The following is a 72,089-nucleotide window of genomic DNA, read 5'->3' as shown; positions in this document are numbered from 1 at the left end:
AAATTTCTCGCCAAACTGTCTCTTTAAATGAATTACCGGTCTGTTTTGTTTAATTGTTAAGGCGTGAAAGACTTATAAAACTGAATGAATGGTTAAGTGCAAATCTAAATGAAAGTGTGATGAAACTGAACCCATTTTCGATGTTTTACCATCCGAACTGTCCCCTCTTAACATTTTGTTTTGGAAGAACTTTTCAAACTGAATAGCTTGGACGTTAAACTTGGTTCGTTTGAGACAGGCGTTTATTAGGGTTAAAAATACATATACAGTGAAAAAAAGGGAGTTAAAGTATCTGCTTTAGGGATGTTTGTGTATTGTTTGGATTTAGTTTTCGACAGGTTTAACTGTACAGATCAAATCTGCTAACAGCGAAAGGATAATCATACTTAAACTCATGTTTTAATGTAATATTTCATCAAATGCCTGGTTGCTAACAGACTTGTGCCTTATAAATAGGAAGGATAGGAAAGTTTAAACGGATGCCCTGTGAACTATTTCATGGCACATTTAATTTTTAATTTTGTTTTGAATACGTGATTATACAGGGTTAATTATTTTCAATTGGAAATCTTACAACACAAAGTAAAAGTGATCAATGTCAAAATTAGACACGAGATGTATCAAAAACATTTAATGTAATTGTCCTTAAATATCAATTATTTGAATATGAACAAATAAGGTGAATGTATTTAAAAAGGCTCTCTGGTTGAGGTAATGTCAAAATTTAGAGTAACTTTGGCATGCCCTTTAGTGCCGAGTCCATTCATTTACAACAGGGAGCCAAACTTATCCTAGAAATATTTACAAAATATTAAAATGAATTTTCCTTGATTTTATAATGTGATGTTAAAAACAAATTAGATTGATATATATATATATATTTTTTAATATATCGCTTTATAGATATTTTTTTCAATATGGAATTATGAAAAAAGTGCATCGTAATATTTAAACATGTTCAATATATTATGGGCAGTGAACCGAAACCGAAAGAGGAAAACACACATAGATCTACTTTCATTTTATTTTATCCTTTTGATAGCCAATAGGGTTTGTAAGTCTCGTTCTAGTTTAAATTTCCCTTCCGGAATTTCCGATGCAGAACATTTTGAAATACGAAGGCCGATCTGCATTTTCTTATTTCCTTCTAGGAAATTACAATGCAAAATCGTCAATTTTATGCTTTTCCTAACATTTGTATTTTAAATAAGTAGATATTTGTCTTTTTTATCAGTATTTTATCACAAAAAGATATTTTGCTTTTAGTATTGAACTCAATGTTATGTTAAAGACGAATCCCTATGCATTTGAATGGTTAATAGGGCCCATTCTCATGACACCACGGAGTCACATGACGAGACCTTACATTCCCTATAGTGTTGCAGCAAACAGTTCTATTCGGTTTGATAGTTGGGACAATGATTTTTTGTCTTCAATAGTGTTTGTTCTTGCATGATCTTTTTGTCATCATCACCCTTTTTGATTCGGAGTCTGAATTGCTTTATCTTTACCTTTGATAAATGTTTTTGGACTGCCCTGTTCTTTTCTGAACGTCCATAAAAATAATCATTAATAACTATTAAGTCAAGTTATGCCCCGGGACAGAAATTGATTGTCATGTCGTTTGACCACCTGTCTGTTATATCAAGGATTGTAACTTTACCTGAATATAGTGTCATTGTATAATCTACAATTTATAGCGGTATATGTTTCCATTTTAAAGGTCCAGAAGTTGATGAGTTCGCACAAATTTAGATTAATGTCACACAAGCAAGTTTTTTTAAAATTAAGTACAGCTCTACCTTGAAATCTGGCAGAATTTATGACTATTGATTCATGCATATTTCAATCCCAAAACTCTTGCGATTGGAGATCTTTCAGTACGCCTCATAAAAAGTGTATTTGACAACAAGAGTACAAATGAAAGTTGGTCATTAAAGATATTAACATTTAAGTTTGGTTACGTTCTGCGATGGAAAAGTACATGAAATTGCACACCAGAGTTTTTACACTATAACCACTCAATATAAAGCAGGTCCAAGGAAATTGATTTTAGGGCGTAGTAAATGTATTTGAACATTGTTTAACTTGAGCTGTGATGAAACACCTCCTGCCTGATAATAAGAGAGACCCATACTTAATACAAGACCCTGTTTGTTCTTATTTTATATTTTAATTACACCATCAGTTCCTGTAATATTCAGACTCTACCTATATATTTTTTTTAATTTCAATCCGTAGTTTGTATAGACATAGTTTTACAATACTGGTATACACAGTCAACACCTGACAATGTCATAAGGAATGTCCTTCACGAATGAGAATGGTTTAGGTGTCGTAGTCTCATATTCGCGCGATATCAATCCCATTGCATTACCTTTAAGTTGCGACATGTTGATTGTGTACATTACAATATCTCATTATTTAGAAAAAGTGATGAAATTATAGAAAATGTGATAAATTGGACTACAAATAACTACTTTTAAGGATAAACGATTTCTTTGTTGCTTTATGACAAAAATGACAATTGGTGTTTATGTATAAGCAATTAATAAGAGATGTATTTCAAACAAAATTGAGAATTGCGAAAATGCATGGCATTTGGTCTGTTTTGTTTTTTATATATTTTTAATTCAATGATTAAGCACTGTCTGGTAGTGATGAGTAATTTTAGAAAAAAAAATTATTTTTAGAATTCCTAGAATTGAAAATCATGACAACGCGAACTTGTAAGTGCCAAAGACTTACTTTATAAGAAAATGCTTGTATTAGATATTTGTGTTTAATTAATGAGATCGAGGGGACGGAAATACATGTTTGACCAGAAAGCTACAATGAACCTAAAGCATGTATAACATTTAGTAATTAAATACAGTTTAATCATATGCAACCGGCTAAGTACAGGGACGTTCAATGTGTTTTCTCTCTGTTGCTTATATATATTCATTACTAATTAAAATTCATTATAAGCTGACTAATGTCAGGAAGCTACCATAATAATTATGAAATGGACGTTGTTTGAATTTTAAAGTTTTGAAATTGAAACCATTAATTAAATTAATTAATTGTTTCATGACGGACCTTATATAATTCAAGAGAGGCGCAGTGTTTCTTGTCTAATTAAAGTTTTTACCTGCCACAAGTGTACAATTAATCACTTGGTTGTTATGTGTTGTTATTTTTATGGCACAAAACATCCGGAAATACTTAAAAGTAGTCTTAAAAATTTCGAAATAACAGTATCAGTCTTTGTAAGAATCAGAAAATGTTTGAAACATGATCAGGCAATTAACTACAAATTTTATATATTAATTCCTTTTTTTTTAGAACTTTTTACAGAATTAAAACAAAGTGCTTGATTTGCTCTTTTGGGTTATACTGTATGATGTTGAGACTTCAAATCAATTTTATTCAGTTAGGAGTAGACAACTCTGCAAAACAATATTTTACCTATAGTTTCGCAATATTTGGTAGTATTTGTTTACTTTTATTTTAAAAGACAATTTTCATGGATACATATTGTAAAATTCCTGCATTATTTTATTTAAATATGTATGCTACAGATTTCATCTAATTTATCTATTTTCTGCACTTTGAATACAAGCAATCTCTACAGAATTAAGTGAAGAAAATATGGTATATCTACAGATCAAAACCAATGTGACATAGGTAACGCAAAACCAACATGTTAACAAAGACAACGCTTATATATCAAACGCAATATATTGATAGCAGAGAATCTGTACATCATGATTTATGCTGAAAGGCAAAGAATGCCAATTAGAATAAAATATTATCAGGCACAATAAAACCTCAAAAACGTGTCAAAAAAGCAAAACAATCTGATCAAAGGAAAATTTAAAAAACAAAGGAAGCAATTGAATACGAAAAGAAAGATATAAAAACAAATAATGTAAACAAATATTATAAGTATTTGTTTACATTATGGACAGGTAAGATCAACTTCTCATTATAATACATATACATTCCCAGTTTCCTAGTTACTCATTTGATTTTGTTTATTTGAATGTATTATTTTGCTTATTTTATGTTCTTTGTTGTATGTGTCTGTTTTCCCTGTGTGTGTGCGTGTTTTTTGTTTTTTGTTTTGGTCCCTGGGTTGCTTTCTTTTGACTTCCGCTGGTATCTTAGTTGCCTTGATTACTATCTCTTTATTGAGCAACGTTTTGATCTACAAATTTTCCTACAAATTAATGTTGACTTTATTTCTTTAAAAGTATGTTTTATAGAAAGTTATTAATCATAAAATACACGAACGGTAAACAGCAGGCAGTAGTGGAATAGTAATACAACGAGAAATGTTACACAATGTCGAATTGCTGCAATAAAGAATTATATGAATAAATAAAGACTGTCTGAAAGAAAGTATTTACATCAAGAACAGAACATCGCAAATTGAAAAGGAAGGTATCAAATGATACGAACTGGTAAAATCATGGATCTAAAATAAAAATTAATTAGCCTCTATATTCATGATTGGTATGCATCTCAAACAAATGGTCACGTATACAGCTAAAACAAGTCATTGTCTTATTTTTAGAAAAAAAAAAAGAAATTCACGTCATTGTGACCCCAGTTATTTGTGTACACTAGTTTGTTTACATCAATATTAGAACGTTAATGTTATCAAACGATATTAAGACTGAGCAATTTACAAGATTAATTAATACCGCAAAACTTTAACGCATATTTTTCCCTACTTTTTGTGATTTATTGCAACGTTAACATTGAAATTGTAATACCGTATAGCGGAAATTATCGCTATGTTCGCGAAGTGTGGAGAATCGCGAAAATAAAGATTCACCAAATTTAAGCACAGACATTTCAATTATAATTGGCATACGGTAAGCGTTAATATATTTAAGCATAAAATATATCAGGAACTGTCAACTGTGTTTCTCAATGACCAATGCTTTACAATGGCAATCACCATATCACAAAGATATTAACATGTTTCGGGATCTTCGACAGATATGTTTATTGCCTTAACTTTGCTCTGGGTGTGTGCAAACGTGCAATCAGGTGCATATATCATAAAAAACATTTCCAACAAACTCGAACGACTGAGACACGAATGTAGATCATTCCACTTCATCTCTCCATATCGACGATGGAACGAAACATATTGTGGAACACTTTGAAAATGTTAAAGATGAACACTTGCTTCATACTTTTCTGTAGATAAATGGGGAATATTCTCACTGATGAAAACCTGTGTGTGCTATACTCAACCTGTGTGAACTAAATATTCCTTCTTTAAGAAAAAGAGATGTAAGAAAGAGAAAGTAAGTACGTCGGGACATGACCAAACAACAACAACCGTATACACAACTGTACATGTGTATGATCATAAAACTAAATAGGGAAAAATAACTGATATGGTAAAACAAAACAAATGAACCAGCATATAGCCTAAAGCTACCTAAAATAGTGAAGTAATTAATTTCTGTCTAATCATCATGCAAAATGATGTGTATAATGTGTGGCACACGAAGAAAAAAAAACGAGATTTTGTTGCATTATCCAGGTATTTATATCTCATAACTTCTAGCAATAAGCATTAAAGTGTTTGTTAAGATTGACTTTTTGTGATATTGATAGATCATGTTAAGTTGATATGCACTACGGAAAAATAGCGGGAAAATTTTCCCCCACTTTTTTTCTTATACAAGTAGTCAAAAATATCTACGTCACAGATATTTAAATAGGTTTATGGTTGTTTTCTAGATGTAATGAATATATGCGAAAACAAAAGTCCAATTTGAGAAAAATGATGTACCTACCCATTGCCATTCTTACACAGAATGGTACTAAATATATTTAAATAATCCAAAAATCTGTAACAATTGTAAACACACCTTTAAGTAAGCTGGGAAATGGCCCGGGTAACAAATGAAATAAAATCAACGGTAACAGATCGATGGTAATTCTTCAAAAGCAACCAAAAATTATATAACGACAGAAAGTCATAGTTGGGATTAAACTAGTTCATAAGGCCTTAACCATCCCCTATGATTATAAGGCTAAAAATAAACTGAAATATTTTGTTACACCTGGTATGGCAAATAGTCTCAGACTTTATGATAACATTAAAAAAGTTGTAGGTTGTGATTTATTGTGTTATAAATTGTAAAGTGAAACGAAAATGATATATCTATGTTATATCTCTTTGAAGTACTTACAACTGATTTTATTTGTGGAATGTACAGCTTCTCGTACTAAGAACTTAAGATTGATGGGAAACATGGTTTGGTTAAGGTTCTTAGGCTTCATATATATTTTCACATGTTAAATTATGTTATAAATGAGGAATTTTGTGTAAGAATTTCCTCTTAACTGAATCAGTTGGTATTTTTGTATTGTTTTTTGATTGAGTGTAAAACCAAAATATTTTTACCATTTAAGGGAATTTAGAGAGTGCACTTGCATATTCATTCGTCAAAATATGAACAAGTTGGAATGTAAGCAAATAACATCTTTTAAGGACAGCAAAGTATTAACCATTAATTGACCTCAGTATACTAACAAAACACTTTTTTATATTCTTGATGAATCAAAGTCATTGCAATGTATACAGGGAGTTTAATATGAGGGCATGGCTGTCCAACTACAAACCAATGTAATGGATATATCATATGTATTTAAAATAGTATAAAGTTTGTTTGAAATCCAATGGATGGTTAAGAAAATGGTTTAAAAGTTCCCGAACAATGCAACAAAATTCTGCTCAAGTTAATGAGTTATCTTCCATTTTTTCAATGAATTTCTATGCTGTTTACGTATTAGTAATTCGTTTCTTTTTAATCATTAAAGTTAATCGAATACCGACATTCTTGACAACTTTGAGAGGGATGCATTTGTGATATAAAATTTGTCATGTGTTTTCCACTGCCTGATGTTTGCATTCTCTGATTTGTACTTCAGTCCCCAAACAAATTTGTTAAATGTTGTTAATACCACTGAGAAGAAAATGTGACTTTTAAATAAAAAAAATCACATCTTTTCTACCAAACTACAGGGGTTCTCGATATAATCATAGTAAGAGACGTATCACCGCACCTTAAGGTTTTTAAGGCGGGGTAATAGATAATATATATGAATGATTTTATTATTATCTTACGATTAGAACAAGCAGAATTTACAGTTTCAGAATCATTTAAAATTATGGGTAAAAATTATTGACGACGAATTGCGGTATACGAACAATACTTTTCGTTTTAAGCCAGTAAGATCATTAAAATATGTGCTTCAGAAATTATTGGAAATTACGATCCACAATGCATTCGATTCCGAAAAGATGATTTAAGGCGGCTTTATCGAATAGACAGGCATTCTGAAACATTATTATTTTCAAAACTACAGTTGGAGATTCTGCTTCTTTGCTTATTTTCAGATCGATCACTTAACCTGACAGACAGGGTTAACAATGAGTATTCACAATAAAAGTAATATAGTGAACTCGTGGATCTTACGGTGTATCCATCTGCACCGTGAGTACCGATTTGTTACCGTTTCATAGTTTTTCATTCTTTTTTCGTCTATACATGTCTTGACATTTTATGACCAAGACGGTGGGTGCATCTAGGAAAGGCAAAGACGCTTACCGTATCCTTGCACCTGTTCAATGCTCTCAAAAGACCGAGTTGCACATTTAGTTTTGCTTTTTTGGATTGTGGTTATTCCATATTCTTTGTTGTCTGTTGTCAATGTGCAGCCTTTTCATTTGGTTTATTTCTGTTCGAATCTTGGTTCTCTTTATTACTCTTTTAGTATTTGATAAAAGCTTTGTCTTGGCTTAATGATAACAAACAGAATGAGACAAACATTTTCAAATACGACTTTCATATGACTCTATCTTTTGTTAAAAAAACAAAGCATTGCTGCAGTAAATTTAAAAGGGAGTAAATGAAAAAGTGAAATCTTATCTTCGTACAAAGGGTGGAAGGATTAGCAAAATCATAATTGAATCAAAAAGCGCTTAAAAAGGTACAAATGTTAAATGAAAATCACATAAAATCTTAAATAACGCGAATGTTTAGTAGATTATATCGTGTACGGTTAACAAAAGCGAAACAAAATAGACAATTTTTTGTATAGTATTTGCATATAAAAAATATATACTTTTAGTATTCTATATAAAGGACAATAACGACAGAAACAAATGTGTAATTTTTATGGGTCACCATAGAACACGACCGATTTCGGTCTCATTTGAATGCACCTACAGGGCGTATTGTATCAGTCTCTGTAGGGCTTTTCGATTAAGTTTGGTACTAGAAATTTTCTGTAGTGGTGCAATTTTCGAAAATTTGAGATAAAAGGACAATATCAAAGGCTCATAACAGTTACAAAAGGAGGAAGGGCGATAAGGCTCTTATTAGCTTTAGATACAACTGAAAATTATTCATCGAGTGTTGAAAATATTTATTGGGAATTTGGGGACTTGAATCCATAACAAAAAGGCAATCATAAGGACTTAAGAAATTCGTGCATTAAAAGGACAACACAATTGCTTTACAGATATCCAGATATTCTGTAAAATGTTGTACTTTTTTTTTTTTTTTTTTATTTGTATTTTCCATATATATATCTTTGGATAGGAAAGGTATCCACACCGAAGAAACGTCTTATTTAGTCATTACATTCATCATTACATAGATAATCATATGTGAAAATATAATGTTGTTTCTTGAGTGTGGACATAGTTTTCTGGATATAAGTCTGAGCAGTTTTCGTAAATTACGTATAATCATGACGCTATTACAATGAACTAATTCCACAGAACATTTATTTTCCTAATATTTGTATGATGTACTATGTTTTGAACTATTTTTATGTTATTGCAACAAAATTGATATTTTTAGGCCATATTCATAACTCAATGCTCCTAGATATTTGATCATTTTTTTTTTTATAATTTTCTTTGAAACCGTTTGACTTTTCTTGACGAATTTTCCACACGTAGTCTTGCCAACGTATTTCTGTGAAATCTACAATAGTCATATAATACACCTAGTTTTCTATTGTCAAAATTTGCCCCCGCCTGGGAGACCCCAAAAAGTCAGAAGTATAAAAAACAAATTGAAGAACTACCAACATGTTGCAATCAAAGTTTTCTTTTGTATTTGTAATGCAATCAATTGTATCAAGAATTGTTGTGGAAAGGTGGAATGAGGTCAGCAAAAAACGCAGCGCGACAACATTTGAGGATGTCAAATATAACAAACTGGTATCTTTTAACCACAATTACATTTTTGGCAATGACCTAAATGTTCATGTAAGTCAGATAAAATCATGTATATTTTGTACATTGCATTTTAATTGATTTCACTTATATTACATTAATTTCTGAAAAGATAAAATTAAGGAGGTAGACTTAGGATAAGGGACATACCTCTTGAAATCAGTGATATGTATCATTTTCAATTTCACCAAAGTCTATCAAGCTTTTGTTTGAAACAGAATGAAATCAATCCTTGTTATTTTGATGCTTACATGACATTGATATAGTATGCAGAATACAAATGTTCTTATGATTTATAAGAGTTATGTCCCTTACCATACGTCTACCTCCTTAAATTACAGTGGACAAATAATAGCTTCATCAAAACTTTCCACAAAATACATCTGGTTTTTTTTTCGAATTTCTAAATTTCTTGAAACTTTCAGACGTTGGGCATAATTTGGTAGTCAAAAGACAAAATATAACATTTTTACGATTTTAGACTTCGGTGAAATGCCGGCGTTAAACAAAGAAGTATCAGTCTTACATTACATATTCTTGTTCGGGTGTACGTCGAAACATGTAGGCTAAAAATATTGCGCTTTCTTTTTTGCCTCATTCTGTTTTTGTTTCTTCGCAAATGATTATCATTTTTCATCAAAAGTACAAAAGTACAGTGGAAAAGTTGTTTTGAGGAAAAACAGTACTTTCATGAAAATAATGCTTCAGAAAAGAGGTCTTTTTTATAAACTCAAAATAAAAGTGAAAGTAGAAGTCTATTTTTAGTTCGACCTGTTCTGGTGTACCAAATGTTGTGCCTTTTTTTCTAAAATGGACCTAAAAATTACTTAATGCATGTCTTTACTGGCAATACATGATCAAAAGTTAGATTGAAACTCCTTGTCAATTTTTTTAATCATGAAAATTGAAGGTTAAATATAGAAGCCTATGGGGCAACGAATACAAGACTGAGACCGTGAGCAAAGTTTGACAAGATCCATCAAATATATCAAAATTTTTAGTCAAAAAGGAAATGACAAAACAAAACGAAAAAAAAAAAAAAAAACAACAAAAAACAAAAATGCACAAACCCTATTACACCATTGAACCTTTCATTTTGACCTTTGTCTGAAATTTCGAAAATTGAACCACAGAAAACTTCTACGACAGTGATTAATCAAAGCGTCTTTGTAAATACCTTCAACAAAACTGTTATGTCGGTCCTCTAAATTCTTAAAACAATCGTCTTTTTTAAAGAATATCGATGACCAAATCAATTCAACAGTACAAACTAAAATATTAAGTATAGTAATATAACAGGTGTTTTGGGGAAAATCAAAATGCACATTTATATATTGTCTTGAAATGTTTCGTGACACATACATATTAGTAATAAAATTGTTATTAAATAGTTCAAGGTGAAGTTTCTCAATTAAGTAAAGTCTCAGAAAAAAATATCTGAACACTTCTATTGTGAGATCACTTGTTTTCACTGTGAGGTTTAGTAGTGATAAATTTCAAGTGCAATTGAAATGTTAAAAAAAATGTTTATATACGTACATGTACTTGATATGAACGCATTTTCGTTTTTAAATTTTGTGCTATGCAAATTAATGCATGCGGTTCAAATTCAGGAAACAATTGACAATTTATGCAATGGAGATACAAATTTTATTCGAAAAAAATTGTTGCGAGATTTTTTTTTTTTTTTTTTTTTTTAAAAATGGTTTATCAGTAACAATTGATTATAATTTCCTTTTGTTTTAATGCCACAGTGAAAGTTTCATGACATTTCACTTCACATTCACTTTTACCTGCGGTTGATAAATTAATTACTGAACACGTTCGCTGTTGTCAGTTGATGTATGTTGTTTAACTATCGGGTAAAAAATCGAAGCATCTAATTAGAATGTCTATTCAGGGAATTGACACATAATTTAGAAGTAACTGTTGAACAAAAAATGACAACAGGAAACAGAGAAGATCTATAAACATAATGTGGATAAAATAATAAAATACAATGAAATATATAAAACTGAAGATAAGGAAAGCACAAAAATAACATGCCCCTCATCTTGCGCCTGCTGTTGTATTTTAGCAATTGACTTTGTTGCAATAATACGTAATAATAGTGTAAATTTGACCAAAGTCAACTTTTGTTACTTTGTATGTATTATTTTGGTTATTTTATCTTTTGATTTCCGCTAGAATCTTGGTTCCATTGATTACTCTTCTACTCAACTGTTCCATGTAATAATTGTTGATCTATTTGGTAAGTCCATTGTCTCAATAAGAGTTTGAGACAACTAAAACAAAAACTGCCATATAAGTTTTCTAGAAAGATTACCATGTAGTTTGTCATTTCACCTTTTATGGAACCTGTAGTTTTTATCTTTAGCCACGTAATATGTACTACTGGTATATACCGATGGAGGCCACTGACATAATATTCTAAAAGGGGGGCTTTTGTCCTTATCCCTTCTTGACATGTATCGCAAGCGCACGTTGTGCTTCACTTTTAAGTTGTTATGTGGTTTTATTTTGTAACAATATAGGTAGGCAACATAAAAGTGACATGATGCGGCATTGTGGTATGCTCCACTCTGAATATCCCTCAATTATCATTTTTATATTTATTGAGCATGATGTGATCAATTTGACATTATTTAGCTCACCTGGCCGTAGTCTTCAGCATGATGAGATATATCGGTGGTCAATTTTTTGTGAAAATGTGTTGACCCATGTAGGATGTATTACCCTTTTGGACGTATTTTGCTGTATTTTGATGTTTCGATTTCAAGAATCTTCTAAGAAACCACTATACATAATTAAATGAAAGTTAGTACGATCGTTTCTTACGGTATCCTGCAAAACATTGCCGTTTGGATTTTTGAAAATCCTACTCTCAGAAACCATGCGACAAAATTAAATGAAAGTTGGCATATTTGCTTTACGGTATTCTGCACAAATTGATGACTTGAAATTTTTCATCGGTCGAAAATCATGGCCGATGTTACTAAAAATAGAACATAGAGGTCAAAATGTTTTTTTCTCATTTTCCCTCAGCTATAGTGGAATAATGAAAATGAATGCTACTCATAAGATAAACATGATATTCTGAGTTGATTGGCAGTATTGAAATATTTTGGGCGGCCATTTTGCGAGCATCTTGACCAGTTCCTCTGATTCCCATGATTTTTGGTGTCCTTATGAAACATTATATTTTTTAAGTTGAACGGTAAGGACGAAAGTTGTTCTGGGCGGCCTTTTCACACCAATTTTTATATTTGTTTTGATTTCAACGATATTTGGTTTATGTAGCAAACATGGACCCCCTGAGCTGAATGGTGATGATAGAAATTTTGTTTAGCCATGATTGAACTATGTTTTTTCTATATTTTTGTTATCTTTCAGTAAATTTATACTGGTTTAATTAGGGGAACCCCTGCCCAAATTGTTTCTAGAGGTTTTAAACATACTTCGAATGCATTTCCAACATTTTACTGTGCCTATGGTTCTCAGTTGCATTTACAGCATTCATCAATATATGCTCTTTTCTTTTTTCTGTCCGACATGGTAACAGAAAAAAAAACGTGATACCGTAACTTAGTTAATAGGACATGGTTTTCCAAGTGAGCGATTCAGGCTCTTCGAGAGCCTCTTTTTCAAAAATCTACCCTAACATCACTTTATATTGTCTATATATATTTGTATGTAAAAATGTCTAATCATGTGCCAAAAACATTTCTTAATGAAGACATAATAAACATATTCAGGGTATACTACTCAATGAATGGTCAATGCAGGGCACAAGTCAATTATCGACAGAAATGTTTCAATTAAAGAACCAAATTATTCTGTACAGTCTTACCTAAGTCGAAATATTTTACATTAAGAAAATAGTCATTAATGGAAGACATCGACACAATTGTGAGTATTTTTTTTAAAGTGTTCGTAGATGGTAAATTTTTGATACTCACTTTTCGCTTCGTTATTAAATTCGCACATTTCATTCGAACTTTCCATAAAATATCTTAAAGTACTATTAATTACATTACAAACATAAAAGACATGTCGACATTTTTTGCATTTGTTTTTGAAATTTCTTAATTTCTTTTACTTCAAGGAGAGGGCGTATTTTGACGATAAAAAGGGGAGAAATATCATTTGACTATTTTGGACTTTGCAGAAATGCCTGGTAAAGCTATGTTAAAATCTCATCGAGTTAAGTAAAAAATGTCAAAGAAACTGACAAAGTGCGCAAATTTTGTAACTCTAATGACCCTTTGATGTTGACGTTCAGATCTCGAATTTTCGAAAATTGCGACACGGAAAACTTCTACGACAGACTGCAATCGAAGACCTTCAAAACGATACCAAATTCAGCCGTATGGTATTTTGGTCTTAAAAAATAAATGTATGTTAAAATAAATAATAGTGCCAAGATCGGATTACCGATAAACAGAATAATAGTTTCTTTCGATTTTGATATGTGACTTCGTATGTGAAGTATTGATCATGTTTATCATTGTCCGAAACCACAAAAAATGTTCTGTCAAATCTAATCGAGCCCAGTAGAACTCAAGTTTTTTGCGTCATTTCTGATACTACACTGCTGTAAGCTGAGTTTATGGAATTGTATAGTTTTAAATTTACTTTGCATTTAGAAGTAGAAACAAGGCGTATGGAGGAACGGAATTCTCTTGCATTGTAGGAGTACCACCTAATGTGTTGTTCTAATGTAATATAAAGCTCATTATAATACCAGAAAGAACTTTACTTTGCTGTATCGAAAGCGGATGAATCAGAAGGAATAAACAATTAAAATGTTGTGATGTAATAGCGAATGATGTTAACAAAGAGGTTCTTAGTTTCTTTTTGGCAGGTATTTGGTAGATAATTTTGAAAACTACGATTTACCATGTAAATAATGATGAACAATTATTACATTGGGTTAAGTACAAATCAAATCAATCTCTGACTTCTTCGAAGAATTATTATCGTTCATAGAGCTTAGTGTCATGGGGAATTATGCTAAAAATACAAAAATACCAATCATATGATTACTGGAAATTTCGGTATGTTGTACATGTGTATCGAGGAGTAATCTCTCTTCAGCAGCATTTTATAGAACCGCATATCGAGGAAATGACTCAAAAAGTAATTATATTATTATTTATACAAAAAGTCAAATTCAGCACCGATACGTTACATTACTGTTGATCCATGTCAATGACAAAATCTGCTTACATAAAACATTCAATAATGCATAAATTGGAATGGTAATGGAGAAATTTTCTTTCTAATATGACGTGCTTCGAAACTCTTTAGACTACAGCCTTTGTTAAAAAGTGATAAACCCATGACCAACATTTCGTGCAACACATAGGCAGCGTCTATTAAAAAATATGAAGAATGGCAATAAATCACGGAAACTCAGGGTTATCATTGTTTTACCACGGACTGACCATTTATGTCGTTATTTACTTCCTTGCCATCGTTCGGGGTAAAACAATGCGACACAAATGACCAGTCAGTGGTAAAACAATGATAAAATGGAGTTTCCATGATTTATGTATTTCGTATATATATAATGCAACAGCTAGTGTACTGACAGAATGGGAACTGACACTTATGTTTGAACGATTAAAAAGGTCATTTGGCAACATCTGAAAAAAAATCTAACTTTACTTTGTTTTTAAATTGCATTTTAAATACTTAATATCAATCAACTTGAAAAACGATTAATATTTTGATTTAAAAAAATAAACAGGTAGTATACTAAAAGTGGTATCACAAAGAATGTCAGGTATTTCAAACAGATGTGAATGAAGATGCATCTATCTAAGAAAAAGTAACAATAAAGAAGATGCAAACGAGGAAACATCCAGGTAATACTAAATGGACAACGGACGAAAAAACGAATCGTACAACACAAATTAACATAAAAGTATATGCAGACAAAAAACAGCACAAACCAAACACAAAAAGTGCATTCTGATTTAGATAAATAAATATAAGGCATATTTTAGTCCTGTGTACACAGACAAAGAGTGGCATGAACTCAACAAAAACGCTGAATTATAATTTAAATTAATAAATATCCAGCATATAATATATATTTTAATACTGGGAAAAATAAAGTTTGTAAGTTGTTTTTTTTATCTATTTAAATGTTGGCAATAAAAATAAATTTTGTCTATTGAAAAATAACATAAATTTTCCATGTGCATATATTTTCAATAGACAAAATTTTTATCATAACTAATTCTTATAAATTAATTTTAAAACACATTTTTATCTTTAAACATTAGAAAAGTAGCAATGCATTTAATTAAATAGGGGCGTGTCAATATTTTTTTTATCCATTGAGATATTAACAAAATTATTTTAACCAATCAGATTACAGTATTTATCTCAAATTAACTTAATAACAAAAAAAAACAAGAAACATATTTAAGAAGAAAAAAAATACAATGCGTGGGTCTAATTTTACATGGACTTTTTAAGGGCAAGTTTACATCAAATTTTAGGCGGTCATTGACCATAGCTGACAGTACTTGATAGATTATAGTCGGATATGTATTTTGTGAAAGAAAAGTGGACAACCTGAAATTATACAACATCCGTCGCGGATTCGAGTCTTTCTCTTGCTAACAAGGTTAATCACCATATTATAAGTAACACTAAAATTATTCCTGTTGTCCTAATTCACATACATTTTCATTACAGAAGATATTTAACGAAATTAACCGACTGATTATGGTTCAATGTCAACCTAGAGATTACCGAGGTAATTGTTAAAAAGTTTAATATACTTGCTATATTGATTTGTTCATCCTCGAAATAAGTGACCCAAGAGAGTTTTCGTCAAGCCCTGGTTCAGCATTAAAGAAGTTTACAATGTACATCACGAGAGCAGTGGTCGATTTCACAAACAAGAGGCTTCCAGAAGCCTGAATCGCTCACCTCTTAATATTTTGCCTTTCAAGGGCAATTAAATTTCACAAGTTGTCCAACAATTTTGACTCAGGAGGACTTTAGTAGGACTTTAGCAGGACTTAAAAGTATAATTTAAGCAATTGAAAGTGTTTATCTTTTTATCAAAGTTTTCAAGATATTGGCTGAAAATTGTAAAAGAACAAAATAACTCTTACAATGAGTCGTCTGTCCATTTTGATCCCTTGGACTTTTGTAGGCCTTATAATAACTTAAGTATCTTTTCAGCAATTGAAGTTCCTCGAAGAATTAATATGGACAAAAAGTGGACAACCTGAAATTATACAACATCCGTCACGGATTCGAGTCATTATCTTGCTAACAAGGTTAATCACCATATAATTTACAGTAAAATTATTCCGGTTGTTCTAATTCACGCTATGAAATGATATAATACACACACATTTGCATTACAGAAGATATTTAACGAAATCAACCGACTGATTATGGTTCAATGTCAACCTAGAGATTACCGAGGTAATTGTTAAAAAGTTTAATATACTTGCTATAGTGATTTGTTCATCCTCGAAATAAGTGACCCAAGAGAGTTTTCGTCAAGCCCTGGTTCAGCATTAAAGACGATTACAATGTACATCATGAGAGCAGTGGTCGATTTAACAAACAAGAGGCTTCCAGAAGCCTGAATCGCTAACATGTTTAATATTTTGTCTTTCAAGGGCAATTAAATTTCACAAGTTGTCCAACAATTTTGACTCAGGAAGACTTTAGTAGGACTTATAAGGATAATTTCAGCAATTGAAAGTTTTTATCTTTCTATCAAAGTTTTCAAGATATTTGCTGCAAACTTTAAAAGAAAAAAAAAATCCTTTTTCACTTTTCAAGGGCAATCACTCTTACAAGGAGTCGTCTATCAACTTTGATCCCTTGACTTTTGTAGGCCTTATAATAACTTAAGAATCTTGAAGAATTTTGGCTTAACCTAACGGTTTTGAAGAGACTTGTATATGAGAAAACGTCTGACTGACCCCTTTGTTCAATTGTAGTAACTATACGTCACCTAAGTTACATGATGTCTCCATAGATGGTCTCCTTCATTTCATACAAAAACCTCTTGGACTTCATCACATTAGAACCAAACTTTGTTCTATACCACTCACTCTACTACACTCTCTTTACAAAGCAGGTCTTGACACTCCTGTTTCTGACCCCACCTCATCATTATACAGACTTGTTGCCATCATTTTGGATATTGGTTTCCACAGACTCTTTAAACCAGTTTGTGTGAAAAGTCAAGATGAAGAAAAGCGATCATTTCTTCCACTACCGTTTGTCAACAAAGGTATAGATGCAATTAATTTGGCTAACATCCTCCATCACAAAAACGTTACCAACAAAATTCCCCCATATTTCAAAGACAAATCCATACCAATTATTTCATATTCCTATACTTCACCCACTGCATCCAAAATTTTCAATTATAAAAGACTATTGCAGAACATCGAGATTGAGGACTTCAAGGCTAAACCACCTGACTGTTCTTGCAAAACCTCTCCATTCAAATATGGTCCTTCTGGTCACGTCGTTACGGGATATTTAACCATCATCGAAAACGAATCTCTGCGTAATATCCTTTCTAAAGGTCCCAAGTACCGTGAACCACGCTCCATAAATTTAAATTATAACTTTGAAGTTCTTATGGATGCCGTCGAGGACTATGCAAGAAAGTGGATAAAACGAGAACAAGACGACATTGATTCTCTGTCAGAGTAGTTAAAGGCCGTGAGGTCTTTAATTTTGAAACGAATGAAAGTTTTAAGTAGGTCAATGAGTGCCAAGGCTACATCAGTTTTTAAAGACCTCAATGTAGCAAAAACATTGTCTACTATACATGACAAATATGTTGTCGTACCAGCAGACAAAGCCCAAAACAACATTGTTTTTGACTGCAAAACGTTTTACATCCAATGTTTATTATCAGAGGTAGACGTAGAAAATAATAGCAGTGATAAGACCAATACTGCTACCACACTTTCCAAGGAAGAGATTGTGGAAAACCGTAAATGTGTTCTCTACCAAGGACGATGATTGTGATTTACCGTCTATGTACTGGATTCCTAAACTCCACAAGAACCCATACAAACAACGTTTCATAGCTGGATCTGCAAAATGTACCACCAAACCTCTTTCAAAAATTTTAACTTCTATACTGACAACTTCAAAGAGGGTCTGCAGTCCTACCACAACACTTGGTGCTCCCGTAGTGGTATTAATTCAATGTGGATCCTGAACAATTCGAAAGATCTTTTGGAAACAATTAGTTTAAGACTATTATCTGAATATAATAGCATTAAAACCTATAATTTTTCAACACTGTATACTTCTATTCCCCATACTCAGTTAAAATTCCAACATAAAAACATTATACATCGTTGTTTTTTCCAAAATAGATGGTACATCAAGATAGTTCTTGGTAGAGATTCCTCATACTTTGCAAGAAATAATCCAAAATCATATTCCAAATATACAGAGGAAGATGTTTAAAAATGCTGGAATTTTTAATCGACAACATATTTGTCCAGTGTGGTGGACGTGTTTTTCAACAAACGGTCGGCATTCCAATGGGAACAGTTTGTGCTCCTTTACTTGCTGACCTATTCCTTCACTCTAAAAAGGCTGACTATAGCTGATCTGATCAGAAAGAAAGAATATCGTTTGGCTAGATCCTTCAATCTCAGTTTCCGCTATATAGATGATGTATTATCTTTAAACAATCCTAATTTCGGGGATTTGATACATCGCATCTACCCAAAAGAACTTGAGATAAAGGATATTACTGACACTGTGAAGTCAGCCTCACATCTTGACCTACACTTAGAAATCGATGGTAAAGGAAAACTATTGACCAAACTTTACGACAAACGTGATGACTTTTCGTTCAAAATTGTCAACTTTCCTTTCATCTGTGGCAACATCCCTTCAGCACCTGCGTATGGAGTGTTCATATCACAACTCATACGTTATGCCAGAGCTTGCCAAAACTACGCAGACTTTTTGTATCCACTAGAACTCTAACAAATAGGCTTCTGGAACAGGGTTATGTTGCTACAAGATTGAAGTCATAACTACAGAAGTTCTATGGTCGTCATCATGAACTCGTGGATCGTTATGGTGTATCCATCTGCACCATGAATACTGATTTATTCAACGGGTTATAGTTTTCCTTTCATCGTTTGTCTACCCCGGACTTGACTTTTTATGAGCAACTCGGTGGGTGTTTCTAGAAAAGCAGAGGACGCTTACCCTACCGGTGCACCTGGTCTATGCTCCCAGGTTTTAGTGGAGTCCGAGTTGCTCATTTGCTTTTGTTACTTTGTATGTATGATTTTTGTTACTGTATGTTCTTTGTTGTGCATGTCTGTTTTCCATGTCGGGTCTTTGTCCCTGGATTACATTCTTTTGATTACCGCTATAACCTTGGTTCCCTTGATTACTCTTAGTAACAGCGGTCATGTTTTCCACGGATCAAAAATCGTTACAGTAATTATATGAAAAATACCCCAAGGAACATCCATATCAAATTTGTTCCGACTGGTTTGGTAGCGTCTGAGAAGATTTTTGAAAGAAATAACATTAAAAATGGCAGAAAAAACATCTTAAAAGGGCAACAACTGCAACATGGCTTAACAGATTAAAACGAACATTTTGCCACAGATTGATCTCATCATGTTGAACACTTTAGGCTAAAAACCACTAATTCCACTTCCCATAGGCTTCTATGCTAATTTCACAATATTCAATGGCTTCTCTGGACTTTACCTTAACTTTAACCTGCAGAGGACTATATATAAGCATGATTCTACATATGTCAGCTCACAATCCTCAGAATGGCATGTGGGGTTAGCAGACTTGCAGTGCAGTATTGGTTACCGGAAGTGAAGTGTCTATAAATAGCATGGGAAATCCCAGTGTTTTCACAAGATAGGGGTATATTTAGAAATCATTATGGAGATTAGGCTTCACATCACAAGAAGCAAAATGCACTTATAAAATGTACAGAAATGTTTTTCCTTTCAGAAACTGTTGAAATTTTTTAAATGAGATGAGAACTTTTTTCACAGCACTATGAGGAACAGGGGTAATTTCTGCGTAGGACTATTTCTGCGTACATTCCAAATGCTCATTGGTTGAATTGGTGGTCTGTAACCTTTAACCATATGTCGAAATTTAATAAAACCTAACAGTTTTCGACGAACCAAAAATCTCGACATCAGTATCATGCAGGATACTATAAGGAACGTCCATACCAAGTATCTAGCGTAGCTAGGCCTTTTTTGGTTGTACGCAAAATTGCGGCGAGGGGTCGGGGGTCGCTCAAGGCCCCCAGTGAGTCGTAACTCCGTATTTGCGTATAGGCAGCTACGCCCCTGCAAGTATTGTCAGAGGAGAAGAGTTTTGAAAAAAAATGTTAACGATGACGACGGACGCCAAGTGATTGCAATAGCTAATATGGCCTTCGGCCAGGTGAGCTAAAATTATGATGTCGCAATATTTTAATATACTATGATGTCATAACTTAGACTTACTTTACACTAAAATTCTATTCAAAGTGCGAATGACAGATCAAAGCGAGTGGATAAAACATCCTAATTAAAAAGCGGACGTAACTGTTTTGTAGTCCAAGTGAATAAACATGTAGGAGAAAAACTATATGGAAGAACTACTTAAATGCCAGATGAAAAAGTGCGAAAAGGATAAATGAATCGAATAGTCTGAAGAACAATGTGTATTCTGAATTTCAGGACCAGAGTAAGCAGCAAGAACATAAGAGTAAAATATGGCAAGCCCTTGTACAGTTTATTTCCAATTTATTGATACATGTATCAATAACTATTTGATAATATATCAATAAATATTTAATAATATATTAATAAATATTCATTAACGTGTTAATATTTATTTGATAACATGTTTATAAATATTTATCAACATGTGCATAAAAAATTATTGATATCAATAAACAGATGAATTAGTCATATGTTGATAAATATTTATAAACGTGTTGATAGATCATTTATTAAAACTATAAAATGAACGAATTATTAACATATTAATAATAGTAATTAAAGAGTTATTAAATCTTTTCCCGTAAAAATTGCATGCCGGGTAATCTCCAATTTAAATAAGCAATTAAAAATACTTTTCTGACCACTATGAAACAAACTTAGTAGCATTTTCTTTATCAACACGTTAATAATTCATTTATTTTTGATATCAATAATTAATTATTAACATGTTGATAAATTGTTTCTTGATATCATTTTTTATTTATTAACATGTGAATAAAAAATGTTAAATTTATTGATATCAGTAAATAGAAAATAATTTCCACAATGGCTTGCCATATAAAAACGTCAAAGACAATAGTACAAAATTTTTTTTTTGGTTTCCTTTCATTAAAGCTGCATTAGCTGTCATTTCCGTAAATTTTTGTTTCTGTTGAAATATGCCTTAACCTTAAATTATTTCTACTAAATTGTACTTTTCTTGTATAATTTCATTTGATATCCATAAACAAAATGCATTTAATACATGAAATAGATGTCTATATAATAATTGTCTTTCAAGACAAAAAATCGACCTAGTTAAATTCGTATGCATGTGACTTCTGGTGACCTTAATCCGAGCATGTGCGGTAAGGGTCGCTTCTGTAATAACAAATCTGATTGCAAAGCGAAAGTGATTATTCAACGGCTAGGAATACCGACGGGCTCAAGCTGTAAAAGAAAAAAGTTCGAATATGACGCAAGGATCCGTTTGAAATTTACCTATTGTGATATAATGTGGCACGAATATGGTCATTATTCATTTTAAAACTAATCAAGAACTAGATGAAATGTTATGAAAACAAGACACGTGCTTATCTGTGTATTCGTTATTGTTATTTTTTAACCAAGGTTAAAGTATTTTTAAGCCATGTGATTGTTTGTTTGTTGGGGTTTAACGTCCGAGCAGCAATATTTCAGCTTTATTCAGACAATGAACATGAAATTGATGATAAAACGAACATGAAATGATGATGAAATGAAAAAGGGATGGGACACAAGGACAATGGGGTTGACAAATTTTAATTGCCACTGGAAATAGGGAGAGGTGGGTAGGGTCCGGCAATTTAGCCTCCTGTGGCGGAGCCCTATGGTTCCTACTCCGGGAGAATACCACAGTATACCACAGTTTAACGTGCGATGAACGTGGCATCTTTCCCAACACGGTCAGGTTTTCCGTATTATAGCCTGACAACCCCAGCATGTAACATGCCAGGGGTACCCCATCCCACCACCTGGGGCACACATTCCAGTTGCTCTGTGGGCAGAGCGCCCTAGCCCCCGGCTAGGGTTCTGAGCACTATTTAGTCGCCTTTTACGACAAGCTTAGCGCTGCTGCAGGCCTATTCTTTTAACACCCGGACCTGCACGGGGATTAAGCCATGTGAATGGCATGTGATGGCCTGTCAGAATCTTTGGCGAAAAATAATTAGATCAGAGCTATCGATCTTCTCTTGATTTAAAAAAAAACGTTGTTTTCACAATATTCCGTAGGTATTATCGACATTTATTGCTTCAATTGCATTACTACAAACTTATTTCATTGAATCAGCAAAATTCAGTAGAATCAAAACTGAACAAATTTGACAGCTAATGCAGCTTTAAACTAATTGTCAAGGCTGGGTTAGACACACAGTATTTTCTTCTCGATTGGGGACCTGGCTTTTTTGTTTTTATTCTGGCATGCAGATGCAGTGAAAACTTTAAATTGAAACTCTAGCTATATCGATATAATTACGCAATAATGGACATCGAAAGTTAAATCACACTATTTTGTCTGTCTATGGTACATATTGTAAAAAAAACTTATAGTTGCCTTAAATTTTCAAAACCGTCTTGTTACACTCTACAACCCAAAAACCAAGTGTAAACTTGTAAGAGAAGTTTGTGCATATATTGCCCTTAAACCCTTTTGCTAACTCTTTATTTATTAAAATCAATTCTCTTGTTGATAATGCCTTTACACACTGGCTTTTGGGATTCTGGGAACCAGTAGGCGTTGAAAACTTGGGATTGTAACATATACAGTGGATTCCTGTTAATCACAGAACCTATTTGTCTGAAAAAAAAAAATCATTTAACAGGAATATCGCAGGGGCGGATCCAGGATTTTAGATTGGGGGGAGGGGCACATTTAAAATTTTTTAAGGTTAAATTTATGAAATATTCTCCTAGAGTAGGTGCAATGTAGATATCTTTTGCGGTAAAATTGGCGAGAAATTAAAGTTTCAACCTAAAACCGTCTAAATTTACTCATGACAATCCATTCTTTGCAAACTTTAGGGGGAGGGGGGGCACGCCGGCCTTTTTCCCGCCTAAATACACCCCTGATATGCTATTAACAGAAACTGTCACTTCAAAGGAAAATACCTTTTTTTATCAATATTAAAGTTCTTTCTGCATGTCTAATTAAATTGCTGCTTTAGTGTTTAGGCAAAAGAAAATGTAAAACAAAATTCTTAAGAAAACTGAGGTATTTCACTAACATTGTTGTTTTACCCATTTAAATACATTTTTGAGTAAATTTTGAAAGATATTTATGCAATTAAGAGTTGTTTTCTCATTTTTGGTCTTGTGTTATGCAAATAAGAGGATTTTTTTACATGGATATTTTTATCTTGTTCTTTGAATTTTATGCAATTAACAGAAATATGCAGTAAACAAGTATGTGATTAAGTGGAATCAACTGCACTATCAACTAATACATCTTCAAAAAAAGGCAAATTCTTTGTAAGATCAAATACAAATTTTATAAATTTTTATTACATTATTTTAAATACTTAAAATAAATCAGCGTGTAGAGCTTACTACTGTTCCAAAATGACTACAAGATGGTTATACTTTAATAAGTACCAGTACATATAAAATTCTGACACTACTTAAGGCAAGGTGATTCATGGTGTAGAAAAACCCACAGATCAGATGATGCTTTATTTGGTTTACATATGCTATATTTCTATGTGACAATAGCCCTTTCAGTATTTAGAGTTGTACTTTTGAGAAAAACTACACTTTAACCTTCCACTAAAAATCAACCAAATCAAGAACCATAACTCTTGCAAAGTGTTGATTTCATGTACAATCTATTTTTTTCTCAAAAGTGCAACCCCCCCCCCAAAAAAAAAAAAAAAAGAGAAGAACTATGACTGGTTCTATGATCTCTAATTGTTTCTGAACAAAAAATAAAACTGAATTCAGTGGTGTTTTGACATGCATGAATTACCTTCTGTCTGATTTTTATAAAGACTGATACTTAATAGAACCTACATACTTAGTTGATTTCTTAAATCTGATTCAAATGACAAAACCAAAATCTAATTTTAGCTAAATATCTATATTATTAAGCACCTCAAAGAGAAAAATTTGTCAGATAGTCTTTCTTCTCAAAAATCAAAAGGACAATGATACAGAAGAAGTATGGCATGGTTGCATAATTCAAAATTAAAACCATAACCCTTATTCATTCTGTCCTGAAATAATATTGGACTGTTTAACCCAGGACTTGATTTTTATGAGCAACTCTGGGTGTTTCTAGAAAAGCAGAGGATGCTTACCCTACCCGTGCACCATGTCCATGCTCCCAGTTTTTAGTGGAGTCAAGTTGCTCATTTACTTTCATTACTTTGTATGTATTATTTTAGTTATTTTATGTTCTTTGTGGTGTTTGTCTGTTTTTTTTTTCCATATCTGGTCTTTGTCCCTTGATTACATTCTTTTGATTTCCACCACAATCTTTGTTCCCATGACTACTCTTTAACATTATAAAAACATGAACAACAATAGCAATTTCTGTATTTTGATATAGCTGTTCAATGTCGAGTTGCAGCCTGCTTCATCTTAATCAGTATTACATGTCTGATAGTTGCGTGCAGGGAAAATATCTTTATTTACAATGCATTTTGCCATATACAGTTTAACTTACTCAATCAAAGCTTTGGTCACTGAAATAATAAAACCAATAGTTCTCTGAAGTAGGCAGTTGTGAAAACAACAATACTTATAAGTTATAACATAAGCTGACAATTCAATGGAATTTGAAAATACCTTCACAAGACTACTTATTATTGTTCCTAATATATGTAAAAAAATCATCATTAAAATTCTACCAAAACCAACTTCAAGTGTCCTTGCTAAATATATTGGTATTGAAACTGTAACTACAAATCAATCTATACTAAATAGCACTTATTTTATTGTAACACCCACAAAGAAAATGTCATTATGATATTGCATGATAATGATAACAATATACACAACTTAACTGAAAGAGGTAGACTAAGGGTAAGGGACATAACTCTAGAAATCAGTCATAGGTTTGTACCATATTCAATTTCACCCAAGCCTTTCAAGTTTTCCTGTGAAACAGAATGAAATCAGTTTAAGTTACTTTGATGCTTACATGAGAGTGATGTAAAATGGTGAATACAAACATTCCAATAATCTGTCAGAGTTGTTTTCCCTTACCCTAGGTCTACCTCCTTAAAATGCCCTTTGATTCACTTGATATATATATTGCTAAATATTATTTAAAAGCAACACATATGAAGTGGAAATGATTTTAATATAGCATGCATTAAACTTCATCAAAATTTATGTCCATCTAAAATTTTGTAACCAGATTTTTAAAAGAGGCCCACTTTGGGGAGAATAGTTATGTATGGAACCATAATTAATTAAGCAGTTAACTGAATTTTACATGATTTATTTAGTAAATTATTAAGTAAATTTTCTAAAGCAATAAATATCATGAAATATTTTGCTTCAGTTTTAGATCTGTATTTATCTGCAGTCAAACAGTATTTAATCAGACATAAATGAAAAGCCCAGTGTAAAAAAATTTCAAAACATACATTTTATACACAGTACTGTACATACACATGTGCAATACCCCCAAAAGTTAATAAGAACATTCAGATTAAAAATTAAGTACATTGATGCATTAATCAATTTCTTCTATCTAAATATGAGTATTGCAAACATCATGACTTCACTAAAATGCTAGAAAAAAAAACATTTCTCATACTATAAATAATATCTGTCATCTTTACACATGTTCAGATTCTAAATATTATGCAGGAATTGTCCACTTTCAAGGCAAAAGTTTAGCAAACAAGAAAAAAAAAATAAATAAAAATAACAGAAGTCCTAAACTTTATCTTGCCTAGTTTAATACTGTAAACAAACCAATTTTTGCAGTGTATACAGTACTTTAGTCCACCAAATAATAGATAATGGCATATCCACGGGGCAGATGTTCCAGGGGTCAAAACCCTTTCAGTTGGACAAATTTGTTACTTCAAGCATCATTGATTTGGAGGGGGGCAAACATAACCATTAATAGTCTGGAACAACCCCTTTCAAAGTCCCTCAATCCACGTCTGCATATTTGTGATTGAAATAAAATTCACAATGTAATCATCATGATTATAGTTCTTATCAATACATCAAAAACTTGTTGTAACAGAGAATAAATAAAATTATGAAAAACACCAAAAATATAACTATAAACTAATAGATAAAATATTATTATGACACAAAGGAAGTTGGTAATCTTTCTTTATACATGAAAGCCAACTGTCTAGCTGCTAAACACAGAGATTCTCTTCGACTTATGCCAGTCAATGAATTTTGCCAGTCTGAATGTCCTATGTGTGGGTGTGTCTCTTCAATCACTTGACCAATGGATTTAGCGAGACCTGACCAACGAAGGGGATAATCTGACGAGGTCTCATCTTGTGCTTTTAAGATGTACTCCGTTGGAATTGGATTTGGTTGGGAGAAAGTCTGTAGTTCCACTCTGTGAACTGGGTCTCTAAGTATTAAACATGTCATTTCAAACCATCTGAAATTTACAAGAAATAATGAGCATAGCTGATTGGAGGGAATATCTGTTAGCAGTGGAGGAAAACTGTGTTATAGTTGAACAAAATTGTATTAAGATACTTTATCTATACAAGAAAAAAATGTGACTCTTTTTAGATTGAACCATGCATAAAAAAACATATTAGAAAGATTCCTCATATATAATCAAATTATAAACTGAATTAAGTTCCTGCACTTTTAACCTATTTATCAAAGATCTATTCCCTCTTTCACTAGACTTGACCTTCAACCTGCAGAAGGGCAGGTCACTTCTAAATGAACAGAAACTATCCATCATACAAATCAACATAAATTCACTCCATGTCTTCATGTTGTCTTCTAGTCATATTGTTTTTTAAGTTTGTACTTTGATGATTCTTTGTGTTGTCAGTGGATCGTAATATGTGTTTTAAAAACCACAGGTGTATTTTCTATGGTTTTCTACTTGTCTGACACTTTGGTATCCTTGCTTTATAAATCATAATAGACAACTATTAAATATGCAATACAACTAACAGTATTTGTATGGGGAAAACTTCACATTCTATGGTATATAAGGGATGGGGAATGAGAAATGGGGAATGGCTATGGTGTATTGGGGGATGGGGATTTTGAATGGGTAAGATGGTGAAATTAGTTCTAAGATATTGATTGATATGAAGAAAAATATTAAATTCAATTAAAAATTACAGCTAAAATGTTAAAGAAATTAAAAACATAACATTCAATTTAATAATGTCAATATTTGATAAGAAATACCCAATGGGGATTGTATGTGGGGATACAGATTTTCCTATGGGGAAAGAGGAATTATCAATAGGAAATGGGGGATGCTATATGGTATAAGTGGGAAGTTCATACCATACAAGAGCTGTAACATGTGGTTTAAAGGACAGCTCAAAAAACATCTCCTAATCTACTTCTTATTTTTTTTTACTTTGGCAAAGGGGCATAAAACAGGTATAATTGTCCCTACTCCCTTGACCTTCAGGGGTCTTGACAAGCTTATTTCTTTACCTGTCAGGTATTGTTTCTATAATAAAGCCCTCCAACGATACAACTGGGATGTTATCTGTAACATTGCCCTGTTTCCGTAGATTCTGTATCCTTTCTTCAGCTCCCTTCAACCCAGCAGTAAAACCTACTGGCTGGGCTGCTGTATTTGCTTGACTATCCTACAGAATAAATCACCTTAAATGCTAACAAAAGAAGAGACTGATTGATTAATTGAATCACTACAGTAAATTTATCTGTTTTCAGGACACTTAAGAGTATTTTCATAATTTACACAACAGTTTTTTTGTTGTTTTTTTTTTATTTTTGCAGCCATTACATTTTGTGACTTACACTTTCTCAAACATGTATTCCATGATAAAATGTTTTGTTTTGTTTTTTTCTTGGTGGCAATTTATTTTCACAGCGAATTGGTTTCTAGTATGCAAAATTAAGTGTTTAGTCTGACAGTCAAGTGGGTACTTTGAATTATCATATAGCAAGATACTTTCATGGTTTGCTAATTTTGAAAAATTTTAGCAGACTGTCTAAACAAAATAAATTAGGTGAAAAATTTACTTTGGGCTTAAGTACATGTATGTTGAACACCATTAAAAAATTTATTTGAGATAAATACTGTAATCTGATTGGTTAAAATAATTTTGTTATATCTCAATGGATAAAAAAAAATATTGACACGTCTCTCTTCAGTGAAATTCAGAGCTACTTTTCTCATGTTTAAAGATAAAAATATGTTTTAAAAGTAACTTATAAGAATTGGCAATGATAAAGATTTTGTCTACTGCACTTCGCGTTACTTTTCAATAATCAAACTTTTATTATTGCCAATTCTTAAGTAAATGCCAAAATAAGAAACTCCAAAAAATTTCCTACAACTTTTTGTGTAAAAATCATCAATTTTATACCTGCCAAAATAACCTGTTAAACAGTATCTGGAATTTAAGCTATTACTACACCTACATGTATCAAATCTGCTGTTAATTATTATGAACCAATGGTGCAAATCAGAAATATTATTTACTTATAGAGTAGTCAAAGACATTTAAAATCTAACATTGGTGTGAGACAATGGTGGAACACAAGTCTGTGATTAACAGCAACTAATTAAACAGTCAAGAGCTCCAAAAAAATATATTTCAATTCTTCATGCAGATACCTAACTCAGAGGTTCAAATTTATTTTCAAGATTGAAAGGTCCTCGACTTTCTTTACATCCTAAATGAAAGGACCTCTATAAAAAGTGGAAGGTCCTAAATAAGAGTTAGCATGAATATTGTAGAATCAGGACCTAGGTAAATGATATTTCAAAGGTCCTGTATAAAAATTGAAGGTCTCAGACCTAGGACCAATGCTAATTTGACCCCTCCCCCCCCCCAACCCCGCTTAACTTGAAGTTTTCATGTTAAAATCAATAAAGCTCTATTGACAGGGTGTACAGATACATGTAATATTTTGATCTCATGGCAGATACTGTAAACCGGGAAAATTCCACGCTGTCTTTTTTTTTTGTGATTTCTGCGATCAGCTTTAGTTAGCGATCGTTCCCTAAATCACATTAGAATGTTCTTCGAAGAAATATTCAGGACTGTTTAATTTTCACCTAACAAGTCTTACTACAAAAATAGCATATATAAAACTGGCTCGAAAATTTCACAGTTTACAGTACATGTATTATGTGCACTTTAAACATGCTAAATTATGACCATCATGAACCAGCAGCTCAATCACATCTGCCTCCATCCCCATCCCCTAAGCTTCCATGGGATCTGAACACCAATATAAATACATACCACACCAGTAACAGTGGCCTTGCCAAAGACATATTGGAAAGCTTCTCTCACTGCGCCTACTTTGTTTTCTTTTGTTGATGTCACAACAATATCAATATCTCCACCACTTTCTGCAAAAAATAATTATTGTCGTAGTTTTTCTGAACTATCTTTCATGGTTACTGAAACATGACCTTTGCAGTCATCATACATTTAAAAAATCTCTAAAATTTATTTTTTTTAGGAATTCAAATCAAGATTAATTTGAAAAAGCCAACCTTTATAGAAAAGCATGAACATTCCTAAGTCATACAATTGAGAACTGTCATGCAAACAATTTTTCAGTCATCATGGTTTAGAAATAAAACATCAGTTCATAGATACTTGAATTTATGGATTTACACCTCCATCATAAAAATGAGAATTTAAAGAAATTTTCCTTTCCTGCGATATCATATCTTGTGGTTTGATTGTCAAACAAAATTATTCTAGATGCATGGTAAGCTCAGAAATTCAGTCCATAAAATAAAATATCTTTACTTACTTATAACTTCTTTCATGCCAGGATCTAATGTAGTGATCATACTCTCCATACCACTCTGAAATATATCAATTTGAACATATTAGCAATCATTTACTTTATCAATAGATGTTTTTTTCATTTTGAAGAATATTTATCATTTCAATTACTAACTTAAGATACTGTATAAAGGAAACTAATTCAATTCTATAGCCAAAAATGCAATTGGGTTGCTAACGTTATGCTTTTAACTTTTGTATCGTTTCTTTAGTGGAGATTTTTTTATTGATATCAAAAGAATAGTAAAAATGACCAAACTGATAAAATCTCCTTAGCATATGAAAGGAATGTTTTCTTTTAGTTTACTTTCTACTTCATTTTTCATTTGAAACCAAGCAAATTGATGCTACATGCACTTTGAATAACAACCTTGACTTTTGACATAATTTTGTTCCCAGATAACCACCCAAATAGTCCTGTGTCTGGTCCATTAGGACTTTGAGGAGAAGTGGGGACCATTTCTGCTGGTACCTCTATCTGTGCACTAGCTTCATACGGAGACTGGATAGGAGCTGGAAAGAAAAAAGACAGCTTACAATAATGTATAATTCAATTTCACAAAGATAATGTCAACCCATGGTGGTGATTCTGATTTCCATATAGTTAACTTTGCATACATTTACGAAAGTTTACTAGATGGTGATCTTAACTTCTACCCCAGAAATAAAAGGAGAAACAGACAATGACCTTAAAAGGTGAACACTTAGTATTGAAGTCAATGGTGTGTTTTTATGAGAATGAAAGTGTTAAACATTGAGGACAACAACTTTGAAATTAATTTGCGAGGAACATTTAGTTAGTGCAAATAACACTAATGACATGAATCTTGTGATTATTTCCATGCATTATCAGAAAAGAATGTGAAGTCAATGTCCCAATAATACTGTGAAGGAACTCACAGCTATTTCTGTGGAAGCTACAAAATTCATACCCAAGGAATGAAATTCATCACCTAACTGGCATATAAATGTGAACCATAATTCAATTATAGATCAATTAATGATGAGCACTTACTTGGAGCCGCTACGGCTGTGGATGTTGTAGTTGGTGTTGACACTTCAGTTGTTTGTGCTGAGAGAACAGGGGAGACAACTGAGGCAACTGCAGTTCCAGGGGTACCTTTAGGGGTAACTACACTTGACCTGTAAATCATGAGTAATAATACTGGTACTAGATTCAACAGTTGGCATTATGTCTAGGAGATACATTTACTATAACCATAAAACACTGGGACAGTACACTATGCTGACAAAATACTTTAACACTTTAGTGAATTGAATCATAAAATGCAAATTAAATCTATCAAGTTGCATAAGATTGAGAGTACAAAGAGGCACCAAAAACAATCCCATGCACATCCAGTAGTACAAAAAAAAAATTTAGACATATTTAATAAAAATTTAAAAAGTACTTGCTTTTGAGGAGTAGTCACAGGTGATCCTTCCTTCTATATAAAAAATAACAAACATTTTGTTAAAAGAAAAACAAACAAACAAACACTATAAAAGATTGAAAAAATAAAATTCTGAGTACCTACATGTACTGGTATTTCTGAAATGATATAATACATGTACGTCACAGTAATACTTTTAATGGAATGTACAATCATCAATAACTTTGTTGCACTGAATTCATAATATTTATAAATTTATACTACTATTCAGAAATTATGCATGCAATAGTTATTTTCAGATTTAGGACAATTTTATCAAGATTAATATTCAATTTTTCTTTTTTCATGATTTATACATGTAGTTATATATTATGGGAAATCCTCGTCCAGATATGTGAAATGTCATAACATGGCATGCAGTAATATTTTTTGCAAAAATGAAAATCTACACTACAATGTATCTGTATGTTTACCAACATGAAAGTTACTTACTGATTTGATTTCTGCTGAACTACTGACATTCATGAATGCAGGAAGAGGTGTTGGAGGACCTATGTTACTTACACTGGGCTTAACATCTGTAGCTGATGCTGTAAAAATGTATTGCTTGTATTAGACATGAGATCACAGATATCCCTGCATTTCAAAGATTAGAAGTTGGAAGAATCATCATCATCATAATTTATTTACTGATATAGTCACTTCCTTTTCTGTCATTTTAGGAAAACCAAGTTTAGAGAAGTAATGGTCTTTCGTATAAAAACATGTTTAACCTTTCAAGGTGGATGATGTCTGAAGGCATCGCCTAGCATGTGTCAAATGATGCCTAAAGCTATTGCTTGAGCCTGGCCAAACAATGCTTTCAGGCATCACCAATCATGTGACTTTGACAGAACTTTTTTGCACAGATTTTTCAGCAAACTTAAGGTAGAAATCACGTAATAAATAATTCCCATGAAAGCTTGAATTTAAAAGTTGAAAAATTACTACAGTTTATATCTTTCACATAATTACTAGACAATGAACAAAGTCTGGTAACCAATACGAGATCAAAACAAGCTGTCACCATTTTGTCAACATATGACCCATTTACATGAAAAAGTTAACTAGAAGGATGAAATATTTTTAATGTAAATTTTTTCAATATTTTCCAAGCTGAATAATACATCTTGAAAATAATTTTTTATTGCACTTGAATGGCTAAGATCTCTAAACTTCTGTTTCAATGCAGAGGATTAAAAAAATGACTTTTAAGTCTCTCTGGGTAAAACTTTCCAATTTTTAAGTTACATTTACATTGAACATATAACTTCTTTAAGTTTACTGGATTCCAGGGTACATTTCAAGAGTTTATATGGTGACCCTAGGCTAGTTGTAGCTAACGTTTAGTCTCCATTATAGGCAGCCACTTTTGTCAGTTATTAAGTCTCTTTACTTGACTACACAGTAACATTTCTGACTGCTTTAAATTGGCATTAATATATAACTGCTTTGAATACTTTCAATTGAAATGGCCAAAAGCCTTTAACAATCCACACAAAAATTTGGAGCCCTGGCTGTTGGACTTAGCCCTTCACAATTTGATCATTGAAGCAGTTACATAAGTACCGTAAATACAATGTACTCACCACTGATCTCTGCCTCTTGCATTTTTCTGGCAAGGTCAGCCTCCTCTTTCGTGATTATTTCTGTAGATTCATCAGAGGATTCTTCCATCATTTTGACTATTTGTAGAAAAAGATAGTTACAAGTTAACAAGAACAGTGCTAAAGGTCTTGACCTAACAAAAAATATTTTTTATAGATACAATGACTTGCACATATGATCTAAGTACTTATACTAAATAAGCTTTTTTTTCCTCTAGTTAATCAGAAAGCTTTTATCTGTGCCAGTGAGGTAAACCAAAGTTGTGGAACAGAACTGAAAAACTGACAAATGCATAAGAGACTTGTAAGAGTATTACAGATTACAGCTGTACATAAAATTCCCTACAAGCCAAAACAAAAATGAGAGGGTCAAAAGTGTCAAAGTTCTGTAAAAAAAAATCTTATATATTCAAAGATTTCTGAACTATTCACTCACACAAAAACTAGTACAGTAGCAAGTATTAGCAAGTTCACTTTTTACAAGAAGTACTGACTAAAGAATCCTATTTACAAGACAATTCATAATTTTATCAGATACTTAATCATCTAGAGATCAACTTAAATAGTAATCCAGATAAGAATCATGCAAATTTTGTAATATGTGATACATCCCAAAAAGGCTACACATTTTAATTTTTGTTAGTAAGCTGCTTTATAGGTCTATATTATGAAATGTACAATCATTCATTCCAATCTATCTGTCCTTAGGAGATAACTAACATTGAAAATCCAATGATTTCAACTGTACATGTATTTTAATGTCATGTAGAGTTATCACCCTTTACTTTGAATTCTACAGTACATTCTATAAAATATATATCTCTTATATGAAAAGCCACATGTCATTTTCTATTTATCTGACGCAGCTTTAAAATGGTGAAGTTTTATAAAATGTTTGCTTTTAGTCACTTAAAATAACTAAACAGTGATATATCAGCCCAAACTTGGTCAAAACTATCATTAAGTACTTGTAGTACAGAACATACAGTTATAGTTGTAAAATTTTATTAAGGTTTTGTCAACTATTATTCCATGAAAACCAACAGTCAATGAACAACAACAGCCAAATACAAAATTTTCGCCGTCATATGATGTTTTGACACCAGAAAAATGAATGACTTCAATTGAGGCCTTAAACTTGTTTCCTCTGACTTTCATGGTAGGAGAATAAAAAAATAGGTTAAATCTAATACAGGAAGAAGTCCTCACGAAAGTTATCAATATGAATTTAACCTTTGACTTTCAAAGCACTGAGAGCACAATTTCAGTCTTTCAGAAATTAACCTGTAATGCTGATGGCAAGTAAGGTTCTTTACTAGTTTCATATATAGCTAATATTCCAATTTTTTGTTAAATTATGAAGGAAAAATAAATCCAAGTTAATGTAAATTAAACTGTAAAAGGCAGGATTATTTTTTAAAAGATTTTTATAGTAGATAACATTTGTACTTTAAAAAAGAACTTCAACCTTGACCACTTTCATTTATCTCCTGTTATCTCAAGGATATAAACATAACAAAAAAATTAACGGCCGCCATTTGACAGATCATAATCCCAACATCAGTTCTATGCAGGATACCCAAAGGAACATTAAATACCAAGTTTGGTTTCCATTGGTTAACTACTGTCAGAGGAAGATTTTTGAAACATATAACATTAAAAATAGCAAAAATCATTGAAAAAGGGCAGCAACTCAAACATGGCTAAACAGATTAAAACCAAAATCTGACCACAGATAGATCTTATGCTGAAAACTTTTATCCCACATCAGAATGTAGCTAAACCAAACGATTTTGGAAATATACATTTGTATGCAAAAAAAACTACTGTCTGACCCCAATTTTCAATTTTCAGTAACAGCAGCCATGCTTTTTGACAAATCAAATATCCCCACATCAGTTCTATGCAGAATACCCCAAGGAACATTCATACCAAGTTTGGTTCTAATTGGTCAAGTTAGGTTTCGGAGGGAAAGAGTTTTGTATAATTATTAACGACGATGAACGACTAAGACGGACAACTAAGACAGACGACGACAACGGACACCAAGTAATGGCAATAGCTTACACGGCTTTCGGCCAGGTGAGCTAAAAAAAAGTCGTTTTTCACCACTCAAGGGCAATAACCCTAACATAGAGTCGTCTGACAACTTTGATCCCTTGGAGACTTCTGCAGGCCTTATAATAAGGATATTTCAGCAATTGAAAGATATTGGCCAAAACTAATGTTTTGGAGATATATGCAACAAACAACTGTATGACCTATGACAAGTTTGATCCCTTGGAGACTTCTGCAGGCCTTATAATAAGGATATTTCAGCAATTGAAAGATATTGGCCAAACCTAACGTTTTGGAGATATATGCAACAAACAACTGTATGACCCCTATGTTCCATTTTTTAGTAAAAGTAGCAGTTTTTTTTAATTGATCAAAAAACAAAATGATGCTTTTGTTAAGGATACCCTAAAAAACAAAAATACCAACTTTCACTGAATATTGTATACCAGTTTCTGAGAAGATTTTTGAAAGTAATAACATCAAACAGCAAAAACAGCAAAAAACATCCAAAAAGGGCAATTACTCCAACATGGGTCCACAGATTATCACCAAAATTTGACCACAGATACATGTAGATCTCATCATGCTGAATACTCTTACCCCCGTTTCAGAATTTGGCTAAACCTAACGGTTTTGGAGATACAAAATGTATATGCAAAAATCAGCTGTATGACCCCTATGTTCTATTTTTAGTGACAACGGCCATGGCTTTTAACCAATCAAAATCCAAACGGTGAATTTGTTAAGGATACCCTGAAAAACAAATGTACCAACTTTCATTGAATTCTGTATATAGTAGTTCTTGAGAAGAAGATTTTAGAAAGTAAAAAACATCAAAAACAGCAGTCTAATTAAAATTAGCCCCTCCAATTTTTATTCGTTTGGCCTTGTGTACATCAAAAATAAAAAAAAACGCAAGGTCTAATTTTAATTAGACTTCAAAAACAGCAAAAAATGTCCAATAAGGGCAAAAACTCCAACATGGGTCAACAGATTATCACCAAAATTTGACCACAGATAGATCTCATCATGCTGAATACTTTTACCCATGTCAGAATTTTGATTAAAACTACTGATTTTGGAGATATATGCACCTACGGCCAGGTGAGCTAAAAAGTTTTATTGTATCGTATGGGAACCTCAGTCAAATGTATCGTGTCACCTTGTGACCAAAAGTATCAAGAAACATCAATATCATGATGAATTGTAACTGATAAATTAGATTTTTTCACACAAGACATGTCCCACTTTACTATTTGCATAGTAATTTCATCTACTGTTTGAAAAAAAAAGATGTATTTTCACCTGTATTGTATCGTATCGAAACCTCAGTCAAATGTATCATATCGCATCGTGACCAAAAGTATCAAGAAACATTGATATCACAATGAATTGTTTCATCGTTAGTATTGTGAATACAATTCATTACATTTTCCAGATATTGTCTGTAAGCCTAGTCAGTTTGTGCAAGTGTTTAACTAATAATAGGGACAGAACATCAGTGGAGTCCTACATACATGTATGTAGCTCTGTCAACACAATTTACTTTGCCCTTTTGTCACATTTTGTTCTGCAGTCAGAGTTGCTTTTCTTCATTTTGATTGTTTAAGGCACCTTCAAAATAAAGAATTATTTCAGCAATTTTCACATGCCAGCTTACCAAAATGACAAAATGAAATGCAAATTAAACTATATACTTGATCTTGAACAGTCAAGAACAATGTCACAATTTGCATATTGAATTTGTGCAAGTTCAGGAATGTTAGTTTTAGTTCTTGAAAGAATGTTAAGTGTCAGAGATTTTGTAATTCCAACTAAGTCAGTATAGTTTTGCTTTTACCCTTTGACCTTCAATCACCTATTGAAAAGCAAGTCACCTGATCGCAATTCTGATTTCCGATTGGTCAAATACTGACGACTTAGTGGCATGCAAAAAAACTGTATCGAAAACTGAAATTGCGTGCTATATTATTTTATTGAATGAAATGTAGAAACTTGTAAGTAAAAAATAACACAATTTTACTGTGTTGGATATCTTTTTTTAAAGACAGTACTTGTTAAAAATTAACTGTGAAATAAAAAAAAATGCCATTTTTTTTATAAGCACATGCTTTCAGACTCCGTGTATGGGCCATGGTGCTACAACGTAGCTGTGCAGTGACACGTCTACGGTAGCCACTAAAATGAGTATAATCTGAGTACAAATCAAATAGTTCCTTCCCTTTGAGGCAAAAATTAAAATCAAACTAAATTGAAATATTGTGTTGGAAATGATAGTGATGATGAGTCTGTATGACTATGAGCGAATAGAAGATTTGCAGATCATGCTAAAACGGACATGCATTTTCTCATTGAAATGCGCTTATTTGCCTCTGTGTTAAAGAAGTATATCTTAGTTTCAATGCTACTTGTGTGTGACAAAGTTAGAATTACGAATTACCAAAATTAGGATGAGTGTTTACAAACAAACTGTCAGTAATAACCAAATGACATCACCAGCCACGTCTTGTTCGCCGTTCTGAACCTTTCTTGACTTTTCCCTTTGCATCTAATAAAATATTCTCGGACTTTTACAGGGAACCAATCATTTGCCTTACTTTCCTTTTCTAAAAATAGAACCGGAAATGATAAAATTTGTCATTGATTTACACCATGCTATATCCATGCTATTGATTACACAAGTAACCTTGTCGTATTTACAAAATAGATATGTAATGTGAGGTTTGGTTTTATATTCAGTTGATGAGGTAAGAAAAAAAGTGTCTTTGATTAATTCATTCAAAAGTATTACTAGTATTGTAGTAGTTAGTTTGCTGCCGTGCTGGACTGGAGCTTGAAATCAAATTTTAAAATATGTACATGCTAAGCTTAGCACCAATAACTTGGTTGATGGGGAGTAGTCTGAATTTCCTCTGACCCTGCCACCCTTCTTTTTTTATTTGGATATGTTAGTTTGATATGCTAATTACATCAAGAGGTTGGTTGTAAGATCAGAGAAAACATTAACTGCAGAAAGGGTGGTCTGTATTTGACTGTAAACAAAAAATGAAAATATCCGATGAAAACATGAAAGATAAACATAAAATGCGTGGTTTTATGTTATACAACTAGTGCCAGTAATGGTGCCTGTAGTTAAGCATACATAGAACCCAAAAATCTATTTCAAAATCAGTAGCAGCTTTCTTCTTTATAAAAAAAAAAAACTGTTTTTTTTAACTATGTTTTGAACGGTTTATTCCAGAGTATATAAATATTAATTTCTATATCCGAAGATTTTTGTTTGTTGGGGTTTAACGTGTGAGCAGCAATATTTCAGCTATATTCAGACAATGAACATGAAATGAAAAAAAAGGATGGGTCACAAGGATAATAGGGTCGACAAATTTTGATTGCCACTGGAAAAAGGGGGGATGGGTAAGGTCGAGCAATTTAGCCTCCTGTGGCGGAGCGCAAAGGTTCCTACTCCTATCAAATACCACAGCAGGGTTCTTTAACGTGCGAGGAACGTGGCATCTTTCCCAACACGGTGCACCACTATGGTTTGCAGTCAGGTTTTCCGTATTATAGCCTGACAACCCCAGCATGTAACACGCCAGTTGCTCTGTGGACAGAGTGCCCAGCCCCCGGCTAGGTTTCTGAGCACTATTTAGTCGCCTTATACTACAAGCTTAGCGCTGCTGCAGGCCTATTCTATTAACACCCGGACCTGCACGGGGCTATATATCAGAAGATACATGTACGTGTACAATACTATCAGCACAACTTTTAATTTCACCACAATGGAGTCGCCATTTAGAAAATTGTCTGTAGTTTACTACTCCTGTCATTATACCAAGGTATTTTTAACAGTACTAGCAGTTAAATAATATTTCTCAGTTATGGATTGAAAAAAATATTGAAAAGTAATGAAATGGAGCAATTTTATCCTAGTTTTTACTTTGATGAAGCCATGGTGGAGGACATGAGTGACTCCACTGTGAAGAGTGGAGAAATTAGAATTTTGGTTGATGGTGGTGTATTTACAATAGAAAAATACCTTAATTGGGATATTTTGGCATCAGATTATTTTGACCTTTTTCTCTGAAAATGTGCATGTTGAATTCTGGTGCATTCAGAATGATAAATGTTTTCTTCTTGAATTTTCTTCACAATGAAATTTTCCTTAATTGTCCTGAAAAAAAAAATGCATACTGAAATTCAAGATTACTGGGATGTAATCTGTAAAAAATTCTGGTTGTCACTGGGATGTTGTTACCCATAAGAGGATTAAGTTTATAAGCTATAAAGACCTTACCAATAAACTTGTCACTTACATGTAGGTCTAAATTAAAAATATGTATGTTTGCTGTTCACCGACCCACCTGATTTGAAGGGCCCGACCGATTTATTTTATTGCCAAATCTCTGATGCTATTTTTTTTTTTTTGTGGGTAGAGATCGAAATGCTGATATTATTTTAGCCGTTCTGTTGATGCATGTTGTGAAAATGTTTGGAAAATCTGGTAATTGACCTTTTTTAAAGCGCCATCTCAACTTACTTAATCAATGTGATTTTAAGATGGATGCTTGGCCCAATGAGGCTAAGTCCTTATGTTCTGTTCCTCTGTCAAAATAAAATACAGGAAAACTTAAAAAAAAAAATGTGCCATTTGTTATTAATAAAAAAAATTTTTCTTTACAATATCCCAACAAAATTCGCATGGAAATATCTATAAGATGTGTTGGAATACATGTACATGTACATCCCTATGATTTGACCCTTGATAAAAAGTGTCTGTCTTGGACAAATAGCTAATGGTGTAAATTTTCTCAGTTAATTTTAAACCAGACTTTGAAGAGGTGATTACAGTGGTTCACGATTTTGATAAAATATTTTAATATATCATTTTTGAAGTTTTGAGAGATGCCATGGCAAACACTCAACAGTAAACACAAACAATAACTAAAGACCTGGACCTAGTGCTTTTAATGATTTTACATGTATGATGGGTGGAGCAACAACTCTGTCAACATTCACTAGTAAATGTTTCTAGTCTGACATTTTTTGTTCTGTTTGATATTAAATAAACAGTTTGTTCCATTCTATTACGTCGATGATTTCAATTTCAAATTCTTGTGTCCTTATACATTGTATCATTTACAAAAGATATAGAAAGATGTACATGTATTAAGTTTCAAGACATAGAACATTACCATTACAAATAACATGTAGCATATCAATGATATAACTGATACCAGGGTTACTAAGGAAACTCACTCAAATTCTAGCCAGTCCTGAATACAATTTTTCAATACATTTACTATATGGCTATATAGATTTTTGCTAAAATTAGCCAGCCCCGCCAAAAAATAGCCAGTCTCGGGCTGGCGGGCAGGCTACTATTTCTAACTCTGCTGATACACACTTTTTGTACAACTTCATAAACAACATAGAAATAAGGATAATATAATAACAAGTCATCAAAGACACGGAGACTAACTTATTACCTTTCATATGTCACTTCCCTTATACACTTAATCTGCATTTGTTCCTTTTCAAAAATTTCAATAAAATAAAAAAAATTTCCTACCTACCGACCCAAGCTTCAAATCATTTGGTAGGGGAACAGCAAACAAACATATTTTTATGTTTGGCCTAATTACACATGTACATTGTAGCATATAATAATAGAAGACTTTAGTAGTCTTGTCCTTTGGAAGAATTGTAAACATAATTTGCAGCAGACCCAAGCTTCAAACCATTTGGTAGGGGAACAGCAAACAAACATATTTTTATGTTTGGCCTAATTACACATGTACATTGTAGCATATAATAATAGAACACTTTAGTAGTCTTGTCCTTTGGAAGAATTGTCCATTGCATGAATGATGAAGTTCCAAATTGTAAACACATGATTTTCAGCAGACCCTCCAAATATGGGTGAACACAAATTGTCATTACATTACATTAGAAAGACTTTAGCACTCATAAAATATAAGATTGGTTTGCATGATATTTTTTTTTTCAAAACACATTTCATTTATCAATAACAGTTTGAGTATGATATCCATGTTCAACATTGTTGGTATGGATGACGTCTCAACCAGCTTGGAGAATGCAAGAATTTTTTTCTGAAAAGGTGGATTATAAATGTATATCAAACTCAACCTTGAACTTTACAATTTTTTTTAAATTTTAAGCAATGTTAACATCTTTGATTTGTTAAAAAAATTATGCAAAAATAACAACTGTTCTAGGTTTACTGGTAAACTGTAAAGCAATCACTTCTGAATTAAATCCTTTTTGACAGAGCCATTTTGAGCCATTGATGGTTTAGACCTACTACATATATAAAACATTGCTGAATCTCAGTCCCTATAAGATACATGTAATTTATTCTTGCAACCAAACCAACATGTTTTTGAAATCATTTTAAGATCCCGTTCCTTCAGCACATGTACATTTCTACTGGTACATTTTTTTTTGTAATTAACTGGCTTTGGCTTCTTACATATTAGTTAGCCATTTGTATGAACTATTATTGATAGTATTTTGTTTTGCATGAATGAAATTCAGTTGACATTTTTCCTTTGATTTTAAACTACAGTTGAGGTGACTTAACTATAATGCACAGTGGGGTTTAATTTACATTAACATTTTGTGAACCATGTTAAATTGGGCAAGTTCAAAATGAAAATTCATGTGCCCATATTGAAGTTGACAACATGTTTACAAATACATAAAATTTAGTTGTCCTTCAGGCAAGTGTAATTTAACTTTAACTTGCCTAACTGGTAATTTTACTTGTCTCTGATAATAAGACAACCTTCAATATCAAATCCTGCCGTCTTGTCTGAATCATTGTAATCTTTGAATATTTTTTTTTCAGCCATTAGAACTTTGAAAATGTTATCAAGTTTGTATCACTCATATGGATACTTTTGTGCCTCACATCCATGGGAGATAATCATTGGCTCTGTTACCATTGTTACTTGTCTGTTGTCTGCAAGTGTTTTCACTGCAGGAAGTAGCATTTGTGGTTGGAATTCTTTGTGTGGGCAGAACCAGGTATGTTTTTGAGATATCGACTACTATCATGTGACAGCAATACACAAAATTTTTACTTGAACTTGACTTTCAGACAAAATAAATGTTAAACTTTTTTGTTAAAGCCTGTTTGACTAATTCAGAATAAAACCAGATATATATACATGAACATGTTAGAATAGTGTAGTAATTCAGTAAGCCCATGTTTGTTGCTTGTGTTTTTGAAAAAGACTTCTGTGATTTTATGCTAATGCTATTTTTATATATTAATTTTGAAGGGAGGTAAAAAGAAACATATAATTTTACCTGTATAATTATTTACACATGTGGTTCAACATCCCATTTTGGAGCTGTTTTGACTGCAGCCCTAAATAGGGCAACCAAATCAGAAAACAGCTGTGGACCCTGAAACCCAAAAAGTTTTAGTGGTTCAACAAAATTTAGGCCTGTTAAATTGACAGTATTTTTCAAATTAATTGTGCAGTAGAAATTAATCATTATTAAAACAAATGATTATCTGTCCATAAAATTGTGATAGATCTAATTTGGATCCAGTCATCATCGATAACCCTGATCAGATGATTGCTTCTGGAAGATTATTTACCACTTATAAAAACTTTTCCTCATCTGTTAAACAGCAATTAACGCCATTTGTCAGATTTATGCTCATCTTAATAACAAAATGATATTGAAACATGAAAAGGCACAAAGGCATTTTGGTCAAGTTGTAAGGGCAGAAGGGTATGGTCAAGTACAAGATGGGCACGGACTCCTTCTAAATTGGACTGACAAGACCATTGGTGGCCCAATAGATGATGCCCTGATTTTTAACATTCTGTATGTAGCATGTATTTTGATTTTTTTGGGGGAGTAATTTGTCTTAAGAACTAGGGAATATTTATCGAATGGTCTTAGAGAGAAAGTAAAACAAATATTGTTCTTGTAGACTGAAGATGGTTCAGAGTTGATGTTACTATCTGTTACAAGGTGCTTAGCTGTTATGTACATATATCTGCAGTTCAGAAATATACGCCATCTTGGTTCAAAATGCTTATACGGTAAGTATACAACCATTCTGTAGTTAAGTTTAGGCCTGCTGGGCAGTCATTCATCCTCATACATGTATTTGACAGTATACACTATCGTCAACAAAAATTTTAATTTCTGTGTCTCCACAGTGGAGTTACTCGTGTCCTCCACTGTGATTCCACTGTGACTCCACCAAGGTAAAAACTAGGATAAAATTGCTTCTTTTCATTACTCTTCATTATTTTCTTCCATTCATAACTGAGAAATGTTATTAAATTGCTAGAACCATGAAACATACCTTGGTATGGAGACAGGAGTAGTAAATAACAATTTTTGAAATGGTGACTCCACTGTGGAGAGTGGAGACACCTTGACTCCACTCAAGATATCTCCACTGTGGAGAGTGGCAAAATTAAAATTTATGTTGACAGAAGTGTACTACTTACTTTTTACTACCAAAAGCCTTTTCTGTACACATCTGGTAAACTGCATGCTAACATGAGTATAAGTGCTAACGGTATGGATCAGTATGAAGTTTTGCATGACTTTTATCAGGCTTGGATTGATATTAAGGTTATCTGTTTTGGATAAGGGATTTATATAAGACTAAACATTATTCTATTTTCTCTGCATAACAACTTCAGTAAAAGTTTATGAATCTCATTGAATTCATACCACTAGGTTACTTACTTTAAACTGTATAGGAATAAGGGACCAAAAAGGTGAAAAGCAAATATTTTTCTGGTTTTTACTGACACAGTAAATTTGTTGAGATAATCATAAGCTAAGGGAAGGCAATATTTACACATTTTGAATACATGTGTATCACAAAGTGCTCAAAGGTATTTCTTAGCATAAAAGTACTTGTATATGTACTTTTTTTTACAACATCCTAGATTTTCTTTTTGTATGAATATTTTATACCGCATGAATATTTTATACCATATGAATATTTTTTACAGGTATTTCAGGTTCCTTGATGATAACATCAAGTTTGTTTTTCACCTTTGTGCTTGTTAAAGTTGTTGGTGGTAGTGTATCTTTACTTACGTAAGTAACTGTTTTGTTCAATATTTATACCCTGTCACACAAAATGGTGGGGTATTATGTTATACCCTTTAAAAAGTGTGTCCGTTTTTCTATCCCCCCCAATGGTTCCCAGAGGATTACTTGAGAAAAAAATTCATGAACTTTTTTTTAAAATTTTGTGCAGTTGTTTAGTACCATAAAATATAATTTCAGTTAAGTACCATTCTGTGTAAGAATCTAGCAATAAGGGTGGCACATCATTTTCCCCAATTTAGTCATTTTTTCCTAAAATATATTCAGTACATCTAGAAAGCTACCAAATAGCTATTTTAGTTTATCCTAAGTGCAGGAAAATTTTCCCGACATTTTTTCTGTAGTGCATTTCAACTAAATTTGACCTATCAATATCTTAAAAGAGCAAGTTTTACAAACATTTTTATGGTTATTTTTGGTGGATATCAGGTATAATTAATTGGTTAATGCATTTGTTTCTTTCATGTGCCACACCTTATATACATTTTGCCCACTTCTTAGACAGAGTAGCGCTTGAATTTTCAGCAAAATCCAAACTGTGGTTTTTGACTTTTAAAGCCATTTTGAACATGATTTGAATAGTTTCACAGGATATTATCAGTTACTATTAGTCTAAAGCAACTATTATTCTATTTTTCTACACAATTAATCTAGACAGTCATTTGAATTAATTTGAAAGTGTGTTAATGGATATATTTTTGAAACATATGATCAAGCAAATGAATGGTAAAACTAAAAACATTGATATTAAAATCTGATAAATGCTACAATTTTTGGCTGTTTTTTCCCCCGTAAGCCATATAGCTAAAAAAAAAAAACGTAACTGTGGTGATAATTTTCTTCAAAGATCATTTTAAAACAATTTTAGGAATTATTACAAATATAAAAATGAGCAAAAATAAATTGATACCAGAAAAAAATGATAAAAAAAGATGACTTGAAAAATTCCTTGGTTTTCAGAATATAAGGTATACTTTTAAGTCAAAATATCACTAAAGTAATGTTAGTATGCACATAGTGACATGAACCTACACATTATCCTGCGCTCATAATATTGATTATAAATTGTTTCTTCTCATTCCATTTCATTACATAGAAACCTGACTAAGCAAAACCGTATTTAACTGGGAATTTGTCTCAGCCAAACATCTTCTGAAGTTCATATATGTACACATTTATATATATGTTTCAATTAATTTTAAATCTGCGTAAACCAAACACCTGCCTAAACAGAAAATCCCTTCTAAAGAGATATGGATTAGACAGGTTCATTCTATCATTTTTACTTTCTCCTTTTTCAGAGATGCATTACCCTTCTTTCTGCTGTTAGTTGATCTCTCTAAGGCTTGTGCTCTTGCCAAGTATGCTTTGAAATCAAAGTCACAGGAGGAAGTCCAGAGCAACATAGCTGAGGGACTTACAGTACTTGGTCCTTCCATCACACTAGATAGTATATGTGAATTACTGGTCATAGGGGTTGGTACCCTATCAGGTAAGAAATCTGATCCATCAGGGGGAAAATTGGGAAATACAAGCTGGTAACCTGGACTACATTTTTTTTAATATTTTCTATATGTTCAACTAAATTTAACCTAAAAGTGTTGTAGCCCAGCTTGAAATCTAGTAGCCAAGGACTACTGGGCGACTGCTAATTTTTATCCCTGTCCAAAGTCGTTCTAAAATTTTTACCCAAAAATAAGTCATGTTTAACTTAAGTGTGTTACCAATTTCATGTAATCAACATGAACAAACATAAAGCAAAATCATGTTCTATGATATGCTACACCACCCTATTCTGCAAAGAGCAGTGCTGTATATGCTACACCACCCTATTCTGCCAAAGAGCAGTGCTATATATGCTACACCACCCTATTCTGCCAAAGAGCAGTGCTATATATGCTACACCACCCTATTCTGCAAAGAGCAGTACTATATATGCTACACCACCCTATTCTGCAAAGAGCAGTGCTATATATGCTCTACCACCCTATTCTGCAAAGAGCAGTGCTATATATGCTACACCACCCTATTCTGCCAAAGAGCAGTGCTATATATGCTACACCACCCTATTCTGCCAAAGAGCAGTGCTATATATACTACACCACCCTATTCTGCAAAGAGCAGTGCTATATATGCTACACCACCCTATTCTGCAAAGAGCAGTGCTATATATGCTACACCACCCTATTCTGCCAAAGAGCAGTGCTATATATGCTACACCACCCTATTCTGCCAAAGAGCAGTGCTATATATGCTCTACCACCCTATTCTGCAAAGAGCAGTGCTGTATATGCTCTACCTCCCTATTCTGCCAAAGAGCAGTGCTATATATGCTACACCACCCTATTCTGCCAAAGAGCAGTGCTATATATGCTACACCACCCTATTCTGCCAAAGAGCAGTGCTATATATGCTCTACCACCCTATTCTGCAAAGAGCAGTGCTATATATGCTACACCACCCTATTCTGCCAAAGAGCAGTGCTATATATGCTACACCACCCTATTCTGCCAAAGAGCAGTGCTATATATGCTACACCACCCTATTCTGCAAAGAGCAGTGCTATATATGCTACATCACCCTATTCTGCCAAAGAGCAGTGCTATATATGCTACACCACCCTATTCTGCCAAAGAGCAGTGCTACATATGCTACACCACCCTATTCTGCCAAAGAGCAGTGCTACATATCTTAAAAACTGATTTTTTTTTTAGATTTGTTTCTGTCCTATATCCAATGAAGAAGGTGTCCATGCAAAAAAAAAAGGCAGTTTAATAATGGCATGTGACAAATTTATGTTTAAAAAAAAATTCGTCCATTTTATACCACAGATGCATCCTTTCTCAAAGTTGAATGTTTGTTTTTGATGAACTGTAATGATTAAAATGAAATAAGCTCTATAGAAAGTATTGAGAAATTCATTGACAAAGGGAAACAACTCTTTGTTTTGTGCAAAATTTGATTGCTTTGTTAAAAATCTTTAAAATCATTTTCAGAGCCATCCCATTCTCAATTAAAAAAAACCTTGACATACATACTTTTTTTAGGATATTACACTGGAATAAAAAATTCAGGTGGGAAAAATTATATTTAAAGCTGTATTCTGTGCAAATTGGAAACTTACATTAATGTCTGAGCTGTAAATCTGTAATGTCAGAATACAAGTAGCCGAATAAAATACATTGGAAAAAATTGATCCTACACCAAAAGTTAATTTAATACAAGGAGCTGTTACTTCCTTATATTACATTATAGCAAATATTAATGAAGAGGCAAAAAAGGGTTAAGATACATCAGTGATTTCAGAACTATTTTTGTATATTCTTAATATCATCATTTCAACACTATAACAGTCTCAATATGTTGTTAGTATAAAATACATGTATGAGAGCTTGATCAATAAAGTCTATTAATTTGTATTAATTTTTTTGGGACACTTATGATATAAACTGTACTTGAAGTTTGTACTTGGGTTTGAGAATAATAGATATTAGAACATACCTTCTCATTTTCATGTAATTTGGGGGTTTGATTTTTGTGACATTGTGTTTTACAGAATGCTCTTATAAAGGTTGCTGTGAGACTGAAATACCAAACTATTCATAGAATAACTTTAATAATTTTAATGCTAATACATGTACTATGACATTCATGTAGATTTGTCAAGATTTACAGGTGATGTAAACTTTTCTCATTGCTCTATGTACATGTGTATATACAAGAATAAAACATAGTTTATATACATGTACAGATATATTAATTGTTGATGTTTGGCTGTGTTTCACCAACATGCTCATGTTGGACCTGGATGATAGAAAAGTAATCTACTTTAAGATTAGTGGACATTTTGTATCTCTATCACACTCTCAGTGTTCCCCCTTGAAATTTCAGAAAGCACCCTTGTAAACTACAAAATTTGAAAAGCATGTTTTTGGTTTGAATTACTGTGGAAGTACTTTTATTTGTAGGTACCAAATATTTGTGGTTATCTGAAAATTATATCAGTTCATAGATTATTGAATTCATGGATTTGACAATTCAATCATACAAATAATGGGAAATTTCCATTTTTGTTGGGAACAAAATTTCATGGTATACCAAACTCATGAAAATTGGTATCCTACGAACAATAATACTTCCACAGTATAGCATCACATTTGTAACACAATCTACTGGAAAACCATTTCAGATAGCATCACACTAAATCATAATTTCATCACATTGCCATGATGCTATAAGGCTTTGGGCAGATCATGGCACTTTATAAGTGGAACTTAAGAAATAAAGAGGCAGATAACTAAATAAAATACAACAGTCAACTTTAAATTAACAAATTTTTCGTAGACGTCACAGGATAATAATAAATATGTGTAGTTAAGTTTCTACGTAAACTGGAGGTGCTGAAAATCAAGATCTTATGTTAGGCCTTGCAGATTCTTTGTTTAATTATATATTACAGTGGATTCCTATTAATCATATAGCCTATTTGTCAGGAAAAATATGAATTAACAGAAATTAATATCATTTAAGGGAAAATATCAAATTTTTCAATGCTTTAATTGGTTATATTCTTTTCAAAAGTCTAATTAGATTCCTGCCTTAGTTTATAGTCAAAGGATTGACTAATTTCTAATTTTGGCCATATAAAAATGTATGTTATGCAAATCTGAGGCATTCTTTACATTGAAGAGATGAGATATGATTTTGTTTTGTTTTGTATTTTTTTTTTTTTTTTTTTTTTTTTTTGGGGGGGGGGGGGTTCCTATGCAGTTATGCTGTGAAAATACTATAGGTTGTGGGGTACCAATTTTAGTGGTTTTCGTGGGTAGGTCAAACTACGAAATTTGGTTCCTGACGAATAGTTGATTCTCATCGATAGGTATACAGAAAAACTTCAAAACCACGAATTTAAGATCCATAAACTTAAGTTTCTTCCCTGATCCACGGAAATTGGTATCCATAAATTAAAGTACTTTCACAGTATGCAATTAAGTAGCATCCACTGTATTTGTTAAAGTATGGTATATAATTATTGTATATAATATTATTACAGAAATGTATAAATCTATAATATAATTGATACACAAATGGCAAAGCAATTAAACATTGTGCATCAATATAAAAAGTGCATGTACATGTATTAATTTTATTTTCTCATTATATATGATACACAAGCATAAAGAATCATACATGTATTAATTTTAATTTGTTTAAGTCTATTTTTGCAAGTTGTAGCTAAAATTTGAAAAGAAAACAGTTGAAACTTTAAAGACAACATCCTTTTTGTAAAAAGATAACACACAATAGTTTGAATTGCAACTATGGTGTTTGTCGGTTAACTCTAAATTCAATACCGCTGATCAGCTTTAGGTTAGTAGTTGCTTCTTTGTCTTATCTTTCCTGCACAGGATCTTTTCTAGAAGGATGGTGAGCAAAAACTTCTTCTTGTTTGAGCTCAATTTTCCCATTTGTCTTTGACAGGGAGAAGTTTTTTGATAGAAAATTGTCAATGTTGTAATTTTGAATTTACTCAAACTTCTCCCATTCATTGATGTATAAATTAGGCCCTACTGAAACTAGATTAAAATACACATAGGCTATCGTGACTAATGAATAATGATTTTGTATTTTTATTTGCAGGGGTTCAGCAGTTACAGTCAGTGTGTTGTTATGGTTGTTTATCTGTTGTTGCCCACTACTTAGCATTCATGATATTTTACCCAGCATGCCTTTCACTAATAATGGAGGTAGTTATTAAATCAAGAAATCTCAGAAACAAAGTAGGAACAGAAAAACGACAGAATTTACAAAATATAGATATTAGTGTTCATGATATTTTACCCATCATGCCTTTCACTAATAATGGAGGTAGTTATTAGATCAAGAAATCTCAGAAACAAAGTAGGAACAGAAAAAAATAGAATTTACAAAATATAGATATTAGCGTTCATGATATTTTACCCATCATGCCTTTCACTAATACTGGAGGTAGTTATTAGATCAAGAGATCTCAGAAACAAAGTAGGAACACAGAAAAAAATACAATTTACAAAATAGATATATTAATGTATAAACATACTAATTTTCGTTATTTTTAGCTGTGAAAAGAAAAAGTGTGGAAAAAGAATACCCATGAAATTTATTTCTATCACTGTATAACACTTATAATTTTTTGAAACTGCAAAAATTGATACTCATGAACATGTTCATTTGACAGGATAGATCAGATGATAGGAAATACTTTGAAGAAATACTAATTTTAAGCCAAAGGAACAAATTTTCATATTTTTTTTGTTTACATTATGTACTAAAGTTTAATACCAAAGTTAAACTATTTTGAAATTTCATCAAAATCCACAGTTTTTATTTTAAAAAATCCATGCAGTCCATTTACTGATGTGTGTGTAATGGTGGTATCACAACCGCACCTTTTCAAATAAATAATTCTTATGCAATTACATTATTCAGAGACTGTAGGAAAATTGTATCCTATCTTTTTTTGTCTCTGGATTGGGATAATGTGGCCAGGATAAGCAAGTCTTGAAGATTCTTATGATTTTAATGATTTTTTTGCATATTCTACTCAGGTGTCTAAACTCAGTATCAACTAGTATGTCAGTTGTTTGTTAAACAATTGAAAGGCCTTTCCCTTGAAAACTTCCTCTTTGTAATATACACATTAAAACATCTGCAACAGTTTGACTTTTTGCATTTGGTGACCTTGTCAAATGCAATTGTTGATGTTTCTATCATGATTTTTGTAATGTAAACTCAACGACCTTTCGTTAGATATATAACAACCCTACTTTCTGTGAACTTTAGAATTTTGCACTTATTAACCCCAACTGGGTTCTTTTTCTGTATAAAAAAAATGAAATGTACACATTATGACCTTTAATTTGATATGCGACAACCTAATTATATAAACAACTTAAGTTTTGCACTCATTGTGTTCACCCAACTCATTTATTTCGAGACAAAACATTGATATTTCGGATGTATGCTTTAAGACAATTCATTTGATATGCAACAACCTTACCCTCTAAGAACTTTTAATTTTTGCACTTAATGACCCTATTATTTGAACATGTATGGTTGAAACTCAGATATTTGAAATATCCTCATTTATACCTTCAAAATGATATATCACATGACCCCCTTCGACAAAGTTGAAAAATGATGCAATATCAAATCTATAAATAGGTATTGATGAAATATATCAAACCATTGGAAAATATGAAAATTTTAAGTTGTTGTAGTATCATTGTTTTTTATATTTTTAAAATTTTTAAAACATGTAAATTTTCATAAATTATGAACAGACAGTTCTGACAGTTGTAGATTTTGTCTTAAAATGTAGGGCTTATTGAGAGGGTCATTTCATGTGCTGTATGTATGCACTTATCTCTTATTGTTTTCTTAATATCAAGGCATGTAGGTTGCAGCGAGAAGGCTTTCTAGCACTCTATGACCTTTGACCTTGGATGCAAATGAAAGGTCACATGGACCAAAGATCATTGGTGAAGGTCCCATGTTTCTACAACTTCCGATTCTCGAAATATATATTTTAAAAACTTAAGTATGATATTTCAAGGGATATAACTCCTGTATGATTTAATATTAAAATACATGTTTATGTTTATTCATGAGGTCTTCTTCTTGTGTACATGAAACAGTTTTTAGATTGATTCTATCTATTATGGTTTTCAAGATATTGTCAATTAAAAGAAATTGTTTTAAGAGGACATAACTTTTAAAGATGATAATGAAATCTTTAGCAGGGTCATTTTCTAATAGAACATGATGACATCTACATGTTCACCAAGTATGATAATGATATCCTGAAAAATTAGTTTGGGGGACCATGTTGACCATATTGATAAGACTCTAATAAGCGGGAGATAACTTTTACAATGGATGATGAAATTCTTCATGGGGTTGTCCTGTAAAAGTCCTAAATGAGATCTATTGATGGGTCAAATTTTGTAATGATATCTTGAAAGATAACGAAACAGGACCGTGTAAATGCTGGAAATGAAAAAAAATAGCACTTTGTGACCTTTGACCTTCGATGCAAATGAAAGGACACATGGACCAAAAATTATTGATGAAGGTCCCATGTCTCTACAACTTACGGTTCTCGTAATATAGTTTTTTAAAATTTTAGTATGATATTTCTAGGGATATGACTCCCATATGGTTTGATAACAAAATACAAATCTATGTTTATAAATTAGGTCATCTGCTTATGTACATGAAACCGTTTCTAGATTTATTCTATCTATTATGGATTTCAAGAAATGAGGGATTGAAAGAAATTGTTTTAAAGGGATATAACTCTGAAAGATGATAATGAAATCCTTAGCAGGGTAATTTCCTAATTGAACATGATGACATCTACATGTTTACCAAATATCGTCATGATATCCTGAAAAATGAGTTCGAGGGACCATGTTGAGAAAAATGCCAACAAAAGGGAGATAACTTCTACAGTGGATTATTGAATTCTTCACCAGGTCATCTTTTAAAAGTCCTTAATGAGCTCTATCGATGGTCCAAATTTGGTAATGATACTTGAAAGATGAATAGGGGAGAGCATGTCAAAGAAAATTTTGCAAATGACAAAAGAATAAAACAAAAAATAAACATTAGAAAAACAATAAGGTCTTTCCCATGTAGGGAAAGCCCTTAATAAGTCGATCTTTGCATGACTTAATTTTCTTCACTGCTGACCACATATTTTTATTATAGATTTCTAGAACTAAGAACCATGGTACCCCACTTCTAAAGCTACAGCAGTTATCTAGAGGTCTTGATAATGAGGATGAGAAAAAACCTAACCCTGTAATACAACATATAAAGATTATCATGGTGAATATATGGTGTATTTAGGAATATCATAAAATAAGATGTGTTTAATCATAGGTAAAATTTAGCTTTGATGGAGTACATGTATTTTTTATATCATTATTATTATTAAATAAACCAATTAAGGTAAACAATTTTGTTTTAACCCTTTATGTTGGCTTATGATGATGCCAAAAATTTTCACAAAAAAAAACAAAAAAAACGCTTGTGGCTATTTTCTTTCTTTGTTACTTTTTCATTCTTTTCTGAACATACTTGTTTTTTTATTGTTAAATAATTCTTTATATTAAGGTGTTTCTGATATTGATCTTTATCTATTGTTTATAAAATATATTTTGATAAAAAGTTATGTTACTCTTGTAACTGTGACATATTTTCCCTCTTTTTTTTCAGTCATTTGGTTTAATCATAGTTCATGTACATAGTAGATTTTTAGCAGAAGGCGGTAAAGATATGCAATTTACTAGTTTACTTACCACAACGAAAATAATGGACAGAGAAAAACCAATTGAGATGACATCTTTACAATATTTTATACTGAGGTAGGTAGCATATATGAGATAATGTGACAATTGGTTGATTGTCGGAATTGAATGACATGCTTACCTGCAGGCTGTTGCTTCTGTGAGCAGAGCTAGCACAAATTTCTGGCTCAATGTGTCATACCAGTATAAAAGACTTGTTCTGAAATGCAGGAATTATCAGCCATAGGATGTAAAGTATTAGTCAATCAATTAGCATACTTTATTAGCTGATTGACACATCTCCTGAAATTGGTAATTTTCGTAGTGCTATGCTCATATTGTGCTCAGTGTACGATTTGTGTACTGTACACATACTAGTTTTCGCAGTTGCTGATTTTTGCAGATTCTGTCAAGTGAACATATTCATGGGTATCACGGTCTTAACATGGGTTAACATTATATAGTTTTGAAAAATCAATTTTACAGGTACTATTTTTCACAAGAAAAAAAAACAAAAAAAACGAAAATTAATATGTTTGCTGTATGCTATAAAGCATATTTAAGTGCATACTCATTTTATATGTGATGTGTTATATGATTTTCATGTTATATGCACTTGATACCAACATCACACATACCTGTAATGACTGAAAAATAGGGACTCTGGAAATATTTCAATTATTTTGAACAAAAGCAACAACTTGAATCATTAGCTTCAGAAAAGATTTAGTCAGCATTGTAGTGAGGTTCCATTGTTGTATAATATGCAACTTGTTTGCAAACATTTTAAAAAAACTCCTAATTTATGGATAAGTTCACACTGAGGCACACCCATGAAATAATATTTTTATCCAAAAATACCATTTACATTGTACATGTGTTAGTTAATACACATAATAATAATTGAACTTAAAAAGTTTTAAAAATGATTCACATGAGTAAATATTAAAAGGCTGCCCATGTAAATATTAGGCAGATCCTATAATATGAGTGGCACAGGTTAAATTGAATTTAACCTCTGAATTTTTGTTTCAGTGTTATGTATATGTCAAGTAATATAAAGTTTGTTTTAAATTGACAATGGATGGCTCGTAAAATGATTTTTGCATATATCTCCAAAACCGTTAAGTTTAGCGAAATTCTTGAAAACTATGATATATAGAAACTTTCAATTGCTGAAATGATCCTTATGATAAGTCCTACCAAAGTCTTCTTGAGTCAAAATTGTTGGACATCTTCTTGTTAATTATATTGCCCTTGAAAGAAAAAATTCAACTAGGTGAGTGATTCAGGCTCATGGGAGCCTATTGTTTAGGTTTCCTAACAAAGCAACAAAATTTTGCTAAATTTGAAGAGTTATCTCCCTTTTTTCAATGAATTTCAGTGCTTTTTCATGTAATTTATTTTTTTTCAATTGTTACAGTTAATTAAAAACCAACATTCAACATTGAGAAAGAGTGCATTTGTGATATGAAATAGGTGAAAATTTTCTGAAAGCAAAATTTGTCATGTGTAACCCACTGCCTGATTTTTGCATGGACAGCCTCTTAACAGGCATCAAAATCATATTTTTTTTAAAAACACATTATTAGCACAAATCATTTGTTTCTTAATTTTTTTTTTAAATAAAAATATTTTTGAATGAGATAAGAGGCCTTTCATACATGTACTATATTTGTTATTGCAGAATTTTTATCATAAACATTTTTTGTTTACAGGATGCTTACACATCATATAGACTATACTTTCATGTTAGTACTTGGTGTATTCTTGATAGTCAAGTACATGTTCTTTGATGAGAGTATACAGGAAGAATTGAGGAGGACTTTAGAGGTAGTTCCTCGTATACGACAGGTTTCAGATACTCTCAGAGATAGTGAGTCACAGACTATGGATGTTGTTGACAGCCAGACTATTGCTAAAGATGAAACAGGTAAAGGATTTGTAGCTGATTATTGATTTCATTGCTGCATGAAGAAATAGGAAATATATAGTTTTCTGAATTTCCATTTTGCTTGTTAACTAGATTTTTTTCATAAACATTAAAATGCAAGATATACAGTGAAACTTCTCCAAACCGGACCCTCTGAAAACCGGTCTTCCCTTCAAACCGGCCGTTTTCAAAAGTCTTGGCCAATATACCTTAAAACCTGTGTGTTTTGTCTTCAATATACCGGCCACACCCTAAAACCGTACATCGGCCGGTTTTTCACAGTTTTAGTTACATATTTTAAACAAAAACAACCTCTCAATTCCGGTCGCCTTGTTATTGTTCACCTGTAATAAATGTGTCAACAAAACTGTAAATGATTACGTAATATTATGTAATTAATAATTCATTCACTGGCCGGTTTGCATTTCATCAGTGTACAGATTATAATTGAAGGGACAGTAGTTTAATCCAGACATTACATTTTGTCACTGGTTGGATGTTAATCGATGTGTACACACGTCAGGCAACCAGGGTCATTTAATAGTACGATCTTTTAACTGTCATTTAATGTGATTTGTACCCAAGCCAAACAACATAGGGGTGAAATTATTAGACTTTGTTGATAGGCAGTTTACAAAAACAATACAAATAATTAATTACTATCAATAGCCCTTAGATCTTTAATACACGTTTTCAAAACCGTGAACATTATTTTGTCGGCAGTACCATTTGTAAAATCAAATCATTTACAAATGATGCAAACTTTGAAATGTAATAAAAGGCCAAAAGTTTTGAATTGACATTAAACATGTCTTAACCAACAAACTGCCAAGGTGTAGGGTTATAGAAAACATTAATAGAAACAGCTCGTAGAATGCATTGCAATTTTTTCACAAAACCGGCCACCCCTATAAACCCGCCGGTTTTGAGAAGTTTCACTGTATATGTAATTAATTGATTATCTATCACTGGGAGGTACAAAATGATTTGAAGGAAACAATGCAATAATGTCAGATAGTATAATGGAATTTTTTATTGCACAGACTTCTTGTGTTGTGAAATAATTGTGTTTGCTTTCAAAACAGATGCAGTACATTTTAGTTGTTTCTGTACTGGTTTAAAATTTATATTTCAAATATTCTATGCACAAATGATCTCCTTTTCAATGAAGTTGAATGGTGGTATTCATGTAGTAGCACAATGCTTTGTTTGTCCTTAGATCAATCTGTTTATCCTGAGCACCTTGGTAATATCAGTTTTGAGTTAATTCCTTTTTTACAGATTTTGACTTAACTTTGCACATGCTCAGTTCTATGTTTTTCTAGAACATTTTGATTTTCAAGATTATATAACAAAGGTCAAAGGCACAAAGTCATAATTTCACTGTTAAGTGATATCCTTGCTGTTTGTAAAACTAATAATGTTCCCAGGGACTTTTAAAAGTACATGCTAGTTTTAGGGTAATACATGAACATATTTATTGTCAATTACGACATACATGCACAGAGGGTATATTTGCTATTTCGAAGCTTTCCACCTCTGCCACAGTCACTGCTTAACCAAACCTTGATATATATGCAAATTAGTAAACATACACTGGAATCAGCTTCACAGATTTGTAATGAGTAATGCTCATGCCCTCTGATTTTTTTCACTACCGTACCGTTGCACCTGGTCCATGCTCCCAGTTTAGGGGAGTCCGACTTGCTCATTTACTTTTGTTACTTTGTATGTATGATTTTAGTTACTTTATGTTCTTTGCTGTGTATGTCTGTTTTCCATGTCTGGTCTTTGTCCCTGGATTACATTCTTTTGATTACCGCTATAACCTTGGTTCCTTTGATTATTCTTTCACATCTGGTATAGCAGAATCTTTAAACTAGCTTAGGTGATACATAGTAAATCAGGAAGCAGTTATAGGTCTGTGGAGGAGATTTGCATACTACACCATTTTTTCATTGCAGACTTCCTGAAGCTTCCTGCAGTTAGTTTCACTGAACCACAACAAAATTTTTTACCAAAGTTTAGTATTGGAGATAAAGGTGACTCTGAGGATGAAGACACCAAGTTCGATGTTGGTGTACAAACTGAGATTAAGATGTTTAAACCATTACACCGACTTCCATCGAGACAGTCTGCCAGATCTTTACATGAGTGTGTAGATGTACTAAATTCTGATGTAAGTATTTTAACTCACTGCTACTGTAACTTTTTAATGCCAATTTTAATGTACATTATACATGTAAGTAACTGTACGCAATTCTGCTGTAAGCTTCTGTACTTGATTTCAAATGTAGGTGTTTATATCATCCGTGCCTGACCCAAAAAGGGGTTAAGGATGTTAAAAAACCCTCTGTTAGGTATTCATACACATTTTCACAGTAACTTTCTGAACTCATATCTGATTTGAATATCTGCATGTACTCCGATGTAAGTGTCATCATAGAGTATTTTATTTTTTAAATTGTTCAATATTTTTAGACTTATAAATACTTTCTGAACTCAAGTCTGATTAGAATATCTGCATGTACTTCAGTGTTAGTGTGTTCATAGAGAAATTTGTTTTTAAATTATTTAATATTTTCATATTTTTTAATATTTAAGTACCATTCTGTGTAAGAATCAGGCAATGAGGGGCACATCATTTTTCTCAATTTGGTCTTTTTGGTCTCAAACATATTTAAATACATCTAGAAAACAACTGAAAAGCCATTTAAATTTATCCAGAAGCATTGTTGACGTAGATATTTTTTTTACTGCTTATATAAGGAAAAAGTTCGGGAAAATTTTCCTGCTATTTTTTAATAGTGCATTTCAACTAAATTTGACCTATCAATATTGTAAAAAGGCTAACTTTACAAACACTTTGATAGTAAGTTCTTGAGGTTATGAGGTATATATACTTGGATAATGCAATAAAATCTCTGTATATTTTTTTTCTTCATGTGTCACACCATATGCACATTTTGCCTAATTCTTAGAAGTACTTAAAATAAATTTACATGTACATGTAGTATAAGCTTCACATGATATCATGATTTACTGACAGTCGTGTAATAATAAAAATACAGAATGGATGCACATGTACATGTATGGGTATATAAAGATTTGAATACCATGAAGGTACCTTTATTGGTGAGTTTCAATTTTTACGGTGTGTTGAGATTTTGTTATTCATGAATGGAAACAGTGGATTTGAATGGAGAACCAAATATGGTTATAATGGAAACTTGACACTTCATTGGGATATTGAAGTCTCAGTTTGACATGACATTACAAACTATGAAAATTAGTCAACAACAAAAACAGTTCTTCTACTATATATGGTGTATGTATTATCTTAATCCTTAAAATAAATGTAAACTTTGATAAAATTCTTAAAACGCAATATTATGATGACACAAAATGAAATAATGATTCAGGCTTGACTTATTCCTCACAATGCATTTTAATGTGTTTACTTTAAGGTTGGACCATCTTTGCTAACAAATGAAGAAGTAATTATGCTTGTAAAATCTAGACATATACCAGCCTACAAACTAGAGAACATGCTGAATGATTTTGAAAGAGGTGTTGCAATAAGGTAATCATATGTTAAACTTTATACTTATCATGCAAATTCTGTAATATGTGATACACCCCAAAAAAGGCTGCACATTTTATTTTTGTGATTAACTTGTTTTATGGGTCTTTAATATGAAATGTATATTTACTCATTTCAATCTGTCTGTTCTTAGGAGATAATTCGCAATGAAAATCCAATAGTTTTTATTGTATTAAAGTGTCATTTACAGAGTTTTCTCCCTTGATTTTGAATACTGCAATACATTTTATATATTTTTTTATCTACTTAGAACGAAGAGTTATATGAACATAATGAAAAGCCAACATACTTTCTGTTTACTATAACATTTTAAACTTAATATCAACAACAAAAATATATGTAAGCGTTTCAACCATGAATCACATTTGCATGATCCTTATCCATAGTACTACTTACCGTAAGTACAATGTAGAGTTTCAGAATTCTTTGTAGAGTAAATAATGCTGAATTCAATTGTTTTTTTTATCGTAATATGTCTTTTTATGGATATGCATCGGCTTTTAAGAAAATCCCAGAAACATTATACTCATAAAATGTCATTTTCATAGTAATATACATCTATATTGGTTGGAATTCCCATATGTTGTAAAGCACATATTGTTTTGTTCCTATTAAGAGATCATTTCATTACCCAGACATATATAATAAATATCTTGAAGGGTCATTACTGGCATTTGCTTTACAATCCATGGGAGGACTTCAAATTTTATATCAGAACAGTCTATATATTTGTCTACCAATTGTTTTGTGAACATTGCACTACTTTACACCATAATTGAACATACATGTACATGTATTTTTAACCTTTTCAGACGTGAAATGCTACTTACAAAACTAAGGACTAATACTGCCCTGGATAACCTTCCATACTCTGATTATGCTTATGAATTTGTAAGTATTTATAAGACATTTTGTCCTTTTACTACAAAAGCAAATGCCAAAGTTTTTTAAATACTTCTCCATGTAAGAATCGGGCAAAATGTGTATAAGGTATGGCACACGAAGGAAAAAAATTAAGAGATTTTATTGCATTAACTAATTAATTATAACTGATAACCTCCAGAAATAACCATCAAAGTGTTTATAAAATTTGACTTTTTAAGAATTAAAGATATTGATAAGTCAAATTTAGTTGAAATGCACTATGGAAGAATGGCGGGAAAATTTTCCCGCACTCTTTCCCTATATAAGCAGTAACAAAATATCTACCTCACAGATGCTTCAGGATAAACTTAAATAGCTTTTTGGTTGTTTTCTAGATGTACTTAATATATTTTAGGCAACAAAAATGACTAAATTGGGGAAAATGATGTGCCACCCTTTGCCTGATTCTTACATAGAATGGTATTTTACTATTATGGACAAATATGTCTAGCTACATATTAATAGGTTTTTAATGAAACATATTTTTACTTAAATTGCACCAAAAGAAGTACATTCAGACTATTCAGGAATTTTCCAATGGTGACAGTGAGACACTTAGAAGATTTTCTCAAATTGTGAAAATATTTTTCAACCTGAAGAATCAAGAAATTCTGCATTTATTGTGTCTCTCCCTACTTTGTTGTAGAGACATATTGTTTTTACCTGTCTGTCTGTTAGTGTGTCTATCACAAAGTTTGTCAGTGCAACTCCTCTTAAACTACTAAACTGAATTTTACAAAACTTGGTTTGTAGCAAGAACATCATTAAGTGGTTTACCAGGAAATTTGGATCCCCCAATTTTTGTAGGAGTAATGCTTTGAACTTAGAAATTTGCCAAAAATCCTCATAAATTACCTTGTCAGCACAACTCCTCTGAAACTATTTAACCAAATTATACGAAAATTGGTATGTAGCAAGAATATCATATGTAGTGTTGCATATCACCAGGACATTTTGATCCCCTAGTTTTTGTGGGAGTTATGCCCTTTGAACTTAGAAATTTGTGTGCCCTTTGAACTTAGATATTTGTCAAAAATCCACATAATTACCTTGTCAGTTCAAATTCTGTGGAACTACTGGACCAGTCAGTGCACTTTCTCTGCAGCCGGTCAACAGATTTTTATGTAGCTGTTCTGTGGACATGGTGGATACAGCAAGTGGATCCAGTTTGCAGGATTGGGGAGGCTTATGATTTTGTAGACAGAAAGAAACTTTACTCTTTGCAGATAATTAGATGCTTGCTGGTGGTTAATATTACAAAAGTTTGCAATTAGTAAAGAGTAATACTGATTTCAAGAGTTATTTCCCTTGCCCTAGGTCTACCTCCTTAACAATGGTGCTTTTTTATACACATGTACATTCATTATGACATGACATCTTTCCTTCTAGGTAAATGGTGCTTGCTGTGAAAATGTCATTGGATACATGCCTGTACCTGTTGGTGTGGCTGGACCCCTGTTATTAGATGGGAAACATTATCATGTTCCCATGGCAACAACAGAGGGATGTCTTGTAGCCAGTACTAATAGAGGATGTAAAGCACTGGAGGTAGGGACTAATAGGTCAATAGGAAAATATGTGTGGTTCCAGTTACCCTTAATAATATTTTTTGTAGTAATGCTCCTTATGCCAAACTTATTTTTATTTTCATTAGAATGCTTTGCTGTTTAGTTTCCAAACTATAGTGAAGTATTGGAAGACTTCTTATTTTAGAGGTCAAATTAGTCTTGATGACAGATGGCTATAATGCTGGATTAGCATTTACTTGGGGAAGTTTTAGAAATTCTTGTTCAGGTGAATCTAAATTATATAATTTGAGACAGTATTTTTGAAGAAAAATATGTTGCATAAACACTTCAAATACTCTTTTACTCTTCAGATACTCCATAAGTTAAGTTTTAACACTTTTTATACTGAATGTATGTCTATGTTGCAGCAAAGTGGAGGGGTTACCAGTGTTGTAATAAATGATGGAATGACCAGGGCACCAGTTGTCAGATTCCCTTCAGCCAAAAAAGCAAGGTAGGCAGAGTATCACATGTACTGGTACATGCAAAAAAATATTTTTTTTTAGCTTAGACAAAGTCCTATGACTTTCTTTGGGTGAGATTACACACCCAGGTGAAATTTTGCAAGAAGATTGGCCTTTTGAAGTACTGTAAAGTAAATATATTATTATACCCCCACAAACAAAAAAGTTTGGGAGGTATATAGGTTTCACCCAAAGCTCCTTAACTTTTGACAGCCCACTTCAGCAGATGAAATTGGATGCATGTTTGTATTGGTCTTCGGTACATGCACAGATAGAGAATAAATTTTTAAAAATCCTTTTTTTTTGTAGTCTTACAAAGATAAATATCTGAATTACGTTTATTTCATTACATATTATGTCTGTTCAACATTTTTTTCTCTTAAGAATATAAATATCAGATGATTTGATATCTTAGGTCAAAACTCCATGTATTAACAAAATGTTGCATTTAAATTAATTTCTTCTGTTTTAGTGAGGCAAAAAAGTGGCTAGCAGATAAAGACAACTTTGAGAAATTAAAGGAAAGTTTTGATACCACCAGTCGGTAAGAGTTATATTCTATAGGGTTTGTAAATCTTGTCACGTGAATTCAATACGTTCTACATTGAAAATTCCTGAAGGGAAACTGAAACTAGAACGAGACTTACAACCCCTATTGCCAAGAGTACAAATAAAGTACTTGTATATGGATGCTTTACACACTTTTAATGTAATAATTTCAAAAAACCTAAACATAAAATTTAGAAAAATAACTTGCTAAAATTATCTACACTAAATTTACACATGTATGTAATTTTTTAGTCATTCATGCTTCAGACCCCTAAACATATGCTCTTTCTCTTTTATTTCACGTACTACATTAGGGTTTGAATGTAAACTACAGGTAATTGATATTATTGCACATTCTTCAGGTAACACTAACTGAATCATATGTAAATTTGAAGTTTAAAACTTCCCAGACTTTCCCAAATAACTCTTCTAATACAGTTATTGTTTCACAGATTTGCCAGATTATCTGATTTGCATACAGTGCAGGCTGGGAAAATGTTGTTTATAAGGTTTATAGCTACCACTGGTGATGCCATGGGAATGAATATGCTCTCTAAAGTGAGTGTTTATTAAATGAAGAATCATTTTGAGAAAATGAAATCATGATGGGGGAAATTATGCTGTTAACAAGCATATTTTACTGCTATTGACATGTATTTAGAGTGTAGCTAAAGGTAGCAGCGACTTATTTTTTGTGTTAAACATTAAGCGCTGTGGTTTTAGGTATGAGAATGTACTGGACAGGTTCACTTAAGAATTAGGAACTTTAATTTGTTGGCGTCAGTTTTTGTAATGAGTCAAGATCTGCAAGGTTGTTGAATTTTGAAGTTGCTGATTTCATAAAAGTGTCTATGGTATAAATGTATATCTAAAATTAAGCTGAAAGTTGAATTTTTGCTCTGAAAACCACAAACTGTGTGAACTGTGACAATAGCATGATGCATGTAAACTTACTAGAAATTTGCTGCAGGATTTAAGACTGATGACCTTTTTTTTTTTTTTTTAAATATTTCCTATCTCTGTTATTTATTAAAGAATTGAATAAACATATTAGTATGGAGAAATAGCATTGAAAATATGATACCATAGCATAATTTATATTTGATATTAATTTATTATTTTCAAATATTGAAATTTCTATTTAGGCTGCTGAGAAAGCTTTAGGAGTTTTGTCATTGGAGTTTCCTGAAATGGATATCCTCAGTTTAAGTGGCAACTTCTGTACTGATAAAAAGCCAGCTGCTGTAAACTGGTAAGAGACCAATGGCCAATTACATTCAAAGTATAACTCACGGGACTCTCATTAAAGAAAAAAAGGTACTTTGGTCTTTATATGGCATTCAGAGACCTGGACCAAAAGTCAGGAATTGTTTTTTGAATTTAGATTACTGACAATAAAATACAATGTATAATTTGGATTTCTCAGCTTCTATTGGACAGAATGGTTCTATATTTAGTATATGGCTTTAGCAGTATGACTTGCAGTGTGTCTGCTTTTTCTAGATCCTCAACAAATCTTGTTTACTATGCAATTTAGGAATTATTTTATTTGCTGATAATGAGTGGTAATATGTTATGTACAATAAAGTATCCTCTCTTTTCAGCAAATACTTATCAACCCTTCACTGTAATGAGTTGATAATTAGTATGCAGCTTATACTGTAAAACCCTATCTAAACTGAACCCCTTTTATACTTTTTTTGGTTTAGGCAGGTGTTCAGTGTAAACAGGTGTTTGGTTTAGGTAGGTGTTTTGTTTTGACAGGTGTTCAGTTTAGACAGGCATTTGGTTTAGGCAGGTGTTTTGGTTAAGACAGGTGTTTGGTTTAGACAAGTGTTCAGTTTAGACAGGTGTTTGGTTTAGGCATGTGTTTTGTTCAGACCGGTATTCGGTTTAGACAGGTGTTCAGTTTAGACAGGTGTTGATGTAAAGGGACTTTAAAAAGTGTCTGGTCTAGATAGGTTTTGAATTTCTTTCAGTTTCAGCAGGTTTCACTGCACTAGCTGTTCATGTTGTTTACACTTATCTGTTTTCTATTCTCCAGATCTGATTTTATTGGGTCAGCAAAACAAAGCATAGATTGGCAATATTTGAAATAAATATACAGAAAAAAAGTAAAATCTAGAATGGAAACAGCAAAAATTCTTTGAAATCGAAAGATCTGATACTCTCAGTTTAACATGTGGCTTACTCTGAACTTATCAATCAAGTAGATGAAGAACAAAGATATGTATCATAATTATGTAAATTTACTTCATCTTTAATTAGTGAACAATTATAATTTCAGGTTGGAAGGCAGAGGAAAGTCTGTTGTATGTGAGGCTGTAATTCCAGGTCATGTAATCAAAAGCTTACTGAAAACTTCAGTTGAAGCTCTCGTTGACTTAAATATAAGTAAAAACCTAGTGGGATCCGCCATGGCTGGAAGTGTAGGAGGGTTCAATGCTCATGCAGCCAATATAGTCACTGCAATATTTATTGCAACTGGTCAGGTGAGTTTTGGTATTCGGCAGCCCTTTTCACAAAAGATTGTAAGAGTAAAGTTAGTCGTAAGTTGTGACGTCACAATACTTAACTCTATAATGACATCATAGCTTACAACTAATTTTATACTTACGATTTTTTTGTGAAAAGGACTGCTGTTTTGGAATGAGAATGTAGTGATTGAATAATTCTGGATAATGCATTTTTATAATCATGATGATTTGTTATGTCAGAAAGCAGAGTTTTTTTTTTAATTTTTATCAAAGAGAGATTACTTTTACTTTCATTACCTTATCACAGGTTCTACTTTGTTTTTATATGTGTTAATAATGAACTGTAAGTCCTATGCATAAGTGTGTCAAAAGTCAAAAACTAATTTGCGTCAGGTGAACAATGTTAAATATGCTGCAGTCTTCAAAGAGTAATCAAGGGAACCAAGGTTATAGCGGTAATCAAAGAGTAATCAAGGGAACCAAGGTTATAGTGATAATCAAAGAGTAATCAAGGGAACCAAGGTTATAGCAATAATCAAAGAGTAATCAAGGGAACCAAGGTTATAGCGGTAATCAAAGAGTAATCAAGGGAACCAAGGTTATAGTGATAATCAAAGAGTAATCAAGGGAACCAAGGTTATAGCAATAATCAAAGAGTAATCAAGGGAACCAAGGTTACAGCAATAATCAAAAGTATGTAATCCAATGGTTTAAACATCTTAATCTCAGTTTGTAGACCAACATCTAACTTGGTGTCTTCATCCTCAGAGTCACCTTTATTTCCAATACTAAACTTTGGTAAAACATTTTGTTGTGGTTCAGTAAAACTAATTGCAGGGAGCTACTGGGAGTCTGCAATGAAAAAATGGTGTAGTATGCAAATCTCCTCCACAGACCTATAACTGCTTCCTGATTTACTATGTATCACCCATGCTAGTTTAAAGATTCTGCTATACCAGATGTGAAAGAATAATCAAGGGAACCAAGGTTATAGTGGTAATCAAAAGAATGTAATCCAGGGACAAAGACCAGACATGGAAAACAGACATACACAACAAAGAACATAAAGCAACTAAAATCATACATACAAAGTAACAAAAGCAAACAAGCAACTCGGACTCCACTAAAAACTGGGAGCATGGACCAGGTGCACTGGTAGGGTAGAACTATTGAAAGTTCATTCAGCAGCTTTTTGTGTCAAAATCAATTTTAATTTCATGTTAAATATTAGACTTTATTCTTATAATTTGTTTGTGCAAAGAAATTCTGCTTGGCTGAATTTTGTGACCTGGGATCTTGGGGAGAATTTTAATTGTCTTCACACAATGTCAGAGATAAAAGAAGGGACCTTGGAGGTCAAAGTCCCTTAGTTTTAAGGCAATTTCAATATCATTTGAATTAAGCATTAGTGTCCCTTGAATTATAGAAGGACTTCTGCAAGGTTCAAATGAAGAGTCCTAATGGCTCATTTCAAAATAATGTTTTTATTGAGTAAATTGTGATTATAACTTTGCTTTTATCCAATTGGATATGATATTTCATTGCTATCAACTTTATAGGACCCAGCTCAGACTGTTACCAGTTCCAATTGTATAACATTAATGGAGGCAACAGGAGAAGACAAATCTGACCTACGTATAAGTTGTACAATGCCAAGTATTGAGGTTGGAACTGTTGGAGGTGGAACAGTGCTGCCTCCACAAGCTGCTTGTTTAGAGGTACATGTATGGGTATTTACATAAAATCTGCTCACTCTACCACTAGAATAGAAAGTTTGATACAGTAAAAGATATTATATGAATATTGTCAAAGTTTATTAAGTGCTATTTTTTTGCAGTTTTGCTTGCATAGCATTAGTTTCCTTCCATAAAATTGTGTATGAATTATTCCATTTAATAAGTTAAACATTTCTATCAGCCATGACTTGTTTGATAGAATCAAATTTGGCATCCATGTACATGTATGTATAGTTCGGGTGTCAAAAGAATAGGCCTGCAGCAGTGCTAAGCTTGTCGTAAAAGGCGACTAAATAGTGCTCAGAACCTTAGCCCGGGGCTAGGGCACTCTGCCCACAGAGCAACTGGGTTGTGTGCTCCAGGTGGCGGAATGGGGTACCCCTTATGTGTTACATGCTGGGGTTGTCAGGCTATAATACGGAAAACCTGACTGCAAACCATAGTGATGCACCATGTTGGGAAAGATGCAACGTTCCTCGCATGTTAAAAAAACCTACTATGGTATTCTTCTGGAGTAGGAATCATTGAGCTGCACCACAGGAGGCTATATTGCCCGACCCTACCCACCTCTTCCTATTTCTAGTGGCAATCAAAATTTGTCGACCCCATTATCCTTGTGTCCCATCCCATTTTTCATTTCATCATCATTTCATGTTCATTTATCATCCACTTCATGTTCATCGCCTGAATATACCTGAAATATTGCTGCTCGGGCGTTAAACCCCAACAAACAAACAAACAAACAAACATGTATGTATATGTTTTGATGTGTACAAAAAATGTACTTCTACATTGTGCTTGGTTAATACATGTATATTAATGCTTACTGTTAAAGTACTATTGTTCATGGGTACCAATTTTCGTGGTTTTTGTGGGTAGACCAAACCAGGAATTTTGGTTCCCAACATAAAAGAAAATTTCCTTTGATATAACCTGAAATCCTCCAAACCACGAATTCAAGAATCCACGCACTTGTGTTTCTTCCCTTATCCACAAAAATTGATATCCATGAATTAAAGTACTTTCTCAGTATCTATTTACCATTAAAGCCAGTCATTTTTTAATGTTCATTCAAATTAAAAACTGGAGACTGTTCAGATGTCTTAAATTTCCATATTGCCCCGTGCAGGTCCGGGTGTTAAAAGAATAGGCCTGCAGCAGCGCTAAGCTTGTCGTAAAAGGGGACTAAATAGTGCTCAGAAACCTAGCCAGGGGCTAGGCACTCTGCCCACAGAGCAACTGGGATATGTGCCCCAGGTGGTGGAATGGGGTACCCCTTAAGTGTTACATGCTGGGGTTGTCAGGCTATAATACGGAAAACCTGACCGCAAACCATAGTGGTGCACCGTGTTGGGAAAGATGCCACGTTCCTCGCACGTTAAAGAACCCTGCTGTGGTATTCTTCCGGAGTAGGAACCTTTGCGCTCCGCCACAGGAGGCTAAATTGCCCGACCTTACCCATCCCCCTTTTTCCAGTGGCAATCAAAATTTGTCGACCCTATTATCCTGGTGACCCATCCTTTTTTTTCATTTCATGTTCATTTTATCATCCATTTCATGTTCATTGTCTGAATATAGCTGAAATATTGCTGCTCGGACGTTAAGACCCAACAGACAAGACATAAATTTCCATATTAAGGAGGTAGACCTAGGGTAAGGGACATAACTCATGAAATCAGTGATATATTTGTATCATATTCAATTTCACCAAACCTCTCAAGCTTTCGTTTGAAGCAGAATAAAATGAATCCAAGTTAATTAGATGCTTACATAAGATTGATGTAAATGCTGAATACAAATGTCCCAATGATTTTAAGAGTTACATCCCTTACCCAAGGTCTACCACCTTCAATTAAAAATACCGGAGTACCAATGAAAAGGTTGTTAGCAAACAGGGAAATTCAGACACAAAACATGTTTAAGAACACATGAAATGACAAGAATAAGAAAGACAAAAAATCAAAATACACACAGAGACAAAACCATATAGAGATTTGTTTATGGTTGTGTAGTTAGATGATCAGGGGAGATAATTTAGGCCTTGAAATTAAATTGTTAGTCTCTGACATCATAATTTACTTTTCAGATGTTGGATATAAGAGGGTCATGTTCAGACAACCCTGGAGGTAATGCCAAAACCCTTGCATCTGTTATATGTGGTACAGTCTTAGCTGGAGAATTGTCATTGATGTCAGCGTTAGCAGCAGGTCATTTGGTCAGAAGTCACCTTAAACATAATCGGTATGAAAGTTTACAAACCTCGGGACTGTAGGCAAATTTTGTGCCTTTATTTCTAGATCTAGATGGTCATATTTCATACCATTAAATTACTTTACTAGGGCATTTATTCTCGTAATTATTTTGAATTAGAAGTATGGAAATTAGTCCTACCATCTGTAACTCTGTATTAGTGGTAATAGAAAATTTGCTTAAACCAGACCCTTTAAGTAGAAATAAAGGAGTAGACCACAAATATGTGGCTAATGTCAAATATATTTGGAAAGGCCATCTTCTAGATTTAATGAGCTACATTCAAGCTGAAATAGCATTTGGCTACATGGCTACCTTCTAGCCTTAACCGTCGCCTGAATATAGCTGAAATATTGCTGCTTGGGCGTTAAACCCCAAAAATTAATCAATCAATCTAGCTAGCTTCTGTAGGATATTTGACTGTAATTGTGTCATCTTGTTGGCCTGGCATTTGTATATCTATGCCATCTTGATTACATAAAGTAGGTGTGTCAATATGGTTTAGTAAAAAAGACAACTTCAAAATCTGCCACTGGAAGTCTTCAACCAATCATGCATGTAAGATCATATTCTGTGGTATGCCAATCATTTAAGTTAATCATGCAGTAAGAAATGCATGTACAATGGATTATAAAAATTGTTGAAACTTAAAACTTACAAATTTTTATCAGAAATGTTTTTTTTTAAATGCTGCATTCAAACATTATTCTGTGAATTAACTTTCTGATTTCAGGTCAACATTAAATGTCTCACCAAACCAAAGTAATTCTGCCTTACCAGTCCCATCAACACCATTATTAATGCTGCAAAAAACTGAGAGACAACAGAACTCACACAAACTTATAAGTTGCATCGGCAGTGAAAGTACCCATGAAAAAGACAGTGATGTAAGCTTTGCAAATACCGCACAGAATAAATTACATTCTAGAGAATCTGAGCCTAAGGGCCCTGTTCAAAGTACAGATAATATTGCCAAGTTGGAAGATTGTAAAAGCACAGGACATTTACAAATTAGAATACATGACAATGCAACTGCTGAATTTACAAGTCAGAATGGAAGTACACACAATACTTCCAATGGAATAAGCAGTGTTAAAAGAAGCTGTGCTTCTGAACATTTGAGTCTTGGAAATCACAGTTTAAAGGGGAGTAAAGCTTGTAATGGCTTTAATGATGCAAATAACAGTCAATTGAAACACATAACTATAAATGATTCAAACTGTGTTTCAAGCAATTCAAAAAGAAGTCATACTTCAAATGGTTCAAGTGCTGAATCAAGCACTGCTTTTACTTCCAATTCTAAATATAGTAACAGTTTAAGCCAAAATCCTATGGCCAATATGTCATGTGATCAGTCAGCAGCATCATCCAAAGGTTTCTGTTTCAAGGAACATCTTTGTAGTGATTTAAAGGCTTGTGATTCTAAAGAACCAGAACCAGTCAAAGACTACTGTGGAACAGGCATCCAGTGTAGTAAGTTTGGACAAACCAATGATAGTTTAGGAAATAGTATGTGTATTTGTAAAAGGAGAGAAAATGGAATTCAGATGAAGGAAGATGATGAAAAAGAACAACATTTGAGAAAGCAACTTGTAGCAGAAGGAATAGGTTTAACAAGTACAAAGTCTTGATGACAATGCAAATTAGGTTTCTTTTTAATATGTATCATATGCTAGAGGTTTATATGAAATACATACTTGTATGCTTAATGGAATGATATTTATTATAATGGACTGAGAGGTCAATTTTATTTATTATTAAATGATTTCAATTAATATTTCACATATTTTATTCTCATTAAACAGCATGTCCATCTGCTCATTTAATTAGTCCAAAACAGTTAAGGATCCCTAGGAAAAACAGTTAAGGATCCCTAGGCAAAACAGTTAAGGATCCCTAGGCAGAACAGTTTAAGGATCCTTAAGCAGATAATAAGAGTAACAACAAAATTACCAAACACTAATCCAATCCATAATTAAGTCAAGTCCAAAACAAATTTGGCAAATGGGTGCATGCATGCACAAGTACTTTGATAAATGCTTTTTTTCTGATCTCTTTGGTCTCTCTTTTCTTAATGGTGAGGTCATTATCCATTTAATCATTCAGAACCTACCTTTGTTCGGTGTATAGAAGTCATATAGAAGTACAATCTTCGGAGACCCATTCACTTTCATTTAAGTATCAAACTATATAAAATGCAGACACTTCCTGCAGTAGAGGTGGTTCATGGTGTAAAAAAAAACACGGAGCAAACTATGCTTGTTCGAAATATATTATTTACGTAATAATAGTCTTGTGTATATAACTCTGTATTTAAAAAAAAAGATACATGAATATTCATCTTTTACTAAAATCAAATTAAACCAAATCAAGAACGATTAAACGATAACTCTTGCAAACTGACCATTTTATACATATTTTCTATAGTACTGCACTGTGCTATACTGTAACTACAATAACTGAAAGACAAACTAAGATTGGTTAATAGTGTAAGGTTTGTAACTGTT

General features: G+C 32.5%; 2 protein-coding genes across 4 annotated transcripts; one reads left to right on the top strand and one right to left on the bottom strand.

Moving 5' to 3' along the window:
• Window positions 1–24,049: 24,049 nt before the first annotated feature.
• On the bottom strand, window positions 24,050–38,176 carry LOC148621348 (protein PRRC1-A-like). 2 transcript variants are annotated; one of them, XM_088575548.1, is made up of 10 exons: window positions 38,069–38,176; window positions 33,553–33,648; window positions 32,417–32,514; window positions 31,947–31,978; window positions 31,546–31,673; window positions 30,901–31,043; window positions 30,496–30,550; window positions 29,973–30,082; window positions 28,186–28,343; window positions 24,050–27,148 (listed from the first exon to the last, which is right to left on the bottom strand). In XM_088575548.1, the coding sequence occupies exons 2-10, from the start codon at window positions 33,641–33,643 to the stop codon at window positions 26,833–26,835; spliced, it is 1,131 nt and encodes a 376-aa protein (XP_088431674.1). In that variant the 5' UTR covers window positions 33,644–33,648; window positions 38,069–38,176; the 3' UTR covers window positions 24,050–26,832. The 2 variants fall into 2 exon arrangements, with proteins under 2 accessions (XP_088431674.1, XP_088431675.1); XM_088575549.1 differs by lacking the exon at window positions 31,947–31,978 and adding an exon at window positions 32,069–32,082 and having other exon boundaries at window positions 38,069–38,169.
• A 67-nt stretch (window positions 38,177–38,243) lies between these two features.
• On the top strand, window positions 38,244–71,357 carry LOC148621347 (3-hydroxy-3-methylglutaryl-coenzyme A reductase-like). Of its 2 annotated transcripts, XM_088575546.1 has the most exons (21): window positions 38,244–38,375; window positions 42,497–42,675; window positions 43,601–43,712; window positions 44,646–44,733; window positions 46,047–46,237; window positions 50,386–50,492; window positions 53,497–53,616; window positions 54,007–54,155; window positions 55,796–56,010; window positions 57,975–58,189; window positions 59,478–59,593; window positions 60,427–60,505; window positions 61,928–62,086; window positions 62,475–62,560; window positions 63,043–63,114; window positions 63,572–63,677; window positions 64,265–64,371; window positions 65,407–65,611; window positions 67,156–67,314; window positions 69,419–69,573; window positions 70,316–71,357. In XM_088575546.1, exons 2-21 carry the CDS (start codon window positions 42,514–42,516, stop codon window positions 71,211–71,213), a joined length of 3,501 nt encoding a protein of 1,166 aa, XP_088431672.1. In that variant the 5' UTR covers window positions 38,244–38,375; window positions 42,497–42,513; the 3' UTR covers window positions 71,214–71,357. The 2 variants fall into 2 exon arrangements, with proteins under 2 accessions (XP_088431672.1, XP_088431673.1); XM_088575547.1 differs by lacking the exons at window positions 38,244–38,375; window positions 42,497–42,675; window positions 43,601–43,712; window positions 44,646–44,733; window positions 46,047–46,237 and having other exon boundaries at window positions 50,386–50,613.
• The last annotated feature ends 732 nt before the right edge of the window (window positions 71,358–72,089 follow it).

The sequence above is a fragment of the Perna viridis genome, chromosome 3 (assembly GCF_037379345.1).
Source record: "Perna viridis isolate PV_CMFRI_1.1 ecotype Kerala chromosome 3, ASM3737934v1, whole genome shotgun sequence".
Taxonomy (NCBI): Eukaryota; Metazoa; Mollusca; class Bivalvia; order Mytilida; family Mytilidae; genus Perna; species Perna viridis.
Note: the sequence above shows the minus strand (reverse complement) of the source record. Positions and strands in the feature narration are given on the sequence as shown.

Coding starts and splice junctions, on each gene's coding strand:
- LOC148621347 (XM_088575546.1), top strand. CDS start 42,514: ATGTTATCAAGTTTGTATCACTCATATGGATACTTTTGTGCCTCACAT. Junction 42,676..43,600: donor CTTTGTGTGGGCAGAACCAG/GTATGTTTTTGA, acceptor TTGTTCTTGTAG/ACTGAAGATGGTTCAGAGTT. Junction 69,574..70,315: donor AGTCACCTTAAACATAATCG/GTATGAAAGTTT, acceptor TTCTGATTTCAG/GTCAACATTAAATGTCTCAC.
- LOC148621348 (XM_088575548.1), bottom strand. CDS start 33,643: ATGATGGAAGAATCCTCTGATGAATCTACAGAAATAATCACGAAAGAG. Junction 31,979..32,416: donor GTTCAGCAGAAATCAAATCA/GTAAGTAACTTT, acceptor TTTTTTATATAG/AAGGAAGGATCACCTGTGAC. Junction 30,551..30,900: donor AAATTATGTCAAAAGTCAAG/GTTGTTATTCAA, acceptor GATATATTTCAG/AGTGGTATGGAGAGTATGAT.